Source organism: Sycon ciliatum, chromosome 2 (genome assembly GCF_964019385.1).
Source record: "Sycon ciliatum chromosome 2, ocSycCili1.1, whole genome shotgun sequence".
NCBI classification, from domain to species: domain Eukaryota; kingdom Metazoa; phylum Porifera; class Calcarea; order Leucosolenida; family Sycettidae; genus Sycon; species Sycon ciliatum.
The window spans coordinates 9,453,905-9,525,993 of record NC_088644.1 but is presented as its reverse complement, the minus strand read 5'-3'; the positions used below and the strand labels follow the sequence as shown (position 1 = coordinate 9,525,993).

The following is a 72,089-nucleotide window of genomic DNA, read 5'->3' as shown; positions in this document are numbered from 1 at the left end:
ATTTTTTTATAATTACAATGTCACTGCGTCATTTTCCTGTGTTCTCTTCATATGTAACGACGTGCAATTATTTCGCGCCAAATTCACATGTACATGTATCTCATGAACTGTCCTTCACCCCAAATGGAGAACCTGTCGAGTACATGTACATGTACATGTATGTGTAGAGTAGACGGTTCGATACTGGAACGCCTTGACAGCCAGATTTGTATAGACCCAAACCGATCATCAGCTTTGATTTTTCACTCGAAATATGTTTGTGGAAGGAAACTGGCATGTTGAAGTTTGCTCTGGGGCCAGAGTCAATCGAACTGAGCCACTCTTTTGTGTTGACCCATTGCCTCCAAGTTGCCCAATTTTTCGCTTCAAAAAAGTTTAAATCAGAGGTGGCTCCAAACCGGACACGTTTTAGAGTGCACGTCAAATTCACTCGGGGTCTGAAATTAGGTAATTGCTATCGCTGCACGACGGCCAGTACAGAGTAACAATAAGCCTTGTGTGTGCTTCCATTAGTTTTGATTGGTATGCGGTGCTTTATTGGCGAGAGGCGAGCCGCTGTTTACTTGCGACAAGAAGTTGATTTTTCGAAAGTCGTAAAACTCAAGTCGCAGTGCGAAGCAACACGTCAAAACTCACCTGCTTGGTATTGCGCTTCTGGTCATCGCAGAGCCATGAAATTTTGGCTCGGGGTATAACACATCGTAGTCTCACTGTGACATATGTTTTCTAATCAAAATACCAAGAGAGAAAGTGAATATTGAGTCCGTTCCGGTTTGCAACCTGTGTCCTATTTGAAACCGTCGCCTCTATATGTACTCTGTTAAAAGTGTCTTCAACAGTTGAATGGACCGTATGCGTGTTAAAACAAAATGGCGTCACGATTTATTGAAAGTGGTATAGTTGGTGGTACGAGTGTTCAAACCCATTTGAACTTCATACTGTTCGTCTTCTTTTTGACATGCTCTCTTTCCATCGTCCTTAGCTTTTGTTTGTTGAGAGCTGTTTTGGCTTTCTCCTATACCTCTGGGGGATGCCAAGTGATGGTTTTGAGAGGCTGGTGATGGCTGTGAGCGAGAGTTTGCCGATCGGCGTCGTCCTCGCTATAGCGATGAAAATACTAGTTACTGCGCACCTGGCAGATATCACAACACGTCGGAGCGTCCAGGAGCAAAGGAATCTTGGGTTTTCACTGGAATCTAGTTCCTCCAGCATCGTGTAGCCCACCGTCGGTGAATGGCGGTCTAGAAAGGTCGAACCTGGTCTTCTGCAGCATCTCGCAGTCCTGCGAGGCACACTGAATAACGCCTGTCATGTATTCTACAAATAAAAATCACGAAGTAGTGGACTTTACAGTGATGAGTCTATCCTGTATGCTGCAAAAGACGCAGGAAATGTGACTGGTGTCCGTACACTGGACGCCAATATCATCCCAGTCTTCTCCTGCAGGATCTGTTTGACATTGACATACCGATATGCAGTGGGTCGACATTGGCCTGGTTTGGCAGCTATCTGCCTGGATGGATGTAGCAGGTTTGCATTGGCGCGTCGTCCAGTCCGACATTTTCTTGTAACTGTGGAGTACCGGCAGGGTTTGAGAGGTTGCTCGTGCTGTGAACACATCTCTACTGCCTGTCTCGTCCTGGAAGTGCCGTCTCGCCGCTTCCTTGCTCTACAGTCACGCCGTTATTTCGCTTTGTTTCGTGGTGCAGCTCAAAACCTGCCCAATTGTGAGCTCGCAACATGGTGTGGACAAATTGCACCACTCATGCTGGTTAACTAAAACCGGGATAGTCAAGTAAGCGAGTTCACTCCCTGGGCCATCGCAAGATCTGTTCAGCGCGGGCTATTTCAACCTCCAAGTGCATAGTCACCGATCGATCCATGCGATGGTGGTTGAGCTACAAAGAGCTAATGTCTACGAGTACTACTATTGGATGCTTTCTACATGCAGTCAACAAAATCAAAGTACCTCAGTATGCCCCAGAATAGGGCATGTGCATCTATAGCATGACACAACCAGGGTTCTGGCGGCACCTGTCAAACAAGCAGTAGCGACTAGTGCCAGCTACCTATTGGAGGCTAGCCGCTACAGTCTGTCACTGGAGATAATTATTATGTTCACTGTTTAGACTGAGCACAATCAATGATGCCCAATCAATCTGCCCAATGTGTGTTCTGTTCCACCTAATTATAACGTCCCATCGCGTCAACCCTACTACACGCACATGTCGTCACTCTAGCACGACTTGTGTTATTATTGTTTATTTTGATTCGCACGAGAAATAGAGCACAATAAACGTTAACTTGACCGAAGGTTAAAGGTGACTGCAGATAGAGGAACACATCGAGGTACAGGTACCGGCATCAATACAGTATCAGAGAGAAACAAACAAAAATGAGAGGTACGCAGAAAAAAACTCTCGTAAGCCCAAGGGGAAGTGGTTGATGAGGGATGAATGCACTCTCCACGCTCGTCTACACTGTTCGTGGAAATGCACACTTACATACAATAATATACAACATAGCAATAGCATGCACAGAACCGAACAATTTCATGTTCACACATGCAAGCACAGACCTGAACAGTAGTACCAAAAGCCGATACAGACAATATCCCCATACACACAGACGCACACACACACACACACACACACACACACACAATGTCCCATGTATGCGCCCGTGGCAAGAAAAGCACGCAAATCTACAAATGCACTGGGTGTGAACCCACAGATTTTCTCTTATAGCAACGATAGCGGATCTGATCCTGAATGAAACACACACACAATACAATCATTGAATGCCCATCCGCAGAAGATGGCAGGTCCGGAAAGAACAGGCAGTGTTCCAGTGATGGGGAACAGAACTTTGAGTGGCGAGTGAGGTATACACACACACACACACGTGCGTGCGCGGGCACACACTAAAGTATTCAGAAATAGAATCGACATCGTAGTATTCATTGGTTGGGAAATGGAAAGGAAAATAAAACATTGCTGTAGGTTATTGTTGTAAGGACACTGGGAACACAACAGAAAGGTAAGCAACTTGCTTTGAACCAAAGAAAGTTATTATTCCACGGATCTCAGAAGGAAGGAACATTCCAGAATGCTGCACTGGCAACAGGCGGCCTGCATGTGCGCGGCCCCTGCAGTCGGTCCAGCTGCCGGCCTTGCAGTGCTGAAAAGAATGTGCAGTACAGCATGTCACATAATATCGCAGCCTGGACAAATAGGCGCTGGGAAGTCCTAGTTATGTGCTCACCTACACCACGATGCACCAATCTTCTGAGCTACTTTGGCAACAACTTTGTCCACTTGAGACTCCCATGGGCTGAGCCAGTTGTTGAGGGCTGCACCAAGGTGGACGGCAATGACCGCTGATGGCAAGGCAATCCATGACACACAGTCACTAGGGCATCGTCAACATGGCGCTGAGGCTGGATCGATAAAATCAACCTTAAGGCTGCCGCGGGGTTGACAACGAGGCCGCTGTCTCGAAGCTAGTCAGTCAGCCTGGTCACCGCCATTGACGAACCAGTCGCCACCGCCAGCAGTGGCGGTAGGTTGTGACAAGTGTGGTGCAATATTGTCAGCAAATTCAGTACTCAGGATAAGATGAGTGACAAAGGGAACGTTGTGTTTGATAATATTGAAGTGAACAGGGATGATCACAAACCCTGCGCGTACTCCACCGTGAGTTACAAGAAAATTCCGGACTGGACGATGAGCAAACACCAACCTGCTACATCCAACCAGGCAGATACTATTACGATAGCTGCCAAACCAGGTCAATGCCGACCTACTGCATAATGTCAATGTCAAACAGATCCTGCAGGAGAAGACTGGGGTGTTGGCGTCCAGTCACTGAGTGTACAGACACCAGTCACATTTCCTGCGTCTTTTGCAGCATACAGGATAGACTCATCACTGTAAAGTCCACTACTTCGTGATTTTTATTTGTAGAATACATGACAGGCGTTATTCAGTCTGCCTCGCAGGACTGCGAGATGCTGCAGAAGACCAGGTTCGACCTTTCTAGACCGCCATTCACCGACGGTGGGCTACACGATGCTGGAGGAACTAGATTCCAGTGAAAACCCAAGATTCCTTTGCTCCTGGACGCTCCGACGTGTTGTGATATCTGCCAGGTGCGCAGTAACTAGTATTTTCATCGCTATAGCGAGGACGACGCCGATCGGCAAACTCTCGCTCACAGCCATCACCAGCCTCTCAAAACCATCACTTGGCATCCCCCAGAGGTATAGGAGAAAGCCAAAACAGCTCTCAACAAACAAAAGCTAAGGACGATGGAAAGAGAGCATGTCAAAAAGAAGACGAACAGTATGAAGTTCAAATGGTTTTGAACACTCGTACCACCAACTATACCACTTTCAATTAATCGTGACGCCATTTTGTTTTAACATGAATATCGCGGATTACACTACTAAACGTTGTTTTTATTTGTATTAAAATGCAACACTTCCGGCTACTGACCAAATCGTTATTGAATCCGATCCACTACGACACCTTAGACGTGCTATGCGGATTGTCACGTGGTCCGCTCTATCAAATCTATCCATTCGACTTTCCATGCGACATCACAACGCGAGTAAACTCGACACCAAAGTAATAGTCCTTATTACAGTAGAGCAGTGGCCAGAGAATACGATAACGATAGCTTTGTATGGTTATTATAATGCAAACGGCGGCATGTGTTGGAGAACAGCTTGCATGTACAGTGACATGTTTTCAATCGACCTGTTTTGAACCTGTCCTGGATTGAAGTTAGCATTCATTCATCTTAGCAGATGTGTTCACACCCTGTTCTATGCCATGGGCCTATTCACAGTGGAATAACACAATGCCATTATGTGCCACATGCGCACAGGCGAGAAAGAACAATATTGCCTCGGACGATGCACGTTTAAGGTCATATCCACAAAACGTTTAAAATGATCGTCAAGGTCATAATTATGATTTAGGGTACAGCTTGAACAAGGTGTTCCTGAGCCTATCCCACAATTAGATCAAGCAAAGTAAACTACTAGTACGTTGTACATGTATATGTATGTCTCGAAGGTCTGCAAGGTCTGCAAGGGACACACAATTCAAGTACGAATGCACAGAGAATCTTGATACCATGCACAGACGCATTCATGAACTAGAAAAGATGGCAGCATCTTGCAACCTGCGCGCCTTATTAGCTCTCCAGGCACTGCCACTGGTGCAGTGGTGGAGAAGTGCTTGTGTCGCTTCACTCTCATCTACACTACTAAACAGCACCATTACGGCATTAGGGTACAAGTCAGGTGACTGTCAGTTCATTTCGAGCACTACGTACAGTGTATGACGTCACGCACATGTGGTTACAGCATGCTTGTACTTCGAAGTACACTCTATGGAACTAGTACTAGTAGTACTGGTAGTGCATTTTGGGGCAGAGAAATTCGACTTCGTGAATTATGTACAAAGCTGCTCAATGAAATCCGATACAGCGAGTCAAGTATTAAGCTTTGCGCCATGCACCAGTTCAAATCACAGTGCTCACAGGCCTACGGGTCCACAGTGCCAAGCGAATGCGTGTACATGTACTTGACCCACGGGTTCGGATTTTATTCAGCAGTACTGGATCGAGCTCCGCGGTCGAGCGAGAGGAGAGTTCTGGTGTTGTAAAGGCTGTGAAGCGCCTGGTGCTATTCTTTCCATGCGGCCGAATGCCTCTGGCTAGGGCTAGCTGTGCGTATTAAAGTCATGATGTACTTGAGGATTTGAAGTAGTAAAATGATTACTTTAAGTTGTAATGAATGCGTGGTCAATGAGAGTTGTAGCACATGTCCTAAGCAAGGAATGCTGTCCTAAGTGAGCGAACACCAAGCATCTGGCTGCAAGGTGGTACTTGGGGCATATTTCGGGCACTGTCCAGAATTAGCGTGGGCAGACAGCTCGCGTAATGCAGGTGTATGCATGGTTTGATCGCTACGATCTAGGAATATCTAAAGCCTTGCCTAATCAACTCCAGTTGATTTGCCCAACATGCAATATTGCTGTGGATCCCAATGTGACACCTGATGGTGCTATTGGTGGTTGTTAAAACACCCTGGGGGTTGCTAAATGTGTCATAGGTACATTGTCGGTTGGCTGCAGCACGTCAGGGGCCTTTTTGCATGGACTACGGACGTTGGCTTGGAGGATCTTGAGGTCGCGGATAGAAACAGGCGCTTATACCAGGCTTTATGGAAAGCAAGTCGTCTTGTCCTAACGTCACTAACCTGACAATGTTTTCCACAGAGTAGAACAGCATACACGTTTATCCTCATACAGTGGTCGGGGAGCAGTCACTAGCATATTATCAAAACGTTTGCGAGAGAATAATTCCACGAATAGGCAGGGACAATGTGTATCTCATCAGTAGTTTAGTACTCAAGGGAACAGGTTCAACGTTCTCCCCTGCTTTTCATCCTGATTGTGCGGGGCTTCTTATGCTATGGGTCTGTGTGGTATTGCCACGGTGTCAGAGGAACAAAGCCAGTAAAAGTTCTACTTGTCAGTCTGACAGCATAAGGAGTAGCAGCAATTTTACCTTCAGACTTTTGGAAGTGTGTGCCCTTGAGAATGGCTTGGTAAATCTTGCATCTCTCTTCGGTATGAACTCTGCAGACATTCTTCGTCAGTGGGTGGTCATGTTCGGTGTGTTTCAGTTACAGTATACAACTCTATGAGTGGGGGACTGGCGGTGACCGATTGTTGAACTGTGTCACATGCCACTCACAGCCTCTCTCTCTTACTTCACTGCATATCTTGTACATGTACATGTACATGCATGTACTGGCACCCTCGGGTCTGAACAACAATGCCTCATTACGTATGCAGTAGCACATGTCCCGTGTCAACCACAGCATTCTAGAATATGTCGAGCATATTATTTAGCAGGCTCTTTGCACCTCGGTGCATTGAGGAATCAATGCATAACACCGTGTATTACATCGGATTCTGTTCTCATGCCAATGCCGCTCACAACACGAGGACAGCTTCAACCCTGCCTATTCACCGCCACTGGAACCAGTAACAAATCACTGGCAATGCCAGGTATGTCTGCTATATCCCGCTGTGGAGGAATTCACCCTGGAGCAGGTGCATCATCACCACTCATGCAGGACAACTGAAAATGCCAACACTAGGCAACATATGTCAGTTTGTAACATAATCTTTTCACTTTGTTCTACATCGGCAACGTATATTATACATGTGTTCGCATGAACAGTTCTAGAGGAGGTCGCCATTTTACGGAAGTCCTTTTCTGTTCGGGTATACCCGGGGACAAGTGGAACAGTTGAAATTTGGCAAATTGCGATCTGGTGTTGAAAGCAAAAAGCACAGCAAGTACTGCATTCTGCAGGGACCTGACATACCATGTGCATGTTGACCCCGGCATTGTGCATAACAGTCATCCTGGGGCAATCGGAACAGCACACAGGAAACGAATGCCTCCGCATACCAGTACCTCTTCCCGATCATCCGTGTCCGGTGTGCGGGCATACCTTTCGACTAATCAGTAATGTTTCCACGCATCACAGGAAATACAATGGAATCAGAAACACTCCACGTATGCTGCCTTCACTCAGGAACCACACCGTGGCTCTGAGGATTGGAACAATCATAATTACCGGTATAGAAACACTAACTAAGTAACGTCTTCAACCAAATATCCCCCGTAAGTGTAGTATACATGTAGGAACGTGACGATGCAAAACTGGAGTCCTTCCGGCGAGGACCTGTTACTGGCTAGTACGCTGCACTATTGCCCCAAAGGTCAAATTAATTCACACAACACCATAAGAACACTTGAGTGGATTACTGTGACCCTGCTGGCAGGGAATAGATTAATATTGATTGTCTTGTCGTTGTGAAATAGTTCATTTCAAAGATCTTAGAAACATTTCAAAGAAATGCAAAATTGATTAAAGTTAATTATCGGTGAAACGTTCCAGCTCTGATCGTAAATTTCATCTCAAATGTTGACAAAACGACATGCGAAGTAAATAAATTTTATCAGCAAACTTAAACTCAACGTTGACCACACGGCGTTCACAATAGAGGACTGAAGGGAATATGACATGCCATGATGCTCGAAATGATAGTTATCTTGAATCCGTGCTTTGCGCATTGTTTATGACAGAGAAATGTTTAGCACCAGGTGTGGGGTTGCCTAGCTAACCAGCATTGGAAGTGAACTTCCGATGACATATTGCTTGTGGAAATGGCGTTTCGCTTCAGACCATGACAGCTGGATACGCGATTGAGGCGGGACGTGCTGACTGATGAGCGACGTTTTGGCGGTACAGGGGTCTCACAGAGACTTGAAGTGTCGATTCGGTGGATGTTAGGATTGCTACGATGCATGGATAAAGTGCGAGAAGAACGTGGGGTTAACCCACTGGACGGAGTCGGCGTCCTAAAGTTGATTGGCGACGCGGCAAACACCTCTCTGATTTGCTGTGCCCTGACTGACTGTGCGAGATTGGTCGGTGTCTGCATCTCGTCCCTGCTACGAGTGTAGGCGATGTCTGGGCTGGACATGTCCGTCCAAATTGCACTGTCAGGTGAGGAAGGTCTACTGTCATCATCTGTCGTACTTGCTCTGGTTATTGCCGATGCTGTACGCTGGTGGTAATGAGGATGTCCAGACATTGTTGATGAACGTGCTCTGATTTCGAACAGCTGATTTGGTGCGTTCCTCTGCTTCTGCATAGGCAGGGTGGAACAGGTTGATTTCTGCACAGGAAGAACAGTTAACACGGAGAAGATCAATTAATTGAAGAACTTCCTCTAATTGCGTGCCACAGCCAATACCTAAACGGTCCCATCAAGACAGTTAGTTCATTGGACAATGACTAGGGGTTACTAAACACTCCAGCAGACGAATACTCCACTCAACTGATCGCAAATTTGTGCAATTAGCATTGCCCCCCAATCTCGACGATTATTCACCTAATTTGCACCTGGTACTTAGCTTTCGGGGTTTGAAATGTGGGTTTCAAGAAAGCCTATAAGCCGTGTATTTGCTGTTCGTTCTTTTTCTAGAAAAAAATGTCGAGGTTGCAATAGCTTAGCAACTAGATCCTGGAACTTACCGATACTTGTGCTGATGTGAAAGCAGAGTTGAAGGGTAAAACGCAGGATTGCGCGTCACTTGCGGGTATAATGACAGGGTGACTGATTTGGCGCTTGAATTCTCCTGCCTTCACCTTTGCTGCGGAGCTGTTCCTTCGCGATGTCAGAACCATTGTCTCAGCAGCTGGGGGCGCTAGCCACGAAATATTCGGGATGCAATATAAAATCTGAGAACTGCCTTCCAGATTGTTCATCGACGAATGTGAGGTCTCTGATGAAGTTCAAACGGTTATATTTGCAGACGGATGCGAGAGCTACAGTTTGTCGAATGTGCGGCTTTGCTTCCAGCCCCAAGCTACCCGAGCATTTGAGAGTAAAGTAACCTCTGCGGGGGCACTTGTCGCTCGCTTCAATTACTCTGAGTGGATAAGAATGCACTCCGGACAAGCTGCATCAATGAGTCATGTACCTGCTCTATGCCCTGCACTCGAGACCGTACAGTGAGTGAGTGCTATGGGCCGCATTAAAGCCTGGCGACAAAGCGGCGACCATTATGTACCTGCTCTATGCCCTGCACTCGAGACCGTACAGTGAGTGAGTGCTATGGGCCGCATTAAAGCCTGGCGACAAAGCGGCGACCATTATTCATCTTCGTTTTTCCGAGATCCTGTGCCACGGGAGATCCACTGCGCGGGAACACTGCACAGCCGCCTGAAGGAGACATGTCGGCTTTGCCTTTGCTGTGTGTTCAAGAGCCTAGAAGTCTACATGACTGGTGTGCAGGTCTACAGCACGGCAAACAAAACAAACATCTGCCTTTGAGCTGCCAAGACATGCTGTGCACAATCCAGGGAAGCACTTCAACCGGACAACTGCATACACTGTCATGTTGTAGAGTGTCGTCCACATGCATTACGGATCCCAAAGTAGATAATTCATGACACTTTAGTACTTATTGTGCATGCCAGCCATGTAATGACTATGTAGCATTTTACTGTTCTGTTTGCCTTATTTATCACAATGATGAGGCTGGGCTGGTCCACCCAGTGCATTCCACCAGGAACGACCGGATAATTTTTTTATGGTGATAAGATACATGTATGACAAGGAAAAGATTTGAAAACTGAATCATGTCTCCACGCATTCAGTCGCACGAGGCATCAGGCGCAAGCCTGCGTCCAGCAATGCATACAATATTTATGTGGCTGTTGTGAAGCGTGTCTTGGCCTGGACTGCAGGCTGGATCAGGTGCTGAAAATGCAGATTTTCTCATTATCGAGAGGCAACTGGTTCATATTGACGTCATAATCTTTGGTCTCTTGCAAGGGGTCACTCATGATTGATTGCTTCAGCGCCAGAACATTAAACATGTGTGACTACCTTGACGTACATAATTTATTTTACTTTCGACAAAAGGCAAAGAACGAGGCGAAATCCGACTTTGCACTCTCCGGTTCCTCTTTTCCATGATTTGTTTTAGGAGAAAAAGCATTGTGCATGGTGCATAGGCTGCAATGCGTAGATTATGATGTTCGACGAGAAACATACATGTAAATTTACATGTACAACACTTGTACAATGTACAATTATAATTATGAAGTAGAGTCCGTTCACAGCACCATTCGTAACGTGGGCTTGGAACTCAATCAGGTCATTCTTAGCGTGCTTGTTTCCCATTCCAACTGCATTCAACCTGAAGACGCGTTGTAAAGATAAGAAAAGAAAACGTGCAGCACGACCTGGCAATCAATACAAGGTGGGACTAATGCACATTTCAAACATGCTGGACCAATATAATTATGTACATGTAACTTTGTAAGTAAATAATTCGATCACCACGCGTCGGAGAATGGTTAAACGGTAACAGTGTTACTAAAGTCTCGCCTTTGCACTGAGCTAATCACATCATACTAGATCTACGAACCGGGTCCATTGTGACCGGAACGGCGTGTGAAGTGCAAAATGTGTCTACCGGCCACCTCCTGATCACTAACCCGATCACCCGGTTCGAGGTGGCAAGATGGAGGAGAAGACTAGCATTTGCTCTTAGCCATGTATCATCCTCGCGGTAGGGTGTCCTCACAGAAGTGTTCTATTAATTTTGATGCTAATATTATTAACTTGAGTAAAGACACGAGCGACAGAGAAATGGATTGGACCAGAGGACATAGCTTTCTGCAATTGGAGTAAATACATAGTTGTATCGATCGTCTAGCACAATTCTCTCTGCTTGATGGAATAGTCAGCGCGTGTCTGATATTATCATTATAATTATACGCATTCCCGCGTTGAAGTGTAGCAGCAGTATTCTGCGTCCAAAGCTTCGCTTATGCAGAATGGCTTGGGTGAGAGGAGAGGGGAGAGAAAGCAACAAGGCAACCAACATCTATGAAATAGGTCACAATTACATGAAGAGAACCAACCTACATATGCATGATTGCACAAGAATGGAGACGACAAATGGCTATAATCATTGTGCCACAAAACCGGTACACAGGAGATCTGTCGACAATGTAGAGAAACATAAAACTCAGTCACTCAATACAGGTTCCACTAAAATAATAATTACAAGAGAACAACTCTACAACTTTAGAATTGCCGACTTTTGACGGGACAGGCCGAATAAAATGCTGAGGTGTTCAATACCACAGGAATAGATTGTTTTTGTAAGAAGAAAAGAGGACCACAAAAAAATGTTATAAACAATATTAGGTGAGACCTGCTGGGCATAACCAGGGCTTGAACCGTAAGGAAGATAATCTGCCATGATAAGGTCTGAATCCAGCTGTGAGGCGGACTGTTGTTGCGGCACTCTTTGAACGACTGCGATAGCAATTCCGATGCACAGTATGCAAGTAGGGTAAGCACTGCACGAGACACAGTCTGCTGGTTCTGCTCAGCTCTGTACAAGACCACGGCGAGGTGTCAGTACACCGCATGTTCAGTTGTCCGGTTCAAATAATTCACCCTGACTGAGAACGCCGTGCATTGCTCAGTTCGATGGTCTCTTCAGATCACTCGAAGACCAGTCTTCTCATTCCGTATCTCACTGACTTTGAGCAGCTTGAGTGCTACTTCAAGTCTACTTGAGAGGATGAAAAAAGCAACTGGCCAAGGGAGGGTCGGTTCTCCACACTTGTTGCATCATGGGCTGTATGCGGATGTGTTCTTGGTAATTTTCTAGTCAAACGGACTAGGGGGCAAAGAAGTCATTTCGCTTCGAGTGGTAGCAAATCTAGGCGAGTGATATCCCTACGGACCGGTAATCGTATTTGTAGCAATCCTTTGGACCATTTTCGTCTAAGACCTCCCAGGTACTCGCAATGGCCGAATAGGTCCACAAGCGAATGATCTCTAGGGTCTTGTGGTTTGTTAGCCAAGAACCTGCAATGCAGGTGCATCGGAGTCACGCCAAAAGTAGGATGGGTTCTAGTTGAAAACGTCCTCTTCTGAAAACTCACACATCCGGCTGATTGAAAGTATAATGCCGCAGCTTGCCGCATTCATATTATGTAATTTTAATTATTTTACTTCTGTTCGTCACTGGGATCGCCATCGTAAGCTTACAGCAACGGTCTATTATCTTTCTCCATAGTCGCGACACACCATACAAGCATGCTGGATCCGAGTTGTGTGCATCACCCCGGAAAAGACTCCGGAGCACTCCACCCTTAGCCTTCAAAATGGGTAAAGGCAAGTAGAGCCTATTGTTTGGAGTTGCAAATCCATAGATTATCAAGCTTTCACGTGGAGCTACCCAATAGATGGATTGGCGATAGCCAAGCATGGAAGTACAAAGAAAACGTTGAGACAAGTTTCCGGTCCCTGGAAACAGTCTAGGAAAAGGCAAGGCGCCACGCCACCAGTACTATTATTCAAAAAAACACAATTTGCCAAGATGAAGGATGTTAACACAAATGAAGAGAATAATTGTATGAAGAAAAAAAAAGAAGAAAAAGAAAGAAAGAAAAAGAACTTCAATAAGCCAACCTCTACAATCAGCACTACGGAAGAAAACCAGTACGCAGTATACGATACTATTTAGGCCCTCAATCAGTAGTCTAATCTCTAATGAAGGGCGCCTATTTCACAATACTTTTAAATCCATGTAGTTGCAGTACATGTACATGTATGTAGACGATGATATCATCACATTGGCATGTACATGTATATTATATTCACATACATTTACATGCACATGACTGTATGTTCGTGCACTACGCTAAATATGGCATGTATGCTAGGCACCACGTCAGTACAGGGATATGATGATCAACATTAGTGCACTGCGCACGCGTGAAATTTCCAATTGTTTGAGGGACTTCTCTAGTCCCCAAACTTATTCATACTGTAGTGCAGTACACGACTGATGTGGAACACTTTCTCTAGGATTTTAAGTGCTCCCTCGGGGTACTCCCTGCTAAATTTCAATTGGAAACAAGTCAATTGTTCTGGATGCAGGCACGATACATGGAGGGGGAGAAGGGAGATAGATATACTTGCTACACGTTACGTGAGAACTCGGTACGCTAAATTGTTCAGTACAATCATAGGATCTAGGACATGGCTGTACTTGCAAGGATGAAACGTACGATCTTGGAGAGGTGAACTGACTTTCAAGGGCATACATGTACAATGTAATGCTTGGACAATCTCTATCAAACGTAGCTGGTGCTGTTGACAGGGATATGATTCATACTAATTAACCGTTATGTCACTTTCATTTGCAGAAACGACACAGACGAAGGGCAACTAATTACTTACAACGGCTTCTTGAAAATTTAAACGGCTTCAATGGTTGTCGAAAGAGTTTTGGAGACTCTCTGTTTGTCAGTCTGTCACTCAGCCGCAGCTGTGCCCAGCATGTGCCTATTGCTGTCGCTGTTCAATGGAAGGTGGACAAGGCTGCATGTGCAGAGCTAGAACCAGTGGAGGAAGCCTGGCACCAAGTTCAAGTAGCACAGTGCTCTGGATAGCCGGTATTGTGCACTTGCGATGGCCAGCATTGGCTCCCAGGTCTAACTCTTCCATCAATCTCAACCAGTTGTTTCTATTCGATACAGGGGATAGTGCACTGTGCGATATGTTACCTACATGTACAATGGTCATGTACAATAGCGAGAGTTCCCAGATTGCCTATGTCTCTATTCTCTTCTGCCTTTTGTGTACCTACATGTATGTAGCAAAACGTCGCTCGACATGCGTATGCATGTGCATTTGTACATGATTGTACACTGATTATGAATAATGTGGATGGTAGCATACTGTCGTCCTCCTGGCACATGTACATTATAGCTGTACATCACCAGATCACTGTATCTACATGTATCTACAGCTTCTACCTCTCTCTGGCAACAAGTCACAGGATGCTGTAAATAATCCACTGCTTTCCTACTAGTGGTGTATCTAAGCATAATAAGGAAGAGAATGACACTCGGGTATTATTATGGATACAACAGACAGAAGTATACAATCATGTACATGTAAATTAGCATACATGTACATGTACATGTAAGTGATTCTACCTCTACTACCTGAAGGATTTGGACAGTGAACAATGTCAGTCCGACCCCGTTCCAGGTGAAAATTGTTTCTATAATCTGCGAGCCTAGTACACTGTCTTAGTAACAGTGACATGACATTGGGCATCGCAAGAAAAATATTGTTCGTACTTCAAGTAACAAATGTACTCATTCGAAGGTTTTTATATAATTATGATTATTCTTTTATTCCACGATGGCGTGACGCCAATAAGGATGATTGATAAGTGCGACAGAACTGGTACTAGCCAGAAACAGCTAGATGGAAATAAACCGGGGAGGCAAGAAGCAATGGATTTATGAATCGCAGCAAATTGGCACAATATTGACAGAAGGCATAAGGACCATAAAAGGTCATTATATTTCTGAATAACTATTATGTGATTGTACTTGAGTGTTCTTATCTATTGTTACTGTTTCCCACAGCCCTTGTTTCCATTTCTTATCCGATCATTCATTGCAAAAGACAGGAGGATATTGGTATGATTCATGTTGTGATGATACCATCACTGTCCACTAAAATTGTAGTTTGTGTCAAAGATATAGCGACTGATTACGTCATCCATTTCCTCACTGTTTTCCAACTACATGTACATGTACTGCTTTCATTGTCCTCACTGCTGTGTGACTTGCACCCCATCCCATTTTCTACAGAGGAATGGAAAAAACAAAATCTGGGTCCTTTACAATACCCGTACATGTACATGTACATGGATACAATAGGGAAGTTTCGCTCTACGTAATTACGTATGAAAATCCGTATGTGAAAATCCGTCCAAAATCCATTCCGTATGTGAAAATCCGTATGTCGTACGCGCCGGGTAGCGAGGGCAACTTTCATACGTTAATCTCTCTACGGATTTCCCTAGGAAAGCTGTTTCCTACGTTGGGTCCGGTTCATGGTGCATGCCCAGGGCCTAGGGCGCATGCAGCCAACGCGTCTCCAAAGCAACAGCGCATGTTAATTAAGCAGTCGTGGAGAAATCACGTAGAGCGAAACCCAACAGCTCTGATTTTTACGTATGAAAATTCCGTGCAGTTCCTACGTTATTTTCATACGTAATTCCGTAGAGCGAAACCTCCCTAATGTGTGGACTGTTTCACGCGCAGTGTACAGTGTTCCGTTGAACACCCATACATGTAGCTGCAGGTACATGTCCATGTATTTGTGAGCTTGTGGGCACTCATTCAGAGTACTGTATTTTATTTACCTGGCTAACCCTCATCACTGGGCACTGGATCAATGCAAATGTTTGTAGCTAAGCATCAGACCGTAGTATGTAGGCTATACAATTGTGTACACTGCACCTGATCAGTGCTGGTGGTCTGCATAGTAAAGGGTTCGGAGGTCATGCAGATAGTGTTTTCAATGAAAAGCAGAGTAGAAATCATGGCAATACAGTCACGGTATTGTATGCTCGAACTCGTCTTCTTCAAAGTTCTTTCTCACACTGATACAGTACATGTAGCAGAAGATGCGAGTGAATCAGCCTTTATTAGGTATCCCGTAGCGGACGAGATAGTGGCGGGTAGGCTCCGGCGGATTATACTCGCGAAACCATGGAATTATGCTTTCATGGATTCTCGCATTATGCTCGTAAAATCCTCATATTATACTTTTGCACCCGGGGATATATATTCACTTTGTTGTACTTATGGATCCTCAAAGTTCGGAAAAGTGTGCCTTTTCGTAGTTTCAAGTGGCCATAAGTACAACAAAATACATGAGTATCCCCATACCAAGCTGCAAGGTCGATGGATAATTTTGTTGCTAAAATCCCTGCTCAATTGTAGGTTTCAAGTATATCCTGCTGGTTTGTCTCCTCCTTTGCCTTCTTTGCCTTTTATTTGTATTCTTTTATCTGTTTTACTGCTGTGGTTGGCTTTCACCCTTGTCTCAGTTTTACTGGCCGTCATCATGATGTGCCCTGAGATAATGATATTAATACAAATACAAAGGTGTCCATGCACGTTAGAGATCAACATGGAAAAGAGAAAACATTAATTCTTCTATTCATCACTTGATTTCTTTTGTACTTCAGTAAAAATATTATTTCATTGCCAAATTAGTTTGACTTACCTTTGAAAATTATCATGTTCAACTCACGGTTTTCATGATCATCATACTCGTCCAACCGATGTCACCCTCACCCTGCGAATAATCAGCTTATCTCTTCCGTAACTCCACTTCTCCTTCCATCATGACCGAACATCAACTATACATCAATTTTGAGCAATATCCATAGCCTGCAGTCATATCATGGCTGCTAAAATTCAGACTACCAGAGGTCATGACTTCGTAACATGCATAATATACAAATGTAATGTACATGTACATGTACATGTACACGGAGTTTTGCGGACTACCCGCCAGAGTCGGCGGCCACCCGGTACCTAGTGTAGAACTGTTCATTCCAACAGCTCCATAAATATGGTCGAAATGAAAATATTGGTTTTTTCAATTGACATCACGGATTTCAGGTACGATTTTTTCTACGTTCAATGAATACGATTCGAATATCTGCCATGATCATGCCGATGACTCGCATAAGCTGATTGGGTTTCTGTCAAGCTACATGTATAATAATTTGCTACTCTTTTGCTAGCTATTAACGAGCTGGGAACGTTCAATGGGAACACTTCACTAGGTGACATGAGTTTTCGCCATTCAATACCACCATAACCTTTGACTATCCTAACGAAGCCCCGGGTACGCAGTAGGGGATGAACGCAGGTAGTTCTCACGGTGAAAGAAACCCTAGCGCTTGGGAACACCACATGGAGTACACAGTTACACAAGGGATTAAACAGGGGGCGGCAGTCAAAATGATGTACCCCGACCTACATGTACATGTACATGTACATGTAATTCAAATGACGGAGTAATATGGTTTAATAAAGTTTTGTTTTTACCCAGTGCAGTGACCCTTGGAGCACCAACACGCAGTGAAGAATCAGCTGGTAAACGAGCATCATGAAGCACTCACCTAACCTGATGTGTGTTCCGTATCCAGATGCCAGCAAGGCCGCGCTGCATGTACAACTGCATGATTACACCGTTTCAGCCGGATCCAAATTCAGCAACCATTAGGCAATAGAAATTGTTGGAGAATGCCCCGCTTTTCAAGTAGACTGGGCTTGGCTCAAAGAATAACAGAGGAACCAATGTCGAGTGAGCATCGTGTGTACCGTTGTTTTCTGTAGCCGTGTCGAGCGGTGAGAGTAAACACTAGTGCAAGAGTCACACCCATGGATAATCAGGATATTTGATGGTCTGAATTTTAGCAAGCTAGCTGTACACACGTACACGAGGGACATACACAATGCACGTCACTCAGCAATAGAGGGCGTGACCCTGTTATGGCCCGGATACATTACGAAGTCTTCTCCTTGTGTGGCTACTTTGTCGTAGAAGAGAGTTTTGCCTCGTTCTGGAACCCATTTCTTTAAATCTGCTCTTTTTGGTTTATCAGTTGTCTGGGACAAGCTCCCCGAGAGTCTACGCGGTGAGCGATCTTCTTTTAAGTTTCGTATTCTCTTAAAAGGCTATCACTCACAGTGTAAATAGTCCACGGCTGGAATTCCTGATTTTGTGTCTAGCACTCCTACTTCTTGTCATGTATTCTGCTTCTCCCTGCTCGGCTTTACCTGTAGGTATTCTTGAGCAGTGTTTCTACTAAGTCTTCTCCCTTGTCTCTTTTCCCTTGCCTTTCATCGCATCAAGCCTTCCTGGAAACTCCTGGCTTGATAAGTATCCATTTACCTTTGGAGAATCCTTCAAACATTTAAAAGTCTGAATGAATGAATGCACTCACTACCCTGTCCCTAGTTGTGCAAATACATCAACTGCTGTTGCGCTAGATTGCAAGTCTACATACATGTACATGTACGACGCATCAGGCCGACCTGCTGACGTATATTGTACCCGTACATGCCAATAGGCAACACGCACAGATTTTATGGAAGGGAAACCAGATTGTAACACATACCGATAATGTTAGACCACTGTACCATCGCACTGGCTTCCGCACATATTAGCAAAAACATAAAACATATCTCCAACCAAGTACAAGAAAAGAAATGAAATGCATGCGCTGAATCTGACGACTCCTTTGTTTCGCCATGGTTAGTTATACATTGTAGCTTGAGTCACCCGCGTAACACAGAGAAACGGTAGCTATGAGAATTGTGCATAGAAATTAATGATGGTTTGGTTGGGCCCGTCGATGGCAAACATGCAAACCCTTCCCCAGCAAATGCAAACTCAAGAAGCATTCATTGCTGACATCAGGGTACGATGGTGCCGAAGTCCGAGTTCGAGGTAAGCTGTAGCAGCGAAACGTTCGTTTAAAGGAGAATTTAACAAGCTAAGCGGTATTGATCTTGGATATACATTATACAATACCTAGTCTATTATCGGTATTGTATTGAGCCATGTCCGCTGGCTAAAGGATTATTTCCTCTGTCCAGTACTGTACCTAGGCTATACATGTAGATGTTTGGTACCAAGCTCAAATGCAGTCGCACTTATTCATGGCAAATTTTTCGCTCGGGCTGATAACCCGGGTAGTTATAGTAATGCACTCATGTTATCATGAAGGTAACAACTAGTCCGGGGTTTTCAAACCGATTTTCTGCCCATTCTTACCAATGCAACACCAACATGTACATGTACATGTATGAAAGGAAGCGGAGATTCTGGGACCATTTACTATTGATTACAAGAGTTGTATCTTCGAACCGACTAGCTGCCGTTCTTTTTCATAAGGTGTCATGCCACCAAAACTTATAACTGCTTGGACCTACATGTATGCTAAGCAGCCAGGGATCCTCAGGAAAACTACGTAGAGTGGCCACAGACAAACAATGCGCAATGTGTAGTAAAGTTGAGTTTTGTGATGATTCATTGTTGACACGTGAGGATAGTGTTGGGAGAGGTAAGAAGGTTTGTTTGACAAGCTTGACAGGCTCTTGCTCATCCGCGACGTACTAGCAAAACAGCTGACTGGGTGTAATGTCAAACTGACTCTAGATGAACACCGCCATCGACATTGTTTATGAACTGTCGAATCGCAAAGTAGGGAAAGGAATGCTCAACAGATAAAGAAGCACTTGCGAAGTGTAAGTCCACGATTTTGTGTTCCCCTGGGAACTATGATGTGGGCCCGATCACAGATGCTGTCAGCCAGGTGGCAAATTTGGAGCAGACACGTCAAGCAGAGGTAATTGTCGATGTTGATCTAAAAGATCGTCGGATGTTAGGGCTGGGTTAGTTCTAATAATACTTACCTGTAGCTGCTGCAACACTGCTTCCGCACAGACCTGTAGTGTTGAACTGACTATAAATTATGCGCAGAACCTTTCGATCCGCAGTAACTACTAGTTCAATAGGAAAGCTTCATTGCATGTGCTGAACTCCTCGAACATTTATAAACAAACACACCGAGCTGAAGCTTAAGAACTTTAGGATACCACGGTGTCCTGTTTCGCACAGTGGTTAGATAAGTTGCCCACAATGTTTCAGTGGTTTTGTGTTCTGCTCGTGGCTATAGCAGCTGCCGTTCATCCTTGCCGGTCAGAAGCAGAATTGGGTGGTTGGCAGCAATGGCGCCAACCATTCATTAACTCTCTTGGACCCAGAGCAGGTGAGAATTCATCCCATCTAAGATTACGAGTATACAGTGTATGTCAAAATAGCTTTCTTGGAGACAGCAAGCTTATCAGGGAAAGAAACACTACACATGTCAGACTATTCTTCACCATTATCATCAATCAGTGCCCCTGTATTTTCCTGGATTTTTCTTTTCTTTTTTTCTCCCGCTTTTTGCGTTTTTTCATTGACTTTGATGTTAAGGGGGGATTAGGGACTCTTGGATCTTTCCCCTACCAAATGGTGCCGGTTACACATACAACTGTTTTCATTTTTGTAGTGTTGTGGTCTAATCATTCGCCATGGCACGGTCAATTGTATTCTGTTTGCCCTCTTGATAACATAGTGACATGTGCAAAACACAGCAACACCTGTTTACACACCATTATCATCAATAAGGATTCCAAAACTCATTAATCAGTGTTCGGGCTTTCTCTTCAAATCAAGCAACCAGAACCAATGAAACATAAGGATAAGTAACATCACAAGCGTGGTGACCATTACAACTAGGTGATAAATTCTCGCCCGTCTGAAAGTGTTAGAAGTTATTAATATTTTTACTCCCCAGCCACCTTTGTGTAAACAAAAGAAAAAGTATCTCTCAAGTTGTCTACTGACACCCCTGATCCCACTAGTAAATCAGTAGCGTCCATTGGGTGTTTATCTTTACACAGTGTGTGTTTTAGTTCCGCTTGTCTCACTTCTCATCTCTTTCTTCCTTTCCCCTTTTTTCTTATCTCCCCTTGTGCATAAATTCTTCGATAAATGTATCCCTCGGATGTTAAGCCAATAATGAATTTGGAAAGGAAAAGGACACATGGAATTACTCTTAACTCGTATCCATAAGTATGTCCTTTTTCTTTCTAAATAAAGTTATCACCTACATGTAGTTGTAATGATTTCCACCCTTGTGATACTAATGTTCCTTATGTTTCATTGGTTCTAATAATAATAATAATAGTTACAGTTCGCATGTCACTCATGGAAGGATCCATGGGCTTAACTCATCTGTCAATGACATCCAGGCAGAAGACCTAACAAAAGGCATCTCATTACTGGTAGAACGTATCGCAGTAAGAACAATTACGCAAGTGCAGCACATTTTTTTCACAAGCATCAGCCATTTTTCTTGTCTTGAGCCAGTTCAAAACAGCTTGGTTCTGGTTGCTTTTAATTCATTTGAAGAGAATTCTCGAAAACTGGTTCATGAATTTCGAAGTTTACCTACGCCCCATTTTTGATTATGCAGATACTGCTCGGGCTGGAATTTCCACAACCCGTGCTGCCAAGCTCGAAATTCACCACAAAAAAGTTCTCAAAATCCTCCTCCGAAAACCCCGCATGCTTCCATCTTCCACCCTTTATGCCCTTGCTGACACTACCCCTTTGTCTAAGAGACGTAATTCACATCTTGTCACCCTTATCCATTCTCTCAAACTCACTCTGTGTCCACCTCACCTCCACTGTTTCAACTGATTCTCTTCCCGTAGCACGAGAAACTCCCTTTCCCTTCCGAAACCTAAGTTCTCCTTTCTACTTCACTCTCTCCCTCACTGCGTACTGTGCGTGGCTGGCACTTCCCCAAGAAGCTAAGGAATTTCTTCCCTCCGCCTTTTTAAGAGCCTTGTCGCGCCTTGACTTTGATTTTGTGTTTCTCATTTTGTTGCAATCACTGCTTATCCATGCCGGTTCCATTTTCTTCTCCTCCCCTTCCCCCTTCCTTGCCGTGGTTGGCTAACACCCTCTCTCTTTGCATTGGCCGGTGTTTTCACTGTGCTATGAGATGCTGTAATAAATAAATAAATAAAGTCCTTGGTGATGATGATGGGGAAGAATAGCTTGAGATTTGTAGTTTTTCTTTCCCTAATAGATATGTCACCAGTATTTGCCCCGTAACTACGACTACGACTTTCATTTCGTAGCTTTTCGTTTTTCTAAGGAGAAAGAATGATGCAAGGCTACTTGACGAGGCGTATAATAATCCATTATCAGTGTAAACCTTCGAAACGTTCGCAACACAAAACCTGCTCTGCTGGCCATGTCCAGCAGTGATCATAATTATGGTCGACGGAGTTTGGTATACCCACCCACTCCACCACCTTCTTTGGAGTGCGTAGTTGCATGTTATGTGCACAAAGGCCATTATTGGTTTCTTCAGTATACTTTGCAAAGCCTTCATTTTGCATACAAAAGAAAAGGGAAAACCCCTTTCAACCTAAACATGTATCGCGTTGCCTGTAGTGACAGTATGCCTTTTCAAATGATGTCTTGACATTCGTCACCTAGGTCCTCCTGGGAAATGTGTGACTCGTAATGGACGGGTATACGAGACTGGCGAAGTATGGAGGCCCCATGACTGCAAGCGATGCATGTGTGCTGGTGGGAAGAAGGTCTGCGTACGATCAAACTGCAAAGAACCTGACACCTGCAGCACTGGTCAGCATTCGGTGAAAGTTGCTGGTTACTGCTGCAGGCAGTGTCGGCAGTTAGGTAAGGTTGTTGTGGTATCCTATGGTGTTTTCTAGGCGGAAGTGTGCTGAATTTTGCTATTGGTAGCGTTCAAGTACCTTCTCAAGTCCAAGCCTGGTTACGAAACATGTAACGTTCGGTGATACCAGAATTTCACGACGTAATAATTATACTTCCGTTGCTAGAAATGGTGCTTTAAAATACTCAGAGTTGATCTCTCTAACATAGAATTCATAATAGTCCTGAGTGATCATCAGGCCACATTATTATGACGGCTCTTAGCAGGCCGAGTTTTGTGCTGGGCGATGATCAGGCAATATCACGATGATGACATCATAATGATTGCTTTGACAATACGGCTACGTCATAGTGCATTTTGCCGTAAACCATTCCATACTGGCGCAGTTATTGTTGACGTATGTTTGCACCATGTGCACGACTAAATAAGTTATTTGCCAGGGAAACTACGTCTCTGTATCTGGAAAAATGGCGTCTAGCTTTCATACTCTTTCTGTTTATGCAGTCCCCCGTAACTGTACAGGACCCAATGGTGAACGACGGCAGCACAATGAGACATGGCATCCCACAGACTGTAGCACATGCGATTGTGTTGATGGTAGAACACGATGTCGGTCATCTTTTTGTCCAACACCGATATGTGATGAAGGTTATGAGGCAGTTAATGTAGAGGGACTTTGTTGTAACCAGTGCGTGGAGATACCAGCGGCAAACGAACTCCCTGTTCCAAGAGTTGTGGCAGGTAAATAATTTTTCTATTTTGCAGCAAACAAGCAAACCATAATTATTACCCTTGTACCCTCCGCGGGATTTAGCACTGTCAGAACACTAAGTGCATCATCCGATGTACACAATGTTGTGTTGATGGGGAAGTACTTCCAAGTACATGAATATTGTTTCTCAGTCTGCTAGTATATTCTTTCCGTGTTTTGTGACACCCAGATATGAGAGATTGATACTGAAAATTGTGAACGAGTATCCACTATCCAGACGTACAACGTCAGTGCCCCAGGGTTGATTGTACCTTTGCCATGTCGATGTCCACGCTGTAGTTCAGTAATCTGCACATGAAATCTAAGTACACGCAATCCTGTTTTATATTGGCATCCAAAATTGAGCCGTCAGCACTCTTCAAATTATTCTTGTCGAACATGTCCTAAACTTTACCATACAGGAACACACTAGCAGATAACACATTGATCTGGCATATCATCTTACCGAAAGGAAAACTACAAACGTCGTCCTCTTTTTCCCTTTTCTTCTGTAAAATCGGCAAATTATGGAATTGCCTTCCACCCAAGATTACCGCTATAGATTCTGTTTCAGAGTTTCGGACACAATTTCGCGCTCATTATAAATAGCATATATTTGCCTGCTTAAGTCGCTTCACTAGTACGTTAATCAAGGATCATTTTCACTGTTACGAGATCCCCCCGATAGGCTATGCCTTTGGGAAATTCTTTAAATAATTAAATTAATACAAAACTTTTACAAGACCACCATGCAGGGCAAGAGGTACAGAATTTCACAAACCAACTTTCATTTTTACCTGGTTTCATCTTAGGGATAATGTATCAGCTTTATGCTTTAGAACCGTCTGTGTTTATGTGATATTCAGCCCCTGCCAACTGTACAGGACTCGATGGTGAACGACGTCAGCACAATGAGACATGGCATCCCACGGACTGTAGCACATGCCATTGTGTTGATGGTAGAACACGATGTCGGTCATCTTTTTGTCCAACACCGATATGTGATGAAAGTTATGAAGCAGTGGATGTAGAGGGATTATGCTGCGACCAATGTGTGAAAAGAGGTAGGAATGCTTTTCAAACAAATTCTACACCAGTGTGGCACAAAACTGACGTCATCCAGTAACTTTTGGCATTCTTTGTTGCTGTGACGCGTAGCTCATGCTCTTCTTCGTTGGGCTTTCCTTCCCCTCTTGGACGTTTCCGAACCTGAGCCTTCCAAGTTGGAAGGTTGTTGGTTTGCGCCTTGGAGAAGTGTTGGAGCTAGGTGTCAGGTCGCCGAATGTCTCAGTACTCCTTGTCAGTTTCGTGCCATTTTGTCGCACTCGCTGACTGTATAAGATCTGGTGACGTTGGTGGACAGTTTGTCATAACTCGTAACATTTTGTCCTTTTCCTTTCTCCATCATAACTATATTGGCTCACCCTTCGAATAATAAGAATAATAGTATCCACAGCACCTGCCGATTGTACAGTACCTAGGGTGAACAGCAAGTAAAAAAATATATTCTGTGTTTATCGTTTGTGGCATGCAGGACCTGCTGACTGTACAGTACCTGGCACTGGGGGTGAACGACGTCAGCACAATGAGACATGGCATCCCACGGACTGTAGCACATGCCATTGTGTTGATGGTAGAACAAGATGTCGGTCATCTTTTTGTCCAACGCCGATATGTGATGAAGGTTATGAAGCAGTGGATGTGGAGGGATTATGCTGTGACCAGTGCGTGGATATACCAGTGGCCAACAATCTCCTGGTGGCGAGCGTCGTGTCAGGTAACTAAATGATCGTATTGGCAGGGTACTGCTAGTATGCAGCATATGTGTGTTGTGACCAACCATCTGCGAACGGGATACTAATAGCAGTACTCATACATGCATTTAGCCACCTTGACTAAGCAGTCTAACTGCGTCTAACAACACCAGGCTTCCTAAATTAGTCAGATCTTGGCCTTGTCCAGGACATACTTCAGTACCGGTGGGGACGCGCATGAACTATATGCATATTATGCTGCTAACAAGGGCTCCCAACATCGAGCCGTCGGAACACTTCAAATTGTTCTTGTGGAAAACATCTTGAACTTTCACCATGCAGAAACATGCAAACCGATTATCTAGAGTTGTTTGACATTATTACTGCAAAGACTACAACTTTAAGCAGTTATAATCAACAGTATACATTATGTAATGAGACCCATATATTTCACAAACACGTTTTCGTGCTTGATGATGTTGATCGTGGCTTGATGTTTGTAGTTTTATTGCCATTATTGATGATCTCCAAGAACGTTGATCAATTGTTTGACCTTTCTACGTTCTATAGTTGATTGCTTCACTGCTGCATTTAAACCATCTGTGTTTATGTGATATTCAGCCCCTGCCAACTGTACAGGACTCGATAGTGAACGACGTCAGCACAACGAGACATGGCATCCCACAGACTGTAGCACATGTGATTGTGTTGATGGAAGAACAGGTTGTCGGTCATCTGTTTGTCCAACACCGACATGTGATGAAGGTTATGAAGCAGTGGATGTAGAGGGATTATGTTGCGACCAATGTGTGAAAAGAGGTAGGAATGCGTTCCTTACATATTCTACGCCAGTGTAGTTGAATACCGTATGTCAACACATGCCATACAATTATCGTCCTATGTTTTCCACAATAGTTAGGGTTTGGGTTAGAATTGTACGGTTAGGTTCTTTTGATGTGAAACTGACTTAACTGCGTACACACTCATGGTCACCATCTTCACTGTACAAGTACCTTAGACAGTCCATTTGGCCTGGCCTCACCCTGTTGATTAAACAGTGCTAAGGAAATTCACATTGAGCAACACAAGATTATTCTGCACATAAGCAATTGATGTGACCTTTTTTTTTACGTATTTGCCAGTTTGAAAATAATCAGTACTGAATTACTATCCCAATAAGGAGAACGAGCTGAAGTGATATTGGATCACCAAGCGGTGGAGACAATTCGAAAACAACGTAAAGAGGGAAGGAGAAATACATAATAGACGAAAAAGCTAAGATTCAAACTAGTTTTCGTACAAGGATCATCAGGAATCAACGTTGTACAAAAGAACCAATGAGAACAAATGAAATAATATAGCAAGCAAGGCAAGGTAAGGAGCACACACAGACAGCTTTAAAACATCAAGGACTTCTGTCTGCCATGTGTTTTTATCAACTATTTCTTCGTGAGAAATCACACCTTGATATTTTAGTGCTGTCTTTGTGTCCTCCTTACCTTGCCTTGCTTGCTGTACTATTTCATTTGTTCTGGTTCTTTAGTACAACGTTGTTTCCGGATGAGTGTTGTTCGAAACTAGTTCGAATCATCTCTTTTCCATCGCTTTTTCTTCTTACATGTATTTCTCCTTTCCTTTTTACATAGTTTTCGCATCGTCTCCATCGCTTGCCATTGTTTAATAAAGTAATCCATTGTCACTTCAGCTCGGCCTCCTTATTGCGATATTAAAATTGTGGTCTCCTCGCCGAATACTTAAATACTGAATTACTCAATCTGCGGACAGAACTGTTTCATCCTTTGTGGACTCATCAGCGCAGCACAGAGAAAAGCAAGCCGAACTTGATAGCAATGACAAATGAATTTTCCAAAGCAAATACTGAATTACTGAATTTTCTTTTTCTGTCATGATCATAATTATGATAATAGCTATCAGGTTGAATTCTTGTACAATTCGCAAACATTTTCTTACAAGGTTACGGTACTGGGGGGGGGGGGGGACACCTAAATAATCTGCGCTTATTGTTTGTGGCATGCAGGACCTGCTGACTGTGTAGTACCTGGCACTGGGGGTGAACGACGCCAACACAACGAGACATGGCATCCCACGGACTGTAGCACATGCCATTGTGTTGATGGTAGAACACGATGTCGGTCATCTATGTGTCCAACACTGATATGTGATGAAGGTTATGAAGTAGTGGATGTGGCGGGATTATGCTGTGATCAATGTTTGAAGATACGGTATGTTAGGCCACCATTTTTACCATAGAAACCAAGTGTGATATTGTGCATAGCATATTGCCTTGCACACAGTGCAGCGCTTTCCTGTCTCAGTGTCCAGATTGTGCGAATATCCTTTTACTTTGAAATGTGCGTAATCTCCACCGCAGTCACTTCATTACATGAAAAACCTCCCCCCCCCCACCCCCATCCTTGTACTTCTATTTTTATTAATTACTTGCAGGTCTTTCATCTGATGTAGTGACGAATAATAGCTCTGAGTTTTCGTGCTGCGATCAGCAGCAAGTCCAGCCCCGTTCTCACACATAATTACTCGTGCGCTATGATACCCCTCAGTATTTCTCACCTTGCTCCATCTTATGTTTAGGCTGCCCGTCTTGGCGATCGGCAATGATTTCCATTATTGCGAAAGCGGTGTTGATATTCTTTATACCGGTACTGGTGCATGTTATTTACTAGGTTCAGCTCACTAGGCCTTTGGGTAAATCAGACGAGAGCCAGACCTCAAAGTAATAGTTGGCGAGAGGTCATTTCTTTCGCATAACACTCTGGACCATGGTTCGTGGGCCGTTGAGGGAGTACCATTCTATCCTCCACACAATTGTCGCTGTGTCAACTTTACTACCTCTGGAATGTGGTAGTGGGCGATCTCCCACATAATACGCAGCACATATCAACCAGACATTGCATTTTGACATTGTCCTGGCAGAGCACGAACCTGTAACGTCGCAAACCACCTCATCATGCACTCATCCCCTATCTTTTTCTTTCAACTTCACGACAACGGACTTCACCACGCGGGACGGTGTCAAAACAATGCACAGATAGATGCTATGCGCTGTCCGGGGGCCAACAGTACGAGGTCACACCGTGGTCAGGCGTTGACAGTCACTGGACCTTGGTTGCGGGTCTGCAGACAGGGAAAATATTCAGAGACGCGCAACCCTTGGACATGCATGTAGGCGTACTGTACAGCGCCTCGCGAACAGATTTCCCTTGCACGCACCTAATAGGCTATCTGCTTCATTTGTACTGGCTAATTCTAGACCAGGTATTGCGCCACACAAAGTGAAGGCTAGAACGAGGATGTGTCAACACATATCTTTGCACACTGATTCAAACACGAGAAAACGTCTACACAAGTCGTATGTTATATGCGGGTTGCTAGCCAGATCGAACCCAGCTAGCTCCAACCAAAAGAACACTTGAAGCCTTGTGTTGTAAACGACGCAGTTGACACTAGCAGACGAACTTGACTCTTGTCTTGACCATAGCAGCTAGGATGTCTAAGCTACTCCTCTCGGTACTAACAGTTATATTTCTTGCCGGCCACCCATCTCAAGCGGCTTCCATTGGGAATCCTCTCACGTTTCCGGACACTCCTGAAGGTTAGCTTCGCTACATTGGTCTCACGTTAATGCAGCGGCCCGATCGTTTCAAGGGTACCCCACACCATACGTATTGCAAAGCTAGGAGGCATTGTTCTGCATGGCGATTTAGCATGCGTGAAAGTCAGCTAAAGACAGACCCGAGGAGCAGGCACCATCCACTATCTGTATCAATGTCATCTTATACTGAACACTTTATTAACTTCTACTTGTTGTAGATCCTGATATTCCTCCGAATGGAACCTGTTTTGACTACTCTAACGGTGGACTGAGAAGTTGGGGTGAGCGTTGGCCTTTCGGAGATTGTGGGTACTGTCGCTGTGAGGAAGACGGTGGCGTAGGATGTATGTCATCCGACTGCCCTAACCCTACTTGTCAGGATGGCCATGAAATTGTGGATATACCTGGTCAATGCTGCGACGAATGCAAGAAAATACCAGGTAAGGTTGGTTGCAGAATAAAAAATATTGCACTTCGCACAATAAGGCACTTCACCAATTGAGTGAAATGCTCCGCAGGTAGCTGAGGTTCGTCCTCTGCAACCTCAATAGTTCAGAGACATCATGCCGAACATGGTAGCAGTGAAATATACAAGCAGTTTGCTTTAAAAGGCGACCGTTTTAAAAGAACGAAACACACCAGGCAAAGAAAATGGTCTACCAGCAAGGTACAATGGAAATATTTTTAAGGCATCATACTCTCCTGTTGTTATCAGATCATGGCTCTGAAGATAGTTCCTGCACAGGATGGAGCGGAGAGAGAAGGGAGGCGAAGGAAACCTGGCATCCACATGATTTCGACTGTGCGGTGTGCAAATGTGGCCAGGCTGGCCGGGCGGAATGCAACTGGACTACCTGCGAAACGCCCGTGTGCGAGTTTGGTATAGTTGACGTGCCTGGCCAGTGCTGTCATACTTGCCGGGAGTTGGAAGGTTAGATGCTATGGGTAATATTCTTAAATTAAAAGTTGATTGCTCTTCACACCGGAGCTCGCGATTTCCCAGTCAAGTTGGCGTAAAAGCGCTAGCTCCTGTGTGTGGAGCAAACAACGTTCCTATGAAATCATGGTTGAAGTCGCTACCACTATCTCGATGAATACTCTTGTGACAGTTGTTATGAAAATGTCAATACCTATACTTCAAGTACAAACAGTGCAGTAACAGTCGACGAACTGCCCACAATCTTTATCCAGTGGTGTTCAGTCAACCAGTATATGCAGGATACAAATTCCATTACCGAAATATTATTATACTTTTCAACCAATCCACCTGCTCCTCTGCTCCTACTCACCCTCCCCACCCCCACCCTTTCCCCCCTCCGAACCGAAGCATGTGCCTCACCGCGTTTTCGGTCATGTATTGGTATCATTTCGTACCCTACCTCACACATGGAACCAATTGTAATGAAAGCAGGAGACAGTCCACGTGGGTACGAGTTATGAGCAACTGTTCATCACTGTACCTGGATAGCGCAAGAGCCAGAAAGTGCCCCAAATAGGCACCGAACTGACAGGGACTGAGACAGTCAACGACTTAGCACCTACATGTACATTGCACCTGTAGTTCTAACACACCCCTGAAGCGCAGATCAGCAGCCTTGCAAAGCTTTTGGCACCATTGTCCTGCTGTTCACTTTTAAAAGCAAGATCGGATGCAGGATATAAACTCTGTGGTGGAGTGGCATGACGGCAGGGAGAGAAATACTCTCATAATCGTAGCATAAAGTCCATTCAATTATACATCTGTAGCTGGTTAGTAACACAACCATGTGGTAGTGATCCACAGTGGGTCCACTGTTATTAGGCATTATGCCTGTTTTGATTTCCAGAATAAATAAAGTATACAACAACAACAAACCATGTTGTTTGGCTAAACGTATCATTCTCATGCCCTTACATGCCATTTAGCGCACAGTGTGTCCGGTCAGGACAGGATTCCTCTTGATGCAGGGTTCGGTCTTAACCTAGGTGTTACTGTATTTCAATCTTCACTTCATCTACATGTAGGTTGTGTCGATGAAACTGGAGTATTTCGAAGAGATGGCTCTCAATGGTTTCAGCGTGACTACTGCACTGTGCAGTTGTGCCAGTGCAGTCATGACAGGGCAACATGTACCGTAGTAGACCTGTGCCCTCAGAGCTGCCAGCCTGGCTATGCGTTGACGTTCACCTCGGGCCAATGCTGTCGCGAATGTCACCCTATTGGTAAGGTTATGGCTGTTCGTCCACACAGACGTTGCACCTCGTACTAGTGCTTATCTAGAACCACAAGTCATTATATCAGTGATTTTGAGTCTAAATGAAACTGAAGAATGTAGTCTCATTTGTAGGAACTTCCGGCTGTCTGAACTGACAATATGCAGTTATGTGCATGCACTAAAAATGGGATTTTCTTGCTGGCCTTTGTTCTGTAGACTGGTATAAAGAAGAGGTTTATGAGATTATCTCCATTCTTCACTCCGTATGCCTTGTGTGTCCTTGATGCATGTGCTGGAAGAAGTACCAATCCCACGGAACTCAAATGTTCCATATTGCCAAAGCGCAACACCTGATGATGTAATCGTCTAACCTCTATGGTAAACAATATATCCTGCTCTCTCGTGTATCACAGAATCCCTGCAGAACTGCACGCAAGTTGGGCATGAACCCCGTCAGCACAATGAAGAATGGGCACTGGACGACTGCGCAAGATGCACTTGCGATAATGGAAGTATTGGTTGCATGGGGTCCAGTTGCATGGATCCTTCGTGTCCTCACGGCTTCGAGATATTCGATGTCCCCGGACAATGCTGCCATGAGTGTCGTGAAAGGGGTAAGAAACTGCCTGAGAAGAATCATTTACACAGTACGTAAAATGCACATATACTTCACACATGTACTCCTCTCTGAAAAATACTAAATTTCACATGAATTTGATTTGACATCATTGTAAAACGCATCGCCTCGAATCATCAAATTTCTTTCCAGGCACATTTTCCAAGAAAAGGACCGTGAAGCACTTGGGTGTCCACTACCAAGTCACGGAGATGAAAGACGGCTTGTTATGTATAATTATATTAATATTATTACTTGTATGTACATGTATGCTCCCAACTCGATAACGTTCTATGTTTACGTCTCTCCCACTTCTTTCTCCTTCTTCTTTGTTCTTGTCGCTGACTCATTGAAAGCATGCAGTCCATTTATACTTGCTTGGCTAAAATGCCACTGCCGTTCCTTGCATCTCTCTTTCTGTATCATCAGCAGCGTGCAAGGAGCCGGATGGGAGGATACGTTTGCATGGAGAAGAGTGGATGCGAAATTGCACAAGCTGTTTTTGTGACAATGGATTGGAAATTTGTCTCCGGCATCAGTGCCCAATCAATGTATCCTGATGGCTTGCCCGGTGGGCCATGGGATACGTCGATGGCCAAAGTTTCCCTGACTGAATCTAGTGCCGTTCTGGACGCACACAAGCCCCCTGGACTTTGTACTGTACATGTAGGCTGTAGCTCATTACTCCAGAACCATGACAACGGCGTCGCGTAAGTTTTAAAAGTAGACACCTTGAACTCTCTTCTGAATGACATAATCGCGTCCTACACCATAGCTGTTGTGGTTTTTTTGGGGGAGTTCTCGATTTCTCTCTTATCAGTTTTCAATGCCATGCACCGTACATGCACATCAATGTCAGCCAGGATACATCAATAATAATATTATTACTAGTACTTGAAGTACTTTATTAGCAGGGTACAGATACACTTGGAACGTATGATCTCTTTGCTGCAGACAATCCTTTCTCCATAATTCACCAAATGTTCGGGGATAACCTAACGCTATCTCCACTGGTTTAAGGGTGAGCAATCACACGATATGGCAGACCGTTCATCACCTCTTCAATAGATCGAATTCTCTTCCGCCCATACATGCATCTCCCGCAGCATAGCTTATCTTTACGTGCCTATACTCTGCCTCATTATCCATGGCATTCCTTTCAAAAAATACCAGGGGTGAAAAAACTAGAATACACACTTTTCTGCTGTCCCAAATCAATACATTTTCCTTTCTTTATATTTGTATTGGGCATTGCTAGCTAATTTCTATCCATTATTGACTTTTGTGTACTGTTACATATTGTTCATCCACCATCACACCATCACTGCGCTCTCCAGCCGACCTCGACACGTTGCCATAGCACACCATCAGCAAAGCGACACATCCCGGTGTTGGTACTGAATTCCTTCATACAGCTGTTTCGAGTATAAAACTCTCGTCAGTGAAAGCAGATATTTTAGAGTGGCTAAGATGCTGGTAGTGAAATCATCAATTTTTGTACTGAAAGGGTGACCCTTAATTACTATTACATAAATTAAAGAATTGCACTGCAATCAACTTCGCTAATAAAGAATGCTGATATAACGACAATTCGCGAATAACGGCAGAATTTCCATGCCCAGAGCAAAGTCCAATCTAACTGTAATACATGTAATGAGACTTCGGGTATAAGGACACTTCGCGAATAAGGACACTTTTCTGATGCCCCGCCGGGTGTCGTTATACGCAAAGTTGACTGTATTTATGCATCTAGTTTTGAAATAATCTCACTGAGTACTCATTAGTTCTCTGGCCAGAAACTGGGGACCCGCTCGTGAGTCATGTGCATGTACAAGCACTGTACACAGTAAAGCATGCGCATGGCAGTACATGACAACAATGATGTCATTATGATATCACACTTGGAAACTTTTTCTTGACTAGAAAGAATGAGCAGCTGATGTGGATTATCTTCCTTTGCTCAAATAAATATTCAATATTTGCTGGCAATGTTGATGGCAACTGTTACATGTATGTATGCAAGGAGTTGGGAGAATGAAATACGGATTCTCTGATCTTTACATGTTTTATTTATAGTATCTGCTCAATACAACGTAATCAATATAATTCTCAACTGCATCAAGTTATCAATGTTATCTGTCAATCGCTCTCAAATATCGAATCTTCAGCAATAAGGCTTGAAAGTGCTACGTCACAGCATAGCAACAATTTCAAAAATTCAAAAACTGGATCCACTTGGATTCAGTTTTTGTATGGATCCAAGCACATTTCAAACGGTCTTACTCACAGCAAGGTGATGTAGCCAGTGAAACTGACTGATTTGGCTAATGGGGGCGGGGTGACAACTGGTGGCGAAATACAAGTCACACCTGCATGCGACATGAGTGGGTTGCTCTGCACCCACATACTTAGACAATAGCAAAGTCACACCTGGGTCCAAAATAGAAATCTGATGTCAACTTACTGCTCCCTGGCCGTTTTTGACGTCATCACTTTCAAGCCCTATAGATACACTCTCGTAGCCTCTGCTACAGCTATCAATATTTGCATCAGTACCATTTGGTCATGATATGTTAGAAGACTGCAAGGATTTACGGAGCCCTTCTATAGAACTATTAGAAGGTTTTGTGTCAGATGCGGAAGCACTTACGATACGGTGAAGCTTAGTTACAAAGGAATACCTTTTGGTTGTCGAATCAGCACATGATTGTGTTCTGACTGAAGACAAACGGGATACCCTTAACTTGTCACGATTGGATATGGGACATGGATACCCAGCCCGGCCATTTGAGTACTGACTACTAGAGGGTGAGAGCTGCTGCGACGCAGAGCTTTGGCGGGGGCCGTGTTGGCTGCCTTGGTGAAAACTGGACAGTGTAATGGTGTTCATGCGGAGTCGTCTCAAATCACTGGAGGACCGGCGTAGCTTCAACCTGGCGCTCGAAACACTGGAATGGCTGCGTTCCAACTTGGATACTCTGATGCGCCTGACTTTTGGGAGCACTAGGATGGCTGGCATGACTCCAAACAGAAACAGACTCTCCAGCGAGTGCACGGCATAGTGGATATCGGGCATAGCCCTCAGGAAGAGCTTGCCCGTGAATGCCAGTAGTTCCACTAGAGATGAGAGATAAACAATAATGGAAATCTCACGACTCTCTGCATAGTCGTTAAGAACTCTGCGAAGCTTGAAGCACAGAAAGCTGCTGGAAAGAAGCAGCAACAGATGAACTGCAAACGCGACAAATTTAAAGGCATTTTCCTCACAGCGTTCAAAGTATTGAGGCTGATCTTTTCCCGTCATCAGGACCTCATCCGCCTCGCTGGCTAACTGCTTTGAAAGCGTGGCAGCCGTGAGAATAAAGCACCACACCAGTAGCAACACTACCAGGTAGGCGGCTAAATTCACATCTCTCAGATGTGACTGTGGTCTTGTCTTTGACATCATCTTATGGCTGAAGATCTGTTCGATTCGCCAACTCTTCAACAGAATGCTGCCATAGCTCAAGGCGAAGCCAGTCTCACTCAGCCACTTGAACAGAGAGCAATTCCATCGTGAAGGGGTACTTCCAATGAAGAGCCCAATATAGGCCACAATACAGCCAATGAGGATGGCCACCAGGAATTTCCAACTGGCCGAGCGCAGAATAGCTTCACTTCGTTCGCGGATGACATAGATCAGGAGAGAGACGACAAGCACAAGAGCTAGGGCGTTGACGCAGTGAGCAGGCGCTGTGATCGATACTTTGTTTTTGTACCTGCAATCGTCTGCTGGGGAAATACAATATTTGCAGTGATGTGGACACTTGGCGCACCGAAACAGATGGAGCTTTTTCCTCACTTCAGCTGCACACTGATCCTGAGCCCAGATTATGTCCAACGATGTCAGAGAGCTTCCCAGTATCTCATTCGTATTCCCTAGAGTGTGTGGATAGTAATACCCTTCTTTACAGACACAAGTGTACCGACCCGCTATAAGCTGTGATGTGTTCCTGGCTTCACTCGTGACACACACTGTTGTGTCCGTGTCGCACAGGTTGGTATCAGCAAACACGCTGCCGTACCCCTCAGCCCGACCGTTCAGTTCCACTGAGCACTGATCGATGGGTATCTTATCCAGATCTATATCTATACCAGTCATTCCAAGGTAGTGTACTGTGTTGTTGTGGTACACTGACACAGGTGCGGAGTACGTTACCATCCATGTAAAGCCAAGTTCACAGTCAAAGTATGGGTTCACCCATAGAGAATCACTGTACTTTGTGTGCACTGGGCAGATCAGATAGTCTGGGATTCTGCAGCGCCCCATCGACACCTGCCGCAACGAAGACCCATCAGGGCATAGATGTCGACACTTTCCACCTAGCCAAGCATCGTCCTTGTGTTTTGCTGGATCCTGGAGCCACTCTTTCGGCTGTGAGTACCACCGCGGTGCAACTGGGCTCTCGGGGGACGTGATCAGGGAGTTGTAGTGGAGAATTCCCGGTACTCTGTCGGTTGGTACTGGCTGCCTGTTCCGGTATTGATAGTAGCACTGGCTTGTGTTGAAAGGACCTTCGCCAATACAACCTCCGGCAGCAAAAACATTGTCAGCCTGCGCACTGTTTCTTGCCCGGAGCATAAACAGGACATTACTGTCACTCAGGAAATTTACTCCATCGAGTTCACCACATGATTGCTGACTGAAGGACTTCAAATCAGGATGAGCATGCGACACTTCGAATATTGGCAATTCGGCAATTAGAGACGACAGCATGTGGGCGTTCTCAACGGCAAATTCAGCGTGGACACGGAAACTGGAGAAGTTGATGGCCAGGTCGCCTGGAGAGGTTTCACATGTTTGGGTACAGAGCTCTTGATTAGGTCGCCCACCGGCATGTTCACTATGTAGCGGAGAGTCTTTGCAATAGCGTCTACTGCGCTCCTTTGCCGACTGTATTTTGTTAAAGAAAGTGTCGACCTTATAAAGATCACAAGTTTAAATTTTTGAACTCGGATGGTGAGCCAACTGGACCTCTCCGAACCTGAGCCTTCCAAGTTGGAAGGTTGTTGGTTTGCGCCTTGGAGAAGTGTCGGAGCTAGGTGTCAGGTCGCCGAATGTCTCAGTACTCCTTTGTCAGTTTTGTGCCATTTTGTCGCACTCGTTGACTGTACAAGATCTGGTTACGTTGGTGGATAGTTAGTCATAACTCGTAACATTTGGTCCTTCTCCTTGTTCACCAAAGTTTTAATTATTGGTGTGGCTTTGGCCGCACCTGCCCGACCGGTTCCACTTCTCCTGCTATAGAAGGCTATTCTTTAGACCATATGAAGGCAATCATATGTTTATTGTTGTTAATTCAACGTAAACAAATTTTAAAGGGCCACAAAAACACGTCCCCAATCATGCACATGCAAACAAACACACACGCACACATGTAGAAAACGCCCACACACACGCACACAACACCCACACAGATACACGCATACGCAAGCACACACACACACACACACACACACACACACACACACACACACACACCAACACACACCAACACACACCAACACACACTTTACAGGTACGCGGGCTTCAAACAAGCCACAAAATGCATGTGGGCGGCAGTAGGGTTTCACCACTAAGACTATAATATTGGCCAGTACTACTAAGCAGCATACTGAGATGCAGTTATTAATGTATACTATGTATGGAGAGTGGCAGGGTGACAAGGTTCAGGACTGAACATATTTCTAAAACCGGCGAGCCTACATGCTAGCCCGCTGTGTGTGTGTGAGCCTACATGCTAGCCCGCTGTGTGCATGTGAGCCTACATGCTAGCCAGCTGTGTGCATGTTTCATGGGTCAAGTTTTAAAGTGTCTAAATGTCCGGCCGCAACCTGGTAATTGGAAACTGAACACATAATTATTGTTTGTTTGTGCCGGGAATCCTCCTCAACCCACACTCAGTAATAATAGAATGTATCATTAGACACAAGGTTGAAGCTTCACTCAACCTCTATCTTCTTGATCACATTATAATTAAAATAATTTTACTATCCCTTGCTCACGAAATTCATTTTCACGATCCAGTTGGAATGCGGTATAAAATAATTATTACAAAAACATCTTGTCACCCTTACATAACGCACTCCAATCGCAGCAGGAGATGGCAACTTGAACAGACTTCCTCAGCTGAATTCCAAGGCTGGACCACCACTAAAAACACCACCTGTCACTAATCCGAAGTAATCACCACTGAGATCGCATGGAGACAGGATTCGTGATGGAGCCGGTGTCAATACATCTTCCGCCACTCAGCGAGTCTCGCACTAGGAGATAAATCCGTCGAACTGATGCAACACGATCACGGTGCATGGCTGGCTTCACGGTAAAAAGGCAGGCAGCAATATCTCAAACTACCAGCTCCAGTCCGGTTCGATGATCATGTCGCTTCTGCCGGCAAATCTACGCCAGGTCAGCTACATGTATGTACATGTACTGTGGCATCACGTCATTATTTGAGTGGGGCTGGGCAAAGTCACGATCAGCACTGCACAGTCACTACTAGATAATCTGATTGTCGAGTGACCATGTAGATACATGTACCACAGTCAGGAAGATCAAGAGGTCACAACACTTCTCAACAGAAGACGTACACCATCAGGCATCACGACTAAACAGCCTGTACTGAGTGTACCATGGTGTACCATGGTGTACAGCGCAGTAGATCTATAGAGTAGCCTCAATACCTGAATACCATGACTGACTGGCATGCCATGAGTACTAAAGTAGTAAAGAGTAAAGTCAACAACTGTGCAGTAGGCATAATATTATTATGCAGTAACTGTTGTAAAGTCTCCATCCTCTTGGGCCCTGGGCTACGAAGCACTTCAGACCCTCTCATATGCACACCAAGTGACCAAGCCAATCTGCTTCCACACGTACGAGGACCTTGAACTACTTGTTTTGTTCCTTATTTATATTGTCACCTCGTGATGGGTCCGCAAGCCACTTCAAGCAATACTCTCAGAGTCTCTTCTTCGAAGCAATCTCATTCTGACTCTGACATTAACGTAGATATCTGGTACGGGGTAACACTAACAGGGGCATACCCAGGTATCATGAACTGGGCATGGGGAGGAGCACAACTTTCCCGCAAAGGTACATGTACATGACTGTGCTTGTCTAAGAGTTGGAGATACATTGTACGAGATTATAGTTGGATATCACCGAAAATTCATCAGAAACGACTCCCGGGTCCCAGATCGGCATTTCGTACTTACATATCCCTGGGTATAGAAGAATGCGGCTAGGTTGAGTAGTGTCATGAAGATGATCTCGATCTCGAGGCAGCATCTTTTCCCATTGATTGGATAGCGGGGAGATATTCCACACAGGCAGGCAGCAATATCTCAAACTTTCACGCACTCCGAATGTCAGCAAAACCAGCCTGCATATGTGTTCTTTGCTTCTTCCTGCACCACCGTAGCTCCATCAAAGCCACGTCCATTGGATGATAGAGTGATAATGACTTGAGAAGGCACCCTCCTAACCCCACCTCACCTATCGCACCAAACCACACAGCATTTTCTCAACGTCCCATTCAAACTGTCTATTCACTAATGTCTAACGTCACAGATGCATATGCAGCCGCGCACCAGACTGCTGGTAGTACCTAGTATCCTCCCCAGACCCTCAGGCTGAGGAGTTGACTTCTGTTACTTCACAACAGATACTGCTGAGTAGTGCAAGGTGCTGCGGCATGCCAAATCTACAAAATGCTCATGGATGCAGCAAATGCAGGACGAGGTTCGCCCCTTGGTCGCAAGCGGTCAGTCATTGGGCACGGGTTGTGAGAGTTACCACCTCACCCTCACCGCGCTTATGCATCTTCAACCGTGATCAGGCAGGCATGGTGCATGCCTATTGGTGGTGGCCTGGCACAAGCGACGCTACTACATGTAGTACATGTACTTCCTAACCTGGTTGTGTTTCTCACCTGTATCCAGTGGTAACGCAATATCGTGCGAACTTTACTTGACCGTGACGTACATATTGTATTCCTAAACTGGGCAGTGGTGGCCCTGATATGATGTGCAAGAGAGGAACGCACTGCACTGGAGTCCCGTCACACATTTTTGTAAACAGGTTTTAGAGATGTTTGGCTATCTTCTGATGCCTCAGTGAAGGACAGAACTGTCATTACAAGATGCCCTGCCACGAGGCCGGTTCACAGGCAGTTTACCGTACAGGAAATAGACGACACGCTTCCGCATAATGGTCATCTCAGGCAGGGGCGAATGATCTACAGACAACAGATGGCCAATAATGAGCACCCCTTGCTTCAGAGACACGTCGTACATGAAGTGGTCAGTCACAGCTCCATCTGTCAGTGGTTTTTGAGAGCCGGTTGGGGAGGGGGTTGACAACACTGCAAACATCTGCGTAATACTAGTGTTTGCTTCAAAACTTTTAAAACTTTCCAATTTCAATGTTATGGTGCATGAAAATTACAATGTAGAAGCGCTGGTCAATGTTACCTTGGTTACCCATGATGGAGAGCTAACGCACTCCTAGCTAGATCCTATCAACTCAATCATTTCTTGTGCATTAGTTTTAAATCAGGCCTGCGAAGAGCTGGTACAACAATCTATCCAACAGAATCCATACAAGAAAACTAATAAAAGAAATAGAGAAGGACAACATTGCAAAGACGACTGATCGGTACTGGTGCATGATCGCCAAAACTCGGCCTCCGACCACCCTATGTTTACACGTACACGGATCGGAGCTACTTTTTCGTCTTCGCAGCGATGGGCAGACGAGAAGAGCATACAATCATGTACAATGTAGGTACATGTAGATATACCCGTATTACAATGTATGTACTATGTACTGAGCGCAACTTCAGTACATGTACATTTTAAGTACTCCGGATTTAAATTCACATAACGTATGGGAACAAGGAAAACGGGGGGGGGGGGGGGCACAAGTTATGCGTTAGAGTCCACCAATAAAACCAGGTTTTGAACAGTCAGACTTGGGCTCCACCGTTTTCCTCGTTTCCATGTTAATAACGAATGGGCTATGGGGACCTTGGCTATACAGTAGCTTGGCCATAACTTATGGCATAAACTACAGGTGTGCAGTAAGAACTCAGATGGTGAGCCATGTTATAAACCGCAGGTGGCATGGTAACTTATTGGAGGTACATGTACAAGTACAAGTCATGTGCATGTAAAGTATGCTGTACTGAAGTTTACCGGTATAAATCGAGTGCATGTACATGTATTGTGTCTCAAAGCAAACTGTGTTCCACGCTTTAACTAGGTTAGGGACTTCAGACCACGTGACTTCATGGCCCAAAAGCGTGCAAATCGACGCCTGCACAAATCGTGTGATGGTCATACATGTATGTCAAGTCGTGTAAAGAAATGTGGAACCGTTTTTCGAAATGAAGGAAGTCTTGTACAGTTGGAGAAAGTTTCGGTTCGTCTTGTTGGAGCTTGCCTTCGTTTGGGACCAGCAAGAATGGAGCTGTTACGTTCATTTTTGACGGAGATACGTATGCGGATGGAAGGGAAAGGTGAGAAACTATATGATCCGTCCGGGTCCCCTTCTTGTGATATTCGTATTCTACGACCTCGAATCAGTCTAGATAGAAGGTAATCTTTATTGTTTTCACCTTCCAGAAGACCTATTTCTTGCATTATTCCTCTTTGTACTTTGCCGTGCAGCGCCGCCATAGTCAGTATGGAAAGCAGCGAGAAGTATCCTGCGCTAAATGATGCTGATGTACAAATTGAATTGCTCTTGGCTGTTTCGGTCCATGCCCCCATTCTTGGCTCCAATGCTGTTATGCTCGATCTGGTTGAGCTCGGCAAGAATAGCTGAAAGAGTGCCGAACTGGGAGATTTGCTGTATATTCTTGTTCCTATTTGCTGTATCTCTGCTGATGTGCGTACTACGATTACCCCAGCCAATACAATGTCCTGTACATGTACATGTTGAGCTTAGTCAGTGCCTCTTCCGTGGTCATTCTTTTTCTTGACACCAACAGTCCGAAGCTATCTCAGGACTGTATTATCAATGTCTCCTGTTACTAACCACTACATTGTAAACCTTGCTATTCGGCTATTTCATGCGGAGAATCAAGATTGTTTTTGGATCTGGTGTGCGGTTGCTATGCGTTGCTAAGGAAAGTGGGTTCTCTCAGTTTGACATATCTCTGTGATCTCAAATGTGTGGGACGTTTGTCGGAAAAATCCGGTGATAGGCGATGACTATTTTGCTTGTAACTTTAGTTTCCTTTGTCCGATTTAGAAAAACTTAAGACCAAACTCTTCAGGAAGCTCTAACCTATCCAAAAAGCAAAACATAAGCCACAGAAAACCGATTTGAAAAAATGGTCTGAAGTCCCTACTTTAAGGTACGAGTTAGCTAACAATAGTGGTTCGTCTCGTTCTTTAGGAACTGAACTCCTGTCTAGTCTCCTGAGAAGGCATGATAATTATGTCACACCTGTTCCATAGATGAAGTTAGCAAACGACAGCAACAATAACTCTTGTTACCTTACCTGGCACCTTGCAAGATACAAGCAACAAGGAAGTCTCGACAATCATGAGTCTTGCCTGGTTGTGACAGGGCTATTTGCCATTGTATGCAGAATGTAGTCCTAAGCGGGACCATTTAGGGTCTCCCATTAGCAGAGCCATGCACGTCCCTGTCCATGCAAATCGGATACCATCTGACTGTACCTGTTGGAGCCATACGCGTGAAAACTGACCGAGAAATACGAAGAGTCTACTGCAGACTTTCTGTGTATCATATTCTGATTAGTAGGACTAATAGCAACAAAGATACCAGTTTAATGGCACGGCAAAGTCAAGGCATTGCCTAGCAGCTTTTTGTCCCGTTCTTTTTCCAAGTATCCACCTGCAGATACATGGTAAAGTATGGGTGAGAAGTCAAAGCAGACCAGTTTCTATAGAATAGAACCCGGGTGCCCATGTGTGCTTGTGAGCACCTAGTGTGAAGACAAGAGGAAGAGAGGAAAGGCGCCAGTTTCAGCACACCTAGAACATTTAGCTCCAGATCAGTAATCCTATCTTTGTGACTTCAAGTAAAGAGCTTCAGACTTTGCTGCATTGTCATGAAACTAAGCAACTCTTACATTCGCCGCAAGGTCGGGAGCCCCTTTGCAGCATTACATGTATATTGCCGCTGGCTGGGCTGACCCGGGCAGAGGCATGTCTTCGCCGTTGCATGCCGGTAGGCAATCTTATTACTAGGTAACGATGTCTTGCGAAGCTTTCGTGCTCTATTTATTTCCGAATTTGGGTTGTCTTTTTGCTTTGACTCTTACTTCATGGTTTCACGTGATTGGCCCAATTGGTGTTGTGAATACAACCGTTCTCAAGCAACTCTACTCCTCTGTGTTATGCCCCCCCCCCCCCTATTTATTTATTGACTTCTATTTCATCTACACTAGTGCATTAAAATCGCTCGCTCCTCGCTTCTTTAGCCCATTTGGCTCATGCGAAGCCTGGTGATGTCGCCGCGAAAAAGCTGATAATAATACAGTGGTCCTGAAATTTAGCCAGCGAGGCGGATCAGGACTTTATTCTCGATTTTACTGAGATCGAGGCAGTCTTGGTAAACCACAATTTTAAAGTGTCAAAGTATCACTAAACGAAAAGAATGATCCTTTCTCTTTGTGTGTTTAAACAGAGGTAGGTAGTTGTAGGATATTATATATCTGACTACTTGGTGGGGAATGATCTCCACGCATTCTTGGACTGCACAAATCATAGAAAAAAACTTGGCCATGAAAACAGCACTGCGGGAGGCGCTAGGCTGGCATTGATAAATCTGCCGCATATGCGCTTCACATGTCATCACTCCCAGAATGCATGGGGTCACATGATCACTCCCATAAATCATGGTGTTCTCTCATCACTACAAGAAATAGAACGTAAGCAACAATATGATGCTCGAAGTACAATGGTTGTGCAGTTTAACGAAAAGACACCAACCGTCCTTCTCACTTTCTTTTAGGCAAACAGGTAATGCGCTCACACACCATCTTGGTGCGCATATTATTGATGATAAGAATTCTAATCATGGCCCATGCTGTAAGTGTCAGGGTTACACGCTTCGGTTGTCATTGATATCGCAATACGCTTCAAAATCACTTTCGGTCAATCCTGATGGTAGCAACATCCCCGTTCGGTTCACAACTGGGGCAGCAACGGCCAGGTCGCAGAACTGGAATATATGCAGGGCGGCAGAGTAGTGTCGGGCACCTCACAGATTCACATCCTGGTATTTGAGGGAAAGGAACTGTAACAGATAACAAGTTGGTTAATAGAAGGAAAGAAAACACAAGCAAAAAGGAAGTCAGCAGTGAAGGGAAATTGGCTATAACGAACATTAATACTGCACTACTACCATCAACTCAATATTCGCTGTTGCTTTGCAAGCTTTCCACAACACACCCACCATTTGACCATTTGACGCCCATCGCCGGAGGCAATGATAGCAGTGCTACAGAAGAAGCCATAGAAACTTGTGCTGGGATTACGCCATTTAGGCCGCGGTCACACCAAGCGTGATTCAGCCATTCAGTGGAATAAAGCGCTTTTTGACGTCTTCGTTGCTACAGAAACGGCTGAATTTTCGGCTTCAGCTGTTTTCGCCAGTCAGCCGTTTTCAAAGCGCTGAATAGAGCGCTAAATGGATTCAGCCACTTTCAGCCATTCTGGCACAGTCGCGGGAAGAACAAAATCGTGCAAATCCAAAGCACATCTTGCCATGGATCACGATGCATCATGTTCTGAAATATTCCGGCTTTCATTGTTAGTTTCGCTGTTGGTCCAACTTCTCTCATTGCCTGCTGTCTGTTGTTGTCCTCATCTTTCCTTGCGCTTTCTACGAGGTATGATTTGGTTCGGCAGCATCAGACAAGGGAGACAATTGTGCGATAGAAGTATGCAGACAACGGCACGGAGGCTAGTTTCAGGATCCATGGCTGCACTACAAGCTCAAACCTCCCTGAATCTTTCAAACAAGCACCCTGAGTCCAATGAAGCTCCCAGTACAGTACCAAACCTGTGCTGGATGCCACGTACATGTTCAATAGAAAAATATAATAATCTCATTCAAAAATGGACCCGAAGAAAAAGAACCCTACAGCACACAAAAAATCAGCGGATCACATGGGTCGATGTGACCAACCGCTTCATTCAGCACAAGCCACTTTCAGCACAAGCTGAAAATAGCTTGTTTGGTGTGACCGCGGCCTTAACAGCTTGCAAGGCTGAAGACGTGACTGCCACTAGTCAGCCTGGTCTACACCACACAGCTATTTTTTGAAGTGGCTTTTCGGGCCAGCGAATCCCTACACACACACACACACACACACACACACACACACACACACACACACACACACACACACACACACACACACACACACACACATGGTTCTGGAAAACACTGCCATTACGGTCACGTGTCTCCTTGCGACGCCGACAATATGGAACGACGAGTGTCGGCAAAACTGGAAAGTCGGCAGTCCGCTGAGAGAGCGGTCAGGAACCAAGTTCAATTTTCACCACGAGAGAGCCATCTGGGAGCTATGGATCTGGCTTATTTTCGGAAACGATTCCCCACACGGCTACCGCTAGAACTGATCCATCACTCTCCACAAGAGAGCGAACATTCCATGAGCCAATGCTCAGAGTCGTTCCAAGTCGTTGTCTTCGTACAGTAGTTTGCTCCACTCGCGGGCTTGCAAGGCCTCGCGAAACAAACACACACAAACACACACACACTTCCTTCCTTCCTTCCTTCCTTCCTTGTACCACTGCTATGTGGCCCCCAAAGGAGCAGACTCGGATTTGTGCTGTCCATCAGGGCGCTCGACCAGAGTGACTTGTCGCGTTACATTTGCACAAACACAAACACACACACACACACACACACACACACACACGCACACACACAAGGGGAACTCATGCAAGTACTGGTACGATAATCACTGGAGATCAACACAAGGCGTGAACCCTGGCAAACCTTACCGCAATGCGCACAGCAACTATCTGGGGTCACCATGGCTATCTCATTGTTCTTGCAATCAACTGGTGGACACGTTATGGCTTCACATGGAGCTGCAAGGATTACAAGACACATAACATGATCAGGTCATCTGCCTACTAGGCTTTTTCTCACGCCGAAACTTTTAAAACTAATCATGATTTACGTCGCGTACTTACAGGCAAATTGCTAATCGAGGAGGAACAGCAAACACCGGGAATACCCACAGTGCATGCATACATGTACATGTACATGCATTCCAGGGTATCGTCCAGGTACTTTCCATGCATGCAGTGCAGTGTCACACCAATGCTGTTACATTAGAGGACATACAGAGCAAGTTTGTAGCTCAGGGGCAATGCCAGACAATCAGTAGTACACCATAGCGAGTTGAGGCTGAACCTGGTAGCAATGAAAGTCAATGTTGCCAGGCTGAACCTGGTAGCAATGAAAGTCAATGTTCCCAGGCTGAACCTGGTAGCAATGAAAGTCAATGTTGCCAGGCTGAACCTGGTAGCAATGAAAGTCAATGTTGCCAGGCTGAACCTGGTAGCAATGAAAGTCAATGTTGCCATGCTGAACCTGGTAGCAATGAAAGTCAATGTTGCCAGGCTGAACCTGGTAGCAATGAAAGTCAATGTTGCCAGGCTGAACCTGGTAGCAATGAAAGTCAATGTTGCCAGGCTGAACCTGGTAGCGATGAAAGTCAATGTTCCCAGGCTGAACCTGGTAGCAATGAAAGTCAATGTCCCCAGGCTGAACTTGGTAGCAATGAAAGTCAATGTTCCCAGGCTGGACCTGGTAGCAATGAAAGTCAATGTTCCCAAAATCCAGAATTTTTATTTGGTCTTGCCAGATATTTCATTTAAATTGGTAGATGAGTGACGCAAAAAGCGAAGGCACCAAAGAGACCATGCGGAAGTTCTCACCGCTAGGAGTGAGGGAATGAAATACTCAAACATCAACTACACATTGTGGTAGCCATGAGCAATGCTCTAACCATCTGCGCTACGGAACCAGGCCGAATATAAAAGGGGCTGAATGGTTTTTCACCCCAAAGGCAGCTCACAACACATGCCACATATACTACACAAACACACATACACACACGCACAATACAAGTTCTGGTGGCTGACCATGGTTGGTTCCCTGCAGGCTGGGCAGTGGGAAAGGGACCCAGTGCCATCAGAATTGTGGTGGTTTGAAGAATTACTTCAGTAACACTGTGATTTGTTTGCTTTTTGCCTCCTGTACATTCCTCACATCTGCATGAAGATTGGCCGAGATCAGCCATTTCGTGAAAAGATGTTCAACCAAGACAACTCACGACTGCCGAGATAAATTTATGTAGCCCATCAGTTTGGGTACTAGTACCTGCACTGTGGCTGCTTTCTGACTATCAGTGCCGAGGGCACAGCAATCAAAGACCAATACTGGAATCAGTAACGTTCCTCACTCCCAAACGGCGGCTATGAAAGCATAACTAGTATTAGGGGTCAGAGGGGTGTGGCAGGTACTCAGGTACCCACCCGTTAATCTCAGGTACCGTCAGTAAAAGGGTGCCCGTTTGGATTTTGATGATCCAGTCAGTACGGAACAACACTGCTGGGATCGCGCATTCCAGGCGGGAGTCAATTATTTACACCTCCACACTGGATGTCTGCATTGTTGTTGCATTTTCTCACCTAGTAGATCTACAAGTACTTCCGCAACTATCAGACACAAATAAATTCGCGAATCCCAATGTGATATCAAAATGCAACCGGCCCAAGAACAGATAAATTAAAAATCCTGACTCATGTGAAAATTAAACATGGCTGCTAAAAGGTACCCGTTAACCCGCCCGTTAAGAAAATCACCCATCCGTTAGTTAAAGGTACACCCGTTTGACCTCTAACTACAGTGCTGGCAAATGAAATCCGATCCCCTGAGCGCTGCGCTCACATCGCAAAGACCCAACACGAAATGGTAGAACTACGAAACAGAGACCGCTAGAATGTGAACCCGCTGCTCAGGGGGGCGGATTTCAGTTGCCAGGACTGTCGTATACCCACTTTTATCAACACGGAATATATTGATCTTCGGAAAGGACCCCTATTTACCCACTCCAATTTTACAAGGAATGATGCAAACACCCTGCCGGCTTTGCAACTACAGAAGATGATGGCTGGACAATAGAGGTCCAATGTCATAGACAGACGGCTATTAACGTTAGCAGACACAGGCGGTATCACTCAAGCTGCTCAAGAACAGCAGCCCCCCCCCCCCCCATTGTAAAGAAGATGATGGCTGGACAATTGAGTTCCAATGTCACAGACAGACGGCTATTAACGGTAGCAGCCAGGCTGTATCACTCACGCTGCTCAAGAACAGCAGGCCAGCCGGAGCCAGTCCGGTTCATCAGGTCATTACCTGACCAACCTGTTGGCAAGTAAGTACTAACGGTTTCCTGGTGAAGTGGTCACTGGTTATATATAACCACAACGATCATGCACAACGTATGAAAGGTTATCAGGGTTCTAGCCAGGTCAACTTGAAATAGTAGAGGAGGGGGGGGGGGGCATTGGAAACATTTGCCCCGTATCCCATTTTTCCACTTTCCAATATGGTCTTGCCACGCTAAATGCAATGTATGGGGCGAATATCCGACTTCGTCCCAGACAAATGTGCCTTTGTGAACAATCTAATAGTGACTTTCGACTGCATTTTCGTTGAATTGCATGAAAAACACGAAACCGGAAAATGAGTAGGGGGCGGCACTTTTCACCGGGGGCACAAAGAGAGTAGGGGGCGCCCCCCCCCCCCCCCCTTACACCTTTGCCTAGAACCCTGGATATGGTATAGCATGTGTGATAACTCGCTCGGACAGCGTTCCGGTTAGTCTCGCCCATGGCTGTGTCGTCTCTAACCCTCGGAACGTTTTGTGACAAGTATAGTCACGGCTGGCATAACGCAACTTCACCCAGTCCTAACCCAACACACACATAACCAACTGATCTCGTCAGAGCAGAGAATATGTTCACTGTTTGGAAGAAGAGCACCGAAAGAACCTCTCGCTAAAAGCAACAGCATGCTATGATATAACACATTGTAGAAAACAGCAAGCAGGGGCAGTAGCGATAGTACTTGCTAAACATGCAGCTAAACTGCTACTTTGTCCTCTGCGCGGAACGGCGATCGGACACGCACACGCATACACATACACGCACAGGTCTGCGTGATCTAGAAGCGGCGGTCATCATGATAACATAAATATGCAAAGTGTGAAAGAGTATTAGAAAGGGGCGAGACTAGACCCGGCGTCTGGACTGCAATAACCTGATTAAAAGCATTGCCAACCAAGTGGTCAAGTAGGTGCACTCACACTCATCCACACCTCGCGTACTACTACTATATTGCGAATTCATAATTACATTGTATTGCACTTTCTACCGCAAGTGCACAGTCGTGCGCTTCATCTATTGAAAGCAGCCAAACCTATCATCAAGAGTACATAACTGTTCCAACTACGGAAGACATAGTGTGTCCACGTTCTACGCACAGTAGCTACCAGAAGTAAGTTACAAGTTACAAGCCCTCACTCCCGGGCTATGACATCTCCCCGCGCCTTCGAAAAGACTGCCACGTCCTCGTGGCGACAACATTCGGCTTACCGTCGTCTTCTCAACTGGGTTTGCATCCCATAGTACTGCGGTGGCCGGACGGTCCTCCCAGCTCGAGTCTGAACCGCAATCTGGGCTGGTTGTGGCGGTGGCTGGTTGACTGGTAGCGGGATCTGCACAACTGGTTGGCCGCCAACACCATCCACGCCGCCATACGTCTCATGCTGGGCATCCTCATCAGAATCCCAATACAACAAGTCTGTAGGGTCCGGCACATACACCTCAGCCGCGGGCGTTTCGACAGACTCAGCATCTCCAGGTTCCTCCACCTCACTCACAGCGTGAAGATGGTTAGGCCTTACTCTGCATCGTTTTAGCCTGTTCACGTGCACAATCTGCACCTTGACACTGGCCGCTCGTGTATCTCTCACCCGATACACCACGTCTGACAACTTCGTTACTATTTCAAACGGCCCTTGCCAGAGCTTGGAGAACTTCGGAGTAGTCCCCATCGGAACTGCTGGTACCAACAACCATACCAGATCTCTTTCTGCGAATGAAACGGGTACTGCTCCCGAATCATGCAAGTGAGCTTGATGCTTGTGCACGGTTTCCAACTTCTTCCGCACAACTCCATGCACATGCGCTAGCCTTTGTCTCAAATCTCTGACGTAGCTAGGCTCGCATAAGCTGACCATCTCATCAGGTGGTAAGCCATAAGCGACATCCTGTGGCAGACACATCTGTCTACCGAACAGTAGATACGCAGGCGTGTAACCCGTACTCGCCTGAGGCGTGGCTCTGTAAGCCATCAAAACCGCCGGCAAATGCACATCCCAATCTCGCTGATGCACATCGACATAGTGAGAAATCATCTTCTCCAATGTCTGATTAAAACGCTCTACCAACCCATTTCCAGCAGGGTGATAAGCCGTCATCCTGGTCTTCTTAATACCAAGCATTGAACAGACATCTCAGAAACAATCTGGAGTCAAAGTTTTTGCCCTGGTCAGTGTGCACACTCTCCGGTGCTCCAAACCTTGCAACAAACTCACCCACAAACTTTGAAGCTATCGTGGATGCATCCATCCTCTTTAGCGGATACGCTTCAACCCATTTGGTAAAATAGTCAACAATTACCAAAATGTGCTTGTTGCCAGCATCTGTCTCTGGCAATCCGGGAATTAAATCCATTCCAACTCTCTCGAACGGATAACCCGACCAGGTGACCTCTAGTGGTGCGCCACTGCCACGTCCCACAGGTCTCGATCGTCGACTGCACGACGCACAACTACCAATCCAGTCTTCCACATCTCTCTTCATGCCATACCAGAACAGCTTGGACTGAATCTGGTGATACGTTCTAGTCACCCCTAAGTGACCTAGATGATCATGGTACTCACTCAGCACCTGACCGCGCAACGCAACTGGCACCAAAATTTGAAACTTTGTGCCCTCTCCTGCGTTCTCACTGTGCAAAACGCGACATATCACGTCCTCTCACACCACAAGACATTTTCGTCCTCGGAAATAATGCCTCAGAGCCGGACTCACACCAGTCAAGTCAGGCGAAGATGACCCGGAGCTGAGCCACTCACTCAGCCGTGTCAATTCATGATCACGTTGCTGAGCATCAGCCCAATCCGCTGATGTCCAGTTTCGTCGCCGCACAAAGGGCGTAGGAAGGTCACTCTGGACCGACTCAGCATTCGCCACTGAGCTCCTTTCGTCTGATACCACAGCGATCACCTCATCAGGGACTGTGGTGCCACACCTCTGATCCTGCACTTGTCGAGACAAGCCATCAGCATTGGCATGGACTTTACCTTTCCGATAACGCACCTCGTAATCGAAATCACTCAGAAACTCAAGCCACCGCGCCACGATCGCACTTGGTTCTTTGAAACGGTTCAGGTATTTTAGTACTTGATGGTCTGTGCGCACGACAAACCTTCGACCCAGCAAATAGCATCTGAAATGCCTAAATGCCCACACTAGTCCGAGGAGTTCACTCTTCGTCGAGCCATAATTCCTCTCGGCAGAGTTCAACCCTCTGCTTGCATACGCAATAGGTCGCTCCCGACCATCTGCGTCGGTCTGGGACAACACAGCTCCCAAACCATGGCCACTTGCGTCCACATCGACCACAAATGGGGGCGCATCGGTCTCAAACCTCGGATACGCCAACGTGGGTGCTGAAGACATCTTCTGCTTCAGCAATTGGAATGCGATCTCACACTCGCCATCCCATGAAAACCTCTGATTTTGCCTCGTCAGCTTCACCAGCGGCCGAGAAATGGATGCAAAATCCTTCACAAACCGTCGATAGTAGCCACAGAAACCCATAAAAGAACGCACCTCTGCTACGTTCTTTGGGCACCGCCACTCTGACACGGTCTCAATCTTGTCCGGATCGGTGCGCACACCATCCTTCGTGACAACATGACCCAAGAAATTGACTTCTGTCCTCAACAGATGACATTTCGAGGGTTTCAACCGAAGACCAGCCTCCAGTAGTCTTTGGAACACTGCTTCCAGTCGTTCCAAGTGTTCGTCAAACGTCTTTGAGAACACGATAATATCATCGAGGTATACCAGGCACATATGCCACTGCAAACCTCGCAAAACGGCACTCATCAGCCGTTGAAATGAGCTCGGGCCATTGCACACACCAAATGGCATCACGTGGAACTCATAGTGCCCATCAGGCGTGGAAAATGCCGTCTTGGCCTTGTCTGCCTCGTCCATTGGCATCTGATGATACCCAGAGCACAGATCAAGCGTCGAGAAGTACATCGCACCGCCCAACGCGTCCAACGTATCATCAATACGCGGGAGTGGGTATGGATCTTTCACGGTTATCGCATTGACTCTCCGATAATCAACACAGAACCTCGTCGATCCGTCCTTCTTCCGCACCAACACAACTGGTGCAGACCATGGACTGACCGATTCTTCGATCACACCCTGTTCAAGCATGTCGTCAACCAACTTCCGACATGTTTCTCGCGAGCTCCAAGGCAATCTCCTTGCGGGCTCATAAACTGGACCATCACAGCTAGTCCTAATCTCGTGTTTCAACACGTCTGTCCTACCCAGCTCGGACATGTTCATAGCGAATACACATCTGTACTGCTCGACCAAGGTTCTGAGCCTAGCCAACTGCTCGGCCTCAACCACAGGCTGCTCGCTGTTGCCTGTATCAGGTGGGGAGCATGCCTCCCGGTTACCCTCCTGAGAGCAACAGCCATCAGGCATCGTACCACGACCACGCTGGTCAACGTCGGCCTCGTGTACTGCCTCATCATCCCTCATCGCACAATGATGTGACCGACCATCGTCATCACCACCACCGGTTTCAAGCAGCCTCTTCCCGCCTGGAGAGCGCTTCCCTGCGCCGGGACCACCATCGGGGTTCCCCACTCGCAGTACAGACCACAAGTCCTGGTTAGCCCCGTAGCTACACCAGTCATTCGCCTCGTCCAACTCTTCACTACCGTCCACCACAGTTGCAACTGCACACAGCTTGCCAATCTGGGCTCTCTTGGGCAGAGTGATTTGTTCCGCCGTGCAATTCATCAATCGCACGGGAACACGATTCTCTTGTGGCCGCACAACACACTTTGCCACCAAGAGACCAGGGTCGCTCGCAGTTCCACAATCTGGTTCCGTGAGCCCCAACTCTGGCATCCCATCGAATGCAAGAGTGTCCACCACAGCCGCCACGGTCATCTCGTGGTGTGGTGGGAGAACAATCTTCTCCTGCAAGCGGAGCGGAGCCTCATCTGCACCACCCCCTCGCCTTTCTTCGACCTTGAAACATAGCTTGCCATTCGTAGAGGTTATGTTACAGGGAATGCTGGACAGCACATCACGTCCCAGCACACATGGAAATCGTAGCCCATCGACTACCCGCATTTCCGGCGAACAAACACATCCTTGAACGCCAAGGTGAACAACCACTTTTCCGTTCACCACCAAAGGCTTACCATCTGCCCCGCAAAACTTCAACCCAAGCGCATCCGCCGTGAGTCGATCCGGATCGTAGCCCAGCTTCCTGGCTAGATCCGCAGATACTAAGCTTACAGCCGCTCCAGTATCTACCAGCATCTCCACTGACAACCCATCGATTGTCCCCGTGGTCAACATCCCCGTTCCAGAGTCGCATCCGACCAAAGGAATGGATTGTTCGACAGCACGCTCATCAGGTGCTGCCGGATTACACTCTCGACCCAAAGAAATGGTCTGACCAGGCACGTGGGCCATCGCCCCAGTCACTGGCCGTTTCCCAAAGGCCCCCTCCTCGAGCCATCGTATCCTCCGCGCCCCGTCTGCGCTTCACGAGGACATTGGGCTGCCCTGTGGCCCGGTTCACCACAGTTCCAGCAAGTGAACATCCTCACTCGTCGAGCGGGCTCCTGATCCCGAGTTCTTCCTCGGCCTCGCCCTCCTTGACCACTTGGAGCATCACGCCTCTCCAGTAGTTGGTCGAGCGTCCTCACCAGGCTGCTCAAAGTACGCTCGAGGACGTCCGTCTGTCCTCTCGCTGGAGCCTCAGCAACATCCACAGCGGCCGTCACCAACTGTGTTTGCTGGCTCTCTCCGTAGGGGCCCACCAGCCTCTGCGGAGCTTCGCTTGGCAAGTCAACACTTCGCCAAACCTTTTCCAGGTGCAGCGCCATCTCTAATGCCGCCTGCACCGTCGCCGGAGGATTCTCCTGCAGCCTCACTCTCAAGGCCACAGGAGATACCGCCTCGATGAACTGGTCCCTCACCAGCTCATCCTGTAACCCACCCGGCATGTTGGGGTACGCCCGCACCACCAGCCGACGCAGATCATCCGCCAGATGCGCTAAATCCTCACCGGATTTACGCCTCCTCGTGCGGAATTGAGCCTTAAACTGCCGCTCATTAGCAGGTGGTGCGAACCTTCGCTCAAGGTCCGCACTCACATGCTGCCATACGGCCCGTCTTGCAGCCGGTATAGTAGCCAAAAAGCGTTGCGCCCCACCTCTGAGGCGTACCGCTAAGTACTGCGCTTTCTGCGGGTCATTCCACCCGTTCACCTGCGCGCACTGATCGAAGTACTGGATATACTCCACCCAGTCTCCGGAACCATCGTAGGCCTTGGGCATCACCGCAGGCCTCCCGAAGGCTGGAGCAACTGGCGCTCCTCCAGCACCAGCTACCGCTCCCCCTGCTGCAGCCATCGCTGCACCAGGGCCACCCACCGCAGCAGCACCACCAGCTACTAACGGTTGATGAACATTCGCAGCAGGCGCATTCACACCTCTGCCTTGTTGTTGCTGTTGCTGAGCCATCGTCAACACAGCAAAAGAATGAGCAAAGTAGACAAATAGTGCTAGCAGGACGACTGATCCGCGAAGAACTCAATCCTCTTCGCCTCAGCTCGCCTGATATAATCAGCCACGCCGCTGCCGTCCGATCACGGCCCGCGCGCGCCTACGAGTGCACACCCCAATTGCACGTGGGCACAGCGTACTCAACCACTGTAACCCTAACCGCCGTGTGAACATGCCAAGCGACCACCGTCGCATCAGGTTTCCCGATCCCACGCCTGACTCGCGACATCTCGCGGAGCCTCGTGCGCCATCCGGATTCCCGTTCATCACACATTTAGCCAAGCCGACCAGTGCAAGCCGCATCATGCATGCCTCTCAACATCATGCCATGATTCCTCGCGCAAAAGGCCGCCAATATTTCACCCTAATCACTCCGGCTGGCATCCCAGCCTGAGGACTAGACCAAACAGACTAGAGAGATACGACACATCCATACCCCTCCTTACGAACTGTATGCCCATCATGCAGCATGCAATTCTCATCACAAAAGGCAGCTCAGTCATCACTGCGCCATGCCTATCGAGCACAACAGAGAACAAACCTCTTTGTTCCCTGGTGGAGGCCAGTTTCCGCACCCACAACAACACAACCAGTAGTGAGGCAGGATACATTGAACATCTTCAATATACTTAGACTGCGCTTGCACCGTCTACAAGCGCCTGGCCGAGATCTTCGCGCCTCTTCTAGGAATGGTGAACTTTGTTGCCTCGTTCTTGCCAGCCATCCTGGTCACAGCACCACTTGTGATAACTCGCTCGGACAGCATTCCGGTTAGTCTCGCCCATGGCTGTGTCGTCTCTAACCCTCGGAACGTTTTGTGACAAGTATAGTCACGGCTGGCATAACGCAACTTCACCCAGTCCTAACCCAACACACACATAACCAACTGATCTCGTCAGAGCAGAGAATATGTTCACTGTTTGGAAGAAGAGCACCGAAAGAACCTCTCGCTAAAAGCAACAGCATGCTATGATATAACACATTGTAGAAAACAGCAAGCAGGGGCAGTAGCGATAGTACTTGCTAAACATGCAGCTAAACTGCTACTTTGTCCTCTGCGCGGAACGGCGATCGGACACGCACACGCATACACATACACGCACAGGTCTGCGTGATCTAGAAGCGGCGGTCATCATGATAACATAAATATGCAAAGTGTGAAAGAGTATTAGAAAGGGGCGAGACTAGACCCGGCGTCTGGACTGCAATAACCTGATTAAAAGCATTGCCAACCAAGTGGTCAAGTAGGTGCACTCACACTCATCCACACCTCGCGTACTACTACTATATTGCGAATTCATAATTACATTGTATTGCACTTTCTACCGCAAGTGCACAGTCGTGCGCTTCATCTATTGAAAGCAGCCAAACCTATCATCAAGAGTACATAACTGTTCCAACTACGGAAGACATAGTGTGTCCACGTTCTACGCACAGTAGCTACCAGAAGTAAGTTACAAGTTACAAGCCCTCACTCCCGGGCTATGACACATGGACGATCAAAACCTGCTCCCTGGGCAGTCTTGAACAGTACAGGATTGTAAAAATATATTCTCCCACCTGCGGCACTGCATGCCACACAATTATGCCGACAAGTTTTTGTTTGGCTACGTACCGCAATGTGGACAGCATTCTCCTGGTAAAAGGACTGAAGACTGGCCTTCAGGGCAGTGCTGGAGAGTGCACGCTATATTGGAACAGTCCTTCGGCGGCTTTGGGACAACTGATGTGCGGCAAAGAAGACAGAAGCATTATGCACGTCACATGGACAGGGACACACACACACATACGCACAACCACACACACACACACACACACACACACACACACACACACACACACACAATTGCACATACACATACATACAACACATGTGCACACATAATATTTTTGAGTTGGTATTCTGGACATACTTCTGAGGTACAATTTTTGCTTGCCAGACATACTTTGTACAAATTACATAGCAGCATAAGCTGCAAGATTTGCACAACATTGTGGAAGTCTAAGATAAAATTTTGTTCTTTCACAGCAAATTGATGGTCATATTCAGACTCTGAATAGGAGCCGTGGACTGCAGCTTTTACTGGATGCCAGTGCAGTGGAGGTATGCCAGCAGATAGAACTACTGAACTACATGTACAAGTATGCATAACCCACCAGTGCATTGCATTATATTGCACGTCCTACTGTACTTTGCAGCCTGCATCTACATGACATTGTACAAGTAATTCCCTTCCCTGCCAATAACTTGAACATCAAGTACCATAATGTCATTATGGTACTTGATGTCAGGTAGCTCATTTTGCCCATGTCTACGCTACATATGTATATTATACTAATTTCAGTGACCCCTACCTACATGTACATGCAGGTATAAGTAAAAAAAATCAATTTAATGATTGCTTCCAGAGAGTATTACTACACTTGAAGTACTACATGCAGTACACTGTACTGCTCCCTGCTTTCGGCATGCATGTGACGTACATGTAGGATTGGAAGGGGGGGGGGGCCCGGGGGGGGGGGGATTCTTACAGGCGAAAATGATTGCTCCTGTTTTCGTAACGCATGTACAAAAATATGCATAGCAATAAGTGATAAAAACGGACTGAGATCTCGAGAGTGAAACACATGTGCACATCGTCAGGTCATGTATCATTCGATTCCTAAAGTAAGTTAGTCCATACTTGAGGCTCCATGTGCAAAGACCAACACCGTCGATGCGAGAACAGCTGCGATTAGAAGGCAGTGGCGTTCCATGTTGAATGTTTCCGAAGCTCCTCCGACTCACGACACGTATCGGTCTTCCAAGGGAGATACAGAAGGAGACAAGAAAATGTAATGTTGCTGAAGAGCTCGGCAAGCGACAACTACTTTCGGAGTTCTAAAGACGGTTAGTGAACTCCATCCAGTCGACCAGGTACAGCACTGCGCTAATTATATACGAGAAGATAAAATCCCACTGCTCATGTACGTACTCCTTCCAAGCGTAGGCTGTTACTGACTAAGCAGCATTTCTACCAGCTAAAGGCTACAAAAACTAAACGAGTGGCTGAAACGTTACTTCACTGTTACGAGGACAGTTACTTACGACGCTTACAGTCAGTAGATACTTCAGTACTTGCTTTAGATGTTGAGGAGCATGAAACCCGAACCAGGTACACCCCAACGCGAGCCACAAGGGTTCGCACTCACCTGACTCACAACGTCACTCCAGAACTAAGTATGACACGTATCCTGGTAGATCTACAATCACCATCAACATGTATTATGTACAGTACATGGCCAAAATATGGGGTCTGCATCGCCTGACAAGATAGCACAGCCAACGCTCAGCGGTCAGATCGATCAGACAGAACTAAGACAATTAGTAACACAGTAACGTTTTGTAAGTAACGGTTACCATGGTTACTAGTAGTTATATCGAATTGTGAAACCGTACCACTGATACTGGCAGCTCTGACGCCTTAACGTCCCTCTAGCCCAACCCTATGCTCAGTAGCTAATTCGGTTCTCAGTGTAATCTGTGTGAAACTAGTCTTCTTGTACCACATTTGTAAATTGTAGTCCCTGTGGAACTCGAAAACCAGGGCGTCGTGGGCTTTTACGACTCCCTGTCGAAAACACTTCAAAACAGTCGAATGATTGATTGGCGCAACGCGTGTCGTAGATCTACGTACACATCTACGTGCACATCTACATGACTGTACGAGTTACATGACATACAGTAGCTGTGGCCAAAGAAATCCCAGCCACGAGTCCAAAGTAGTGCTGCGGTTCATGCACGCTCCAAAAACAGATCTGAGGCAGTGAGGGCCGCAGGCCCCACTGGCACGAGCCTTGGCGCTACTTTTGCAAGCAATTAAGTGTTGGCACGTGGTCCGGATTTCTTTATCCCTGACTGCACATACATGTACAAACACAATCATGTACTGACCCTGTACATGTGTATACATAACTCGTTCACTGATAATGATCTGTGACACTAAGCAAAACAAAACTTTATCTAAAGACATGTCCTCCGTGCGTGAGTTTTCGCGCACCACGTAGGGCGCACAATATGTCTGAAATTCCCACGATTGGCCCGACCCTTCTTTACTGTTCCTTAATCGCCACCGTGACTTGTACGTAATACCTGTTGCAAACGTACCATGTACCAGATACCATCCATAGGCCTTACCACAGAATTTGTGATGTGGGTGGTTTTATATACACTGAGTCTGTATTTTTCTGGATTTAGTCTTTTAGATAGTCCACCTCAGCTCACATCATATCATGCTCCGGCCAGTGCTGCAGTCAGCCACGTGGCTGTAGACTGGACCCTGCCAACAAGAATAAAAGTTAGATTAACACCACTTTCGACAAACTGACGACATAGACGAACATGTTGTTAGATTGCCAGCATGAAACAAGGTGGAGGACACTGTGTTCGGAAACAGTGAACAACAGATGGCAGCGTGAATCAGTATCGCTCTTGCCAGTCTTGGGGCTCAACTGATGAGGGGTGAGTTCCCCGAAACACTCTGTATTGAGCAGGGAGTTGTGCTTTCTTGCAGGTTTGCCAAGTGGACGGTTCGATGGACTTCTCGTGTGCTCTGGATGGCAGTCGTGAGTCAGTCAAGGGAAAATTCAAGTCGGCAGGAATAGCGCGAGCCGCGCAGTCCCATGTGGGGAGCAACACACAATTCCCCATGCAAGTACATGTATCGCCGAAGTCGTACGTACCAACCTGTTCTTGACAGTGTTGTCCCCAGAGCGGGCTTGCGAATTAGATGGTTTGGAGTTAACAACGTTGTGAATGGCCAACGATCCTCAGCGCTTGTTCGGCACCTCCAATTTCTGTGTGGAGCGTTCTACAGCAGCAACAAAACAAAACAAAATAAAAAATGAATACAGTCCTGTGCAAGTACATGTACGAGTCGTACATGACTTGTAAGTGTAGTTGCATCAAGTACATGTACTGCAAGGTGAAGCAGACCGAATAGTACCTAAGCAGCTACATTGCACTTCCGTTATTACATTTAAATTTGTTTTTAATTTTTCTCCACAGTGACTAGCCATGTGCTCAAAACTGACCAAAACACTCTATTCTGGCTATGTGATTCCAGGGAGGGTTCAAGATTGGTGGATAAGGCTCGAAAAACTGGCACATTTTACTCAATTTGAAAGCAGTGAAATAATTGGCAGAACCATGTAATCATATGGAAGGCACTCCCGCTTGAATTGGTTGGTTGGTTGGTATATTTTATTTTACTTCGCCAGAATGAACAGGCATTGCTGCCTTCTTGCCTGGACAAGTAGATTGTCCAAGCTCTCACAAAAAGACGAAGAAAGTAAAGAAATATTACATGAGAGTGTGAAGCATGCGATCTTATAAGAGAAATATTACATGCGCGTGTGACACATGCATGATGAGAGAGGAGAGATAGATAGAGAGAAAGAGAGAGAGAGAGAGAGAGAGAGAGAGAGAGAGAGAAATGGAGGAGAGGAGAGGAGAGATAGAGAGAGAGACTGCTATATTGCCTGAACAAGTGAATTGACCAAGCTCTCACAGAATTACCAACAACAACAGGATCGGCAATAACAACAGCAAGAACAACAACAACAACAACAACAACAACAACAACAACAACAACAACAACAACAACAACAACAACAACAACAACAACAACAACAACAACAACAACAACAACAACAACAACAACAACAACAACAACAACAACAACAACAACAACAACAGCAACAGCAACAGCAACAGCAACAGCAACAGCAACAGCAACAGCAACAGCAACAGCAACAGCAACAGCAACAGCAACAGCAACAGCAACAGCAACAGCAACAGCAACAGCAACAGCAACAGCAACAGCAACAGCAACAGCAACAGCAACAACAACAACAACAACAACAACAACAGAGAGAGGGAGAGATAGATAGATAGATAGATAGATAGATAGATAGATAGATAGAGGGAGAGAGAGAGAGAGAGAGAGAGAGAGAGAGAGAGAGAGAGAGAGAGAGAGAGAGAGAGAGAGAGAGAGAGAGAGAGAGAGAGAGAGAGAGAGAGAGAGAGAGAGAGAGACAGAGAGAGACAGAGAGAGAGAGAGAGAGAGAGAGAGAGAGAGAGAGAGAGAGAGAGAGAGAGAGAGAGAGAGAGAGAGAGAGAGAGAGAGAGAGAGAGAGAGAGAGAGAGAGAGAGAGAGAGAGAGAGAGAGAGAGAGAGAGAGAGAGAGAAGGAGTGTGTGTGTGTCCGAGACAGAGACACAGAGAGAGAGGGGGAGGAGAGATATGCGGATTGTTAAAATGGATTTCGACATGAAGTTAGGTACACAAAATGTTAATATGGGTACAGGCTGGGCAAGTCGGGAGCCGTGGCAAGAGCTTTAAATGTCCGCCAATCGCCTTCCGTACGGACGGCAACTGGGAGAGCATTCCACAGAATGCTCCCAGCAAACTGAATCGAACGACGTCCAGCTGGGCCAGGGAGGAATGGAACCCTCAGCAGGCTTGACACTTGACCACGTGTCCGAGTCGTCCGCAGCTGAGGGGTGGCAGGGTCGTTGATCGGCACGAGAGCCGTGGCAAGAGCTTTAAATGTCCGCCAATCGCCTTCCGTACGGACGGCAACTGGGAGGGTATTCCACAGAATGCTCCCAGCAAACTGAATCGAACGACGTCCAGCTGGGTCAGGGAGGAATGGAACCCTCAGCAGGCTTGACACTTGACCACGTGTCGTCCGCAGCTGAGGGGTGGCAGGGTCGTTGATCGGCACGAACAGTTTCTTTCTCCTAAATAGGGTACTTGTCTTGTCATTCAAACATTTGAAGACGAAGGTGGCAAGTTTCTGAAAGAGAAGCTGTCGCAAGCTTGGCACACCCGGTAGCTCGAGAAGGGGGGGGGGGGGCAGTCGGGACCAGAGTTCTTTGCTGCAGGGTCGCTCTGACACCGGATTTTTACAGGCTGTGGAGTTTATCCAGGAGCTGCTTTGAAAGACTGGAGAAGAGACAATTGGATCCATAAGACAGATTAGCTTGTATCATGCTGACATACCAGACTTGGCGGGCTCCTAGGCTCAGGGACCTGCCGTGTCGCCATAGCTGTCCAATTACTGGCCCGCTCTTCCGTGTGCCATGGCTGATATGTGGCTGCCAGGAGAGGTCATTGTCGATTACAACACCCAGGTATTTTGCAGATGTTGTAGATTCCAGGGGTTGTCCTCGACAACGTACATGTTCTTGAACCTCAGCACCGCCTCTTGGCTTTACACGTCAAGAGGTGTGACCCTACATGTATCATCATAAGATGAGTTTTCTAACACTTTTATTTCAAAAAGAGCTACCGTATTTCCCCGCAAGTTAGTACGTACTAACTTTCGAACTAAGCAGCCACATGAGTACTAACTTTCGGGGGTGGTACTATCTTTCGGGGGAGTACTTTTTTAACGGGGGTAAATGACACGCAGTGGGAAGCCTGCGCAACTCTAGTGTCCGTGCATATGATGTATGTACTGTACGGTGTCTGTACATGTAGGACGGGTTTGAACTTACTATCTTTCGGGGGGAACTGTCATTCGGGGTGATAACCTCGGCAGTGGAAAGTGTATTTTTTATAGGGGGTAGCCCTTTCCCAAAGGTGCTCGCCCTTTTTTCGCCCTTTTTGGCCCTTTTTGGAAAAGTCCGTTTCTTTCGCCCTTTATTGCGTTTTTTGGTGAATATCGCCCTTTTTGAGCTTTTGTACCTGAAAAAGTGCTGAAATCTGTTTGCTCATGCATGCGATCACAGTCTCCGAGTGCTCGATGGGCCTTGGCACGCCGCTTTTTTGGGGGCAACAAGTAGGTAATTATAAAGTTGGTGAAGCTTGTACTTTGTACACAATGCTGTAAAACGTGGTTTTTTTAAACTTTACTTCCTGTTTTGCCTTTCGTGGACCCATAAATGGAAGAGTGCGTATTCATTTCTCAGCTTGGGTTCATATCTGAACATGTATCATGGCTAGGGCTGAAACGATTATACCAATTACTCGGTAAGCGATCGATAATTCCTTATCAATCAAGTAATCGTTACGTTATAGATTACTCGTTAGGAATTTTGAGTCCAAAAAGTACTGAAAACCCTCGTTTTGTGAAGTTTGAATCAGTTTCCGCTGTGTGTATGCAGTTGCCAGGGGCATGGTGCATTTTCTGAGGTTAAATTGACTTCAAAACTGTCATGTTTTGGAGCTACCCTGTCACTAATGCAGATTTTTGGTATCATGAAGGCCTAGCGTTTGGAAACAGGATAATTTTTGCACAAAATTCTGACACTATTTGCTAAAGATTATAATCGATTACTCGATCGTTAAGCTAAAGAGTAATCGATAGGTGAAAATCCACGATCGTTTCAGCCCTAATCATGGCTATGCTTCACTGAAAAAAGAGCACTTTTTGCCTGTTTTCACTGAAAAAAGAGCACTTTTTCAGCTTATTTTGAGGGACGCGAATCAAAAGAGCACCTTTGGGAAAGGGCTATAATAATAATAATAATAATAATAATAATTTAAAGAGTCGGCGTGGAGAAAGCAATTTTATTAGTGCAATTAGGAGTATAATCGATGCAGACATGGCCAGACAACAACGAGTTCATGGAATTTTTAAGGATTTTTTATGTTATTCAAAATCGATTTTCGTGTTCCGCTCATCAGTGAATAGTATCGGAACTGAGGGTACTGTGTACAACAATAGAACATTTTATAACAGCATAATTAATTAAAAGTGTGAACAACAAAGGAAGTGCTACAGCATTACATAATAGGTGTCAAACATAGTGCTAACGTATATAACTGAGTGCAGCCACAAAGCAAGAGGTGATACAGTGCAACATGACACAACATTTACATCTGATAACCAGCTACGAGAACAACTTTAGCGCGACTACATGCTTCTTTTGTTTACAAAGAACAGGATTATGCACACGAATACATACAGCTTCCAGAACCTTCAACTGCTTAACATAACTTGCACGGCACAAAACAGAAAAGTGAGAATCATCGTACACACCAAGACAATCTGGACGTGATAACAAGTGACAAAATACAGCTGACTTTTTGCTCACGTCGCTCTCTTCCGTCTCATCCCGCTCCTTTCCTTCGACCTCCTCCGCCTTATCCTCGTCCTCCGTCTCATCTTCATCATCATCGTCCTCATCACCACCATCATCATCATCAGTCACTTCCTCATCATCCGTTTGATGCTCAGTCTCACTGCACTCCTTATCAGCCTCCAACATGGCTCCATCATCTCCACCAGCATCACAAGTCGTTTGACCGCTGCTCCGCGTCACCGTTGCTGGGTTCTCTGCTACTGCACACCCATTTCCACTGTCCATTTTGCGTGGACCAAGTCCATTCCGTGCATAAATTTCAAGTGAATAGTTTGCTGTGCTTCTTCTGGGTCTATGGGTGAGGATATTGGTTTCATTTTGGTTTGTCGATGATCTCCCTCTCTGTCCAGACACAGTCGGCACCGTGGATCCCAGCACCGGGGGGACCACCGTCTCGGTAGTCACCAAAGGTAAAGGGGGTGGCTCAGGCGGAGGCAAGGGCAACTGCCGAGGTGAAGGTTCAGTGTGTCTCGGTGGCCCCTCCTCCATTCCAGGACGATGATGTTGTGCTAGAGTAGGCTCCGCTGCCGTTTGCAGTGGGTCGAGAAGTGGTGGCCAGGTCAATGATGGCAAACCCACCCCAGCCCCAGCCACCCACGGCACCCCAGGTGGTGGGGCCGGTGGTGGCACGGGAACAGGCGGCGCTGTCGGCACAGCGTGTTTGTCTACTGAGCTAACTGGGTTCTTACACGGTCTACCACGCTTTGGCCTCTTTGCTCTGGCTGCTGGTGGTAATAAGTGCAACGGCACATGTTGTCTGATACGTGCGTTCAGGTGTTGAAGAGTCCTACCAACGTACCGGGCAGCACAATTCCGGCACTCAAAGAGATAAACCAAATGGCTTGAAAGCTGGGGAGGTAGGACATCCTTCCTCACCATGAACGCACGTACCGTGGTGAACACGGGGATGAAGTGGGCAGCAAAGTATGTTTTATTGACTAGGGTCTTGATAGCTCTGGACATGCTGACAGACGCGTTGCCTTTCCAAGGCAGGCATAAGTAGATAGGACACTTCCGAGGACCTGTGAATGTATCTTTGTTATTAGATTCTTGCTTCAGTATTTTGTTCAATAAGTCATGTGGGTATCCATTCTTAAGGAATATTGATCTGAGAAATTCCAGCTCGTCGTTGAGCTTCGTTTCAGAGCAGAGCCGCTTTGCTCTCCCCACCAGGTTACGTACCAGGTTCACTTTGTATTGATGTGAGCAATATGAATCATAGACGATGTACTGCCCAGTGAAAGTGGGCTTTCGGTAGACTGATGTTACGACGCTGTTATTAGATTTTTCTACCTGCACATCCAGAAAGGCGAGTTTGTTGTCATGCTCATGCTCACATGTGTATCTAAGCGCTGGGTGTAGGTTGTTTAGATGATGAAAGAATGTGTCACATTGCTCAACGGAATCAAAATATGTAAAAGAATCATCGACGAAACGAACGTATACCTTAGGCCACATCGACTCATTGATCAAGGATTCACAGTATCCAACGAAAATATATTTGCCAAAACGGGTCCAAGGGGGGACCCCATGGCCACACCGTCCACCTGCCGATACATTATGTCGTTGAACGAGAACTCTACGCCAGTAGTGACCAAGGACATTAACTTACGGAAGGCTGTCTCCGACAACCAAGGAGTATAGACCCAGAAGAAGCACAGCAAACTATTCACTTGAAATTTATGCACGGAATGGACTTGGTCCACGCAAAATGGACAGTGGAAATGGGTGTGCAGTAGCAGAGAACCCAGCAACGGTGACGCGGAGCAGCGGTCAAACGACTTGTGATGCTGGTGGAGATGATGGAGCCATGTTGGAGGCTGATAAGGAGTGCAGTGAGACTGAGCATCAAACGGATGATGAGGAAGTGACTGATGATGATGATGGTGGTGATGAGGACGATGATGATGAAGATGAGACGGAGGACGAGGATAAGGCGGAGGAGGTCGAAGGAAAGGAGCGGGATGAGACGGAAGAGAGCGACGTGAGCAAAAAGTCAGCTGTATTTTGTCACTTGTTATCACGTCCAGATTGTCTTGTTGTGTACGATGATTCTCACTTTTCTGTTTTGTGCCGTGCAAGTTATGTTAAGCAGTTGAAGGTTCTGGAAGCTGTATGTATTCGTGTGCATAATCCTGTTCTTTGTAAACAAAAGAAGCATGTAGTCGCGCTAAAGTTGTTCTCGTAGCTGGTTATCAGATGTAAATGTTGTGTCATGTTGCACTGTATCACCTCTTGCTTTGTGGCTGCACTCAGTTATATACGTTAGCACTATGTTTGACACCTATTATGTAATGCTGTAGCACTTCCTTTGTTGTTCACACTTTTAATTAATTATGCTGTTATAAAATGTTCTATTGTTGTACACAGTACCCTCAGTTCCGATACTATTCACTGATGAGCGGAACACGAAAATCGATTTTGAATAACATAAAAATCCTTAAAAAATTCCATGAACTCGTTGTTGTCTGGCCATGTCTGCATCGATTATACTCCTAATTGCACTAATAAAATTGCTTTCTCCACGCCGACTCTTTAAATACCTTAAGCGGAGATACAATAGTGAACAGATAGTTGTTCTGAACAAAGCCTTGCGGAAACGCCATGTTTGTCGTAGTATTGCACTAAATATCTCGTTTCTTCAGCGTTGTCGCGATAATGGCGTGTGCCCGAGCTCCATCCAGAACCGAGTGCACAAGGCCCGGGCATATCATGCACTAGAGATAGAAAGAGTGTTTCTGAAAGAGGATATAGCCCGGTCCTCGGACACACTTCGTACTGTACAGTCTGAGTTTAGAGGATTGTATCGTGCTGCTCGCGCGTTCCTTTCATTCCATGACTACCTTCGATTTAGTTCCCTAATTGCTGCAAATGACAATAAACAACAAGTTAAGTTGATTGCAAAGTATGAGAAGAATTACAAGTGGTTACGCGTAAAGCGATTTGGTTCGCTCCACATGAATACGGATACAATTATTAACCGCGCTAACATCCAGCTTACTACCGTCCAAAAGGAACTACTTTGCCGAGGCACGGACTTCGGTATTCCTCCAAGCAGCAACAAGAAAGAGGTCATCCTAACAGAATTTGAATTATTTCACAAAAAACTCATCAACCTTACGCCAGTATCTAATGCCCAACAAGCCGTATGCACTGCCAGTGTTAGGGCAATAGCGGAGGAGCATGCCGAGAAGCCTCCTGATCGCAGCACATTCTCCTTATCTCGTGAACATCTTAAAACTCGCCAGGAACTCATTAAAAACAATGCGATCATTATCACCCGACCTGACAAAGGACGGGCCACAGTCATCCTCACTAGAGAGGAATACCTTTCTAAAATGGCAGTCATCCTTGATGATACCTCGAAGTTCTCAAAATTAGGCCCAGTCGCGACTCATGACAACACCGTAAAAGTAGAGAAGAACCTAGTTACGTATCTCAAGCGACTAAAAGCCGAAAAGGAAATTACCAATGGCGAGTTTCTTAAAATCAAGCCAATGGGTTCCATCCGTCCACGACTTTATGGCTTGCCAAAAATACATAAAACCAATTGTCCTTTGCGACCGATACTATCAATGGTTTCATCTCCACAGTACAGCATTTCTAAGTGGCTCTGTGTTATTCTCGGGGTCGTACAAAGTTATTACTGTACGCGCACAGTGAAAGACAGTTTCCAGTTTGTAGATATCTTGCGCTCTCATCAGGTTCCCGCTAGTGCTCATATGTGTTCATTTGACGTAGTATCATTGTTCACGAACGTACCATTGGATGAGACAATCGATATTTGTGCTGATGTACTGTATCGAAATGATTCGGTAGATACTCCTTGGTTGTCGGAGACAGCCTTCCGTAAGTTAATGTCCTTGGTCACTACTGGCGTAGAGTTCTCGTTCAACGACATAATGTATCGGCAGGTGGACGGTGTGGCCATGGGGTCCCCCCTTGGACCCGTTTTGGCAAATATATTCGTTGGATACTGTGAATCCTTGATCAATGAGTCGATGTGGCCTAAGGTATACGTTCGTTTCGTCGATGATTCTTTTACATATTTTGATTCCGTTGAGCAATGTGACACATTCTTTCATCATCTAAACAACCTACACCCAGCGCTTAGATACACATGTGAGCATGAGCATGACAACAAACTCGCCTTTCTGGATGTGCAGGTAGAAAAATCTAATAACAGCGTCGTAACATCAGTCTACCGAAAGCCCACTTTCACTGGGCAGTACATCGTCTATGATTCATATTGCTCACATCAATACAAAGTGAACCTGGTACGTAACCTGGTGGGGAGAGCAAAGCGGCTCTGCTCTGAAACGAAGCTCAACGACGAGCTGGAATTTCTCAGATCAATATTCCTTAAGAATGGATACCCACATGACTTATTGAACAAAATACTGAAGCAAGAATCTAATAACAAAGATACATTCACAGGTCCTCGGAAGTGTCCTATCTACTTATGCCTGCCTTGGAAAGGCAACGCGTCTGTCAGCATGTCCAGAGCTATCAAGACCCTAGTCAATAAAACATACTTTGCTGCCCACTTCATCCCCGTGTTCACCACGGTACGTGCGTTCATGGTGAGGAAGGATGTCCTACCTCCCCAGCTTTCAAGCCATTTGGTTTATCTCTTTGAGTGCCGGAATTGTGCTGCCCGGTACGTTGGTAGGACTCTTCAACACCTGAACGCACGTATCAGACAACATGTGCCGTTGCACTTATTACCACCAGCAGCCAGAGCAAAGAGGCCAAAGCGTGGTAGACCGTGTAAGAACCCAGTTAGCTCAGTAGACAAACACGCTGTGCCGACAGCGCCGCCTGTTCCCGTGCCACCACCGGCCCCACCACCTGGGGTGCCGTGGGTGGCTGGGGCTGGGGTGGGTTTGCCATCATTGACCTGGCCACCACTTCTCGACCCACTGCAAACGGCAGCGGAGCCTACTCTAGCACAACATCATCGTCCTGGAATGGAGGAGGGGCCACCGAGACACACTGAACCTTCACCTCGGCAGTTGCCCTTGCCTCCGCCTGAGCCACCCCCTTTACCTTTGGTGACTACCGAGACGGTGGTCCCCCCGGTGCTGGGATCCACGGTGCCGACTGTGTCTGGACAGAGAGGGAGATCATCGACAAACCAAAATGAAACCAATATCCTCACCCATAGACCCAGAAGAAGCACAGCAAACTATTCACTTGAAATTTATGCACGGAATGGACTTGGTCCACGCAAAATGGACAGTGGAAATGGGTGTGCAGTAGCAGAGAACCCAGCAACGGTGACGCGGAGCAGCGGTCAAACGACTTGTGATGCTGGTGGAGATGATGGAGCCATGTTGGAGGCTGATAAGGAGTGCAGTGAGACTGAGCATCAAACGGATGATGAGGAAGTGACTGATGATGATGATGGTGGTGATGAGGACGATGATGATGAAGATGAGACGGAGGACGAGGATAAGGCGGAGGAGGTCGAAGGAAAGGAGCGGGATGAGACGGAAGAGAGCGACGTGAGCAAAAAGTCAGCTGTATTTTGTCACTTGTTATCACGTCCAGATTGTCTTGTTGTGTACGATGATTCTCACTTTTCTGTTTTGTGCCGTGCAAGTTATGTTAAGCAGTTGAAGGTTCTGGAAGCTGTATGTATTCGTGTGCATAATCCTGTTCTTTGTAAACAAAAGAAGCATGTAGTCGCGCTAAAGTTGTTCTCGTAGCTGGTTATCAGATGTAAATGTTGTGTCATGTTGCACTGTATCACCTCTTGCTTTGTGGCTGCACTCAGTTATATACGTTAGCACTATGTTTGACACCTATTATGTAATGCTGTAGCACTTCCTTTGTTGTTCACACTTTTAATTAATTATGCTGTTATAAAATGTTCTATTGTTGTACACAGTACCCTCAGTTCCGATACTATTCACTGATGAGCGGAACACGAAAATCGATTTTGAATAACATAAAAATCCTTAAAAATTCCATGAACTCGTTGTTGTCTGGCCATGTCTGCATCGATTATACTCCTAATTGCACTAATAATAATAATAATAATAATAATAATAATAATAATAGCACATTTCGCGTAGTAGAGCACTAAATAAAGAAATTCAGTGTTTTTTCCGCTTCTGTCTTGTGAGCATCATCAGCTAGGTGTAGTAGCTGCTGATACCGATTTCTCGCCGGGTGTCGAGCTGCACAGTTTCCTCCAGTCTGTCTTGTCTGCTGCTTGTTGTCGGCACCTGGAAAGGTCTTCCATGGTCTTCATTGGCACACCCAGCTTATTCAGCTGAGCAACCAGACTTGTGGCCAGTGTCAACCTTGGCCGTCCACGAGGTGCTTTGTTGCCCTTGTCAAAATAGCCGCTCATGGCTACTTGCGGTGGCGTGTCCGTGTCCATCCGTAGCACATGACCGGTCATTCAAAGTCGCCTACATGCAACTGTGTCTGATATAGGGTTGCTCTTGGTTCTGCGGTATAGGTCGTCGTTTGAAATTGTGTCTGGGTATCGTATTCCAAGGAGTGATCGCATTTGACGCCGGTGGAATGCGTCTGCCTTGGCCATTGCTGTTGACGACAATCCCCAGGTCTCGCAATTGTACAGGAATGTCGGCAGTACGATAGCGTTGTACAGGCGTAAGCGTGTCTTCTCCGCTACTTTATCTCTACGCAGCCATAGGGCGTACAGCTGGCCAAACACGCGAGAGGCAAGTTCCATCCTGCGCCGAACATCCTCTTCCTCCCCCATCAAGGAGCCAAGCTGCCTAGATGTCCGCGAGCTCTCGGATTCAGGTGACACACGGATCCACTCTGTTTTATCTGGATTTACTTTTAATGACCAATCGTGCAGTGTGTCTGCTATTACAGGCAGAGCATTCTCAAGCCACAGCCTGCAGGTTGAATAATAGGAGATGTCATCTGCATAACCCGTCTCTGGTGGTAGACTTGCGTCGCCAGTAGGGCGGGGCGCGAGACGAGTTCTGCATTCCTGTAGTGCAGCCTCCAGATAGCAGATGAAGAGAACTGGGCTGAGACTGTCGCCTTGTGGTGTTCCAATAGTGCTCTCAAACGGTTCAGCTGTGGCACTTGCAACCTTAACAGTGATAGTTGTGTTGTGGAGAAGGTGGTGGATGAGACATGTGCAATCTGGATTGGTGATTGCAGACATCACCTCCAGCAGCTTCAGGCGGTTAATCGTATCGAAGGCCTTGGACATGTCCAGGCCTAGAATGTGAAATTGCTGTCGGTAACGAATGGCTCTTGCAGCGATCCACCGCTGGGTCCATACCACGTCCGCTGTACTACGGCCCGGGCGGAAGCCGGACTGTGTAGTACCAAGATGACGAGAGAGTGCCCCGGATTCCATGATGCGCCGAAGCACAATGATCGATATCACTTTGCGGATAGAGTTTAATAAAGTGATGGGCCGCAGACTGGTTACAGGACCCTTGGGCTTGTTAGGCTTAGCGAGAGGTATGAGTATTCCTGGTCCAATAGCCGTCGATAAATTGGCACCCTGCGAGAGCGCAGCGTTGACGAAATTTGCTATGACCGGCGCTAGCACCTCGGATCCATATTTCAGGAGCTCTGCTGGGATTTTATCTGGACCACAGGCCTTCCCGTTTTGCAGGCGCTTGAGGGCAGTGGCGACTTCAGATTCGGAGATGGGAGTGGCGAGAGAGTATGGTGATGGCGGTGGTATTTCACCTGCTGTTTTGGCACTGAATTGTGAGGAGAAGTGATCTCGAACTCGACTGGCCTTGTCTGTGGCATGAGCAAGAATACATCCATCAGCTCGCTCGACAATCAATGGTTATCGTTGTCCACTACCACTCTTTAGCTGCGCTGCTGCAGTAAACATCTGAGCAGATGTAGGTGCCTTTTCAACCCGCTCTGCAATCCTATCCAGGCGTTCCATGGCATCGCTGCGCTGAATATTTCTGATCTGGTGCATGATGCAGTTCCGTTCCCTCTTTAGCTCTTCTGGATTGTGATGGCCTGATTGCTGAAGTAATCTGATTTCCCGTTGGCGCCGTGAGAGGGTTTCAACCTCTGGATTAGGTACACAAACCCTGCGTGAACCGCTTCTGTGCATGCGTCCAAGAGTGCTCTCTGCCACGTCCATGACCGCTTGCGCTGTTGAGTCCCAGGTACTGATCACGGAGCCACTGTCAGATGACCCACAAAATG

General features: G+C 46.2%; 3 protein-coding genes and 2 long non-coding RNA genes across 8 annotated transcripts; 1 reads left to right on the top strand and 4 right to left on the bottom strand.

The window, feature by feature from the left end:
* Positions 1 to 7,853: 7,853 nt before the first annotated feature.
* On the bottom strand, positions 7,854 to 9,641 carry LOC135810722 (uncharacterized). Its single transcript, XR_010552345.1, has 2 exons — positions 9,134 to 9,641; positions 7,854 to 8,774 (listed from the first exon to the last, which is right to left on the bottom strand). It is a non-coding gene; the product is annotated as an uncharacterized LOC135810722 (long non-coding RNA).
* A 10,353-nt stretch (positions 9,642 to 19,994) lies between these two features.
* On the top strand, positions 19,995 to 33,054 carry LOC135808560 (cysteine-rich motor neuron 1 protein-like). Of its 4 annotated transcripts, none has more exons than XM_065321773.1 (12): positions 20,001 to 20,298; positions 22,590 to 22,793; positions 23,296 to 23,532; positions 24,409 to 24,606; positions 25,077 to 25,319; positions 25,918 to 26,115; positions 27,335 to 28,927; positions 29,146 to 29,367; positions 29,643 to 29,858; positions 30,932 to 31,129; positions 31,536 to 31,736; positions 32,171 to 33,054. In XM_065321773.1, exons 1-7 carry the CDS (start codon positions 20,169 to 20,171, stop codon positions 27,565 to 27,567), a joined length of 1,443 nt encoding a protein of 480 aa, XP_065177845.1. In that variant the 5' UTR covers positions 20,001 to 20,168; the 3' UTR covers positions 27,568 to 28,927; positions 29,146 to 29,367; positions 29,643 to 29,858; positions 30,932 to 31,129; positions 31,536 to 31,736; positions 32,171 to 33,054. The 4 variants fall into 4 exon arrangements, with proteins under 4 accessions (XP_065177846.1, XP_065177845.1, XP_065177842.1 ...); XM_065321770.1 differs by having other exon boundaries at positions 32,168 to 33,054; XM_065321774.1 differs by lacking the exon at positions 24,409 to 24,606 and having other exon boundaries at positions 19,995 to 20,298; positions 32,168 to 33,054.
* Positions 33,055 to 33,285: 231 nt separating this feature from the next.
* LOC135808559 (G-protein coupled receptor 179-like) lies at positions 33,286 to 36,954 on the bottom strand. The gene has a single exon (XM_065321769.1). The coding sequence runs from the start codon at positions 36,492 to 36,494 to the stop codon at positions 34,302 to 34,304; it is 2,193 nt and encodes a 730-aa protein (XP_065177841.1). The 5' UTR covers positions 36,495 to 36,954; the 3' UTR covers positions 33,286 to 34,301.
* Positions 36,955 to 43,403: 6,449 nt separating this feature from the next.
* LOC135808558 (uncharacterized) lies at positions 43,404 to 57,818 on the bottom strand. The gene is made up of 4 exons (XR_010552092.1): positions 57,462 to 57,818; positions 56,393 to 56,500; positions 45,797 to 45,886; positions 43,404 to 44,057 (listed from the first exon to the last, which is right to left on the bottom strand). It is a non-coding gene; the product is annotated as an uncharacterized LOC135808558 (long non-coding RNA).
* On the bottom strand, positions 50,915 to 53,680 carry LOC135810964 (uncharacterized). Its single transcript, XM_065324333.1, has one exon. It carries the CDS (start codon positions 53,678 to 53,680, stop codon positions 50,915 to 50,917), a length of 2,766 nt encoding a protein of 921 aa, XP_065180405.1.
* Positions 57,819 to 72,089: the final 14,271 nt, after the last annotated feature.

Coding starts and splice junctions, on each gene's coding strand:
- LOC135808560 (XM_065321771.1), top strand. CDS start 20,169: ATGTTTCAGTGGTTTTGTGTTCTGCTCGTGGCTATAGCAGCTGCCGTT. Junction 22,794..23,295: donor CAGGCAGTGTCGGCAGTTAG/GTAAGGTTGTTG, acceptor CTGTTTATGCAG/TCCCCCGTAACTGTACAGGA. Junction 23,533..24,408: donor TGTTCCAAGAGTTGTGGCAG/GTAAATAATTTT, acceptor TGTGATATTCAG/CCCCTGCCAACTGTACAGGA.
- LOC135808559 (XM_065321769.1), bottom strand. CDS start 36,494: ATGCTGTCGTCTCTAATTGCCGAATTGCCAATATTCGAAGTGTCGCAT.
- LOC135810964 (XM_065324333.1), bottom strand. CDS start 53,680: ATGGCCCACGTGCCTGGTCAGACCATTTCTTTGGGTCGAGAGTGTAAT.